Below are 72,089 nucleotides of genomic sequence, written 5' to 3'. Positions count from 1 at the left end.
AGCTTGTGTACTAGATTTTAAAGGAAGTTGAATTCAGTATCTACTGTTAGTTGAGTTCGCCTATAACAACAGTTATCAGTCTTGTATAGAGATGACACCGTATGAAGCGTTATATGGTCGAAAGAGATGATCCCCATTATATTGGGATGAGGTTGGCAAACGACGAATTTTAGGTGCCGAGATAATACAAAGGACCTCTAAGAAAATTAAACTCATTTGGGACAAAATAAAAATCGCTCAAAGTCGGCAAAGGAGCTATGCAAACACCCGTCGGCGTGAGTTGGAGTTTGAAGTGGGGGATAATATATTTTTAAAAGTCACTCCAATGAAAAGAATCATGAGGTTTGGGAAAAAGGGCAAACTAAGCCATAGATATATTGGACTATTCGAGGTATTAGAGAAGATTGGTCCAGTCACTTACAGAATTGCCCTACCTCTTGCACTATCGAGAATTCATGATGTATTCCATGTCTCAATGTTAAAGAAGTACGTTCCAGACCATTCTTCTGTGATAAGTTATGAGTTGTTAGAAGTTAGTGACACTTTATCATATGAAGAAGTACCAATCTAGATTTTTTAGACAAGAAGGATCAGGAGTTGCGCTAAAAAAAGATTTCATTGGTAAAAGTTCTTTGACACAACCATGACATTGAGGAAGCATCATGGGAACTAGAAGCAGAATTACGCTAGAAATACCCACATCTTTTTGATGATAGCAAGATCGAATAAAAGCACAACATTATACAAGGTACTCATTTAAATTTTTGTAAATTTCGAGGACGAAATTTTTATAAGGAGGGGAGTATATAATAACCCAAAAAAAGAAAAAAAAAAAGTAGAATAATAATAATGGTCATTTAGTTAGTATCAAAATGAAAGTGTTTCTCTATTAGGATCCTTGATTCCATATTTGATGCCTAAGAAATACCTTGTCTAAGCGAGTGCTCAAAGACCATTGCGACTCAGTCCCTCCTTGGAGGTCGGCCTTCTCAAAATGAAATTTCATAGGATAAAATAGGGTAGACACTGTTTGTATATGTAAATAAGTACATATAATAATGTTTTGACTAATATAATTTGTATAAATATATGATAAAATAATAACAATAATGATTTAAAAAAATAAAAAAAAATAAAAAAATTAATAATTAATTAATTAAGTAAGTAATTAATTAAAAATTAATTAAATGGGTGTGGTGGCAAACACTCCTACCTGACCTCCATCCCTATCCCATACTCAGCCCAAACCTAGCCCATCCCTTGTCCATTCTTTAATTTAAAAAAAAAATTATAATTTCACCGCTCTCGTCACACTTTTACAAATTCCATTTCTTCGCCAAAATTTTCCTATAAATAGGAAGCTCTCAACCTTCATTTTTCACAAAAATTTTCAAAAGAAGTGAAGGATTAGTGAGTGAAAGAATTAGTGGTGGGAGAGAAATTTTTTGAGTAAGTTCTTACTCACCCACTTTTTCCGATCTCATTTCTTAGAGATAGTCATTGTATTCGTAGCAAAAGGTAAAATAAGAGGTAAGTAAATTTGATTATGTTAGATTTTTATTTAAAATTTATACCTGAGTTTTTTTTGTAAAGTAAATTTTGATTATGTTAGTTAGTTTCATAAAATTCCCCTGAGTTTATTTTTACGCATATTTAATTATACCAGTTTTATTTTTAATATACTTACATTTATTTTTAGGTTAATAAATGTTCTAATCCACTCGGATAATTTTCAGCATTTCTTTGTATTAAATAAATAAATATTTTAACACAAAAATTGCGTGGCATGAGTTTATTTATACGTTGCATGTTTCATGAAAATATGAGTAAAGATGAGATTTTCACGATATTATTTTAAATTGCTTAAATTATAATAAGATGATTTTAAAACCCCTTATGGTAACGAAAGTTCAAAGTTACAGATGCTTGATACCGCAGCTTAAAGTTTAAACGAATCAGAGTGCACCCACACTATTTACAGAGTGGTTATTTATGTTAGTGGATTTTTTCGGAGTGCACACCTGGTTCCGGATCAGGACTTAATAAGGAAAATCTCACTTAATGTTTACGTACGTTGATTTAGTTTGGTTGGCCAGCTAGCTAAGTCCAGTCTTCAGGTCGCACAACTTAGTCATGGGGGTAAACATGACTTACAGCTAACAGGCCTAAGGGTGGTTTTTACAATATATGTTTATACATATTTAATTACATGTATAGAGTTATTGATGATTTGAAGGAAAAATATATGTTTATATGAAATGGTCATTCTTGTGCCTAAATGACAATCTAAATTAAACATATAAGGAACAGTATATATATGTAAATAATTAAATATTTTTACAGTTTTAAAGTTAAAAGTTTAATTTAACTGTTATAGTATATGATTATAAAATTTTACTGTTATAGTTGATGATGAAAGTTTTATGCAGAAATTTTTAAATTTACATTTATTTTAGAACCAATTTTGAAGTTATAGTATTAAATATTGTTTTACGAAATTTTGAAAGTTCATTTTGGCCACACACTAATAATAATCTTATTTACTTACTAAGTGTCGTCTCACCCCAATCATATTTTTACATTTTAGATAACTCTAAAGGACATATCGAAAATTAGGCATAGCAAGCATGCGAGTGGGAATATAATAGAAAAATAAAACTTGATTAGAAATATTAGTATGATGCCAGACATTTAAGCTTATGTAATTTTTTTTTCTTTTAAAATAAATGATTGTAATATGGATAATTAGCGCTTTGGTTTAATAATAATTGAGTTTATTTACTTCCGCCATAAATCAATAGTAAAAAGTAAATATCTCAAACCCTTCGGCGTTGGGGTATTACATATATATAGCACTCTGGTATTTTATTTGAGATGTTTAATTAGATCTGCTATGTGTATAGTATCAAAGATATATGATTGGTCTCATAACACTCCGGGCCCCATGTGGCGGATCCGGGGCATTATAGTTGGTATCAGAGTCTAACGGTCTTGTAGACTTTAGGAGGATTAATACAAGAGTGTTGGTTTGAGTTGTATACGGGTAAGAATGGGTAGATTAAGTACTAACAAGAGTTTGAGTTTGTTTCGTAGCTTGAAGGCAGAAATCCCTTTAAGGACTTTTGTGATTTTCTGAATCAGTCGATAGTTTCAGAAAACCATGGTAATCCATCGGTGGTGATATTTCCAAATAGAGAAACTGAATTATGGAATTTGAATTTGGATGTTGAGATGATTGTGGATAATTGAATATTGGATGTTTAATTGAGGATTTGGATATTAAATTGGTTTCTTGTTTTATGATTTTTGTCAGTTATATTAAGATGTACAAATATTAAACTTGCCTCTGTTTTATATATATTCAGGGATGGATCCTAAAGGCAAAGGAGTGGATGAAGGAGGAGGAAGCGAGTTAGGAGCTTCCAGCGGGGATGAGATTGACACCTCCCGGTTGTTGTCAAGAATAGCTTGTCAATTCAGGGAAGAGATGAGACAAGATTTTAGGGGATGAAACTACCCACTAGTGCACCAGGGTTGTACGATTGATCAGTTCACCCGTTTGAAACCCTCATCTTTTAAGGGTGGTACTGACCCAATCAAGGATGAGATGTGGATGCAAAAGATGGAAAAAATAATGGCAGTGTTGTAACATCCTCAAAAGTTCTCCATTTTTTTTATATATCTATATAACCTTACCTAAGCCGGGGAAACATAAGTCATACAACCACATATACTATACAATACCTAAATTTTGTACATACAGACTAAAGCCATAAAACATTTCCCTTCAATATCATCTACCTCAAAAATACATCTCTGTGCAAAATTTACCCTACAACTAGGTCAACAAAGTAGTCACTCTATCTGCGAGCCTGCTCTGCTCGCCTAGCTTGCTCACCTAAAAAATGGCAAAGTAATAGGGTGAGACGATGCTCAATAAGTGGAAATATGCTATTACTAGTGTGTGGCGACCAAGTCGTAAAACTATAACATTAATATATAAAACTGCCTGATCTGGAAAATTTGTAAAACACATGTATAGTACCTTAAAATATTTGTATCATCTGAACTTTCTATCATTCATACTACTATATCATACTATATATGACAAAAGTTGTAAAACTGTATACATATACATAACTGTGCTCTTTCCCTCGAACTCTGTATGTCATGATTTGACCCTTCATGACAGGGTTGTGCGGCCCGTAGGCGGGACTTAACCTGGTCGGCCCTCTAGGTAAGTCATTATACTTTACACTATTTCAGCCCGGCCAAATTGCATCCACTCCTAAACTCGGGACTAGCTGCTACCTCATCAAATTGGCCCCCTTAACCCAGTGTACCGAGGAGCTGCATCCTCTCCGAGCACAGTTTGACCCACATACTATCTGAGATATGTGGTTGCACTCTATCTGTATTGGCAACAAATTGTGCTCTATAAACTGTATCTATCTGTAATCTTTCCATAGGGATATGATACTATATATATACATATATACTATTTTTACTGTTTTCATTATGTTTCCAAAATAGCCATAACACTAATAATATATACTGTAAACACTATAATATCTGTAACATCTTGATACTATAACTGTATAATTTGTCTGTATTTTCTATTTGTATAATCTGTCTGTATACTCTAGTGTTATGGCATTTAGGAAGACATAACATTCTATAAATACTATATATACTGATCTGAATAAACATCTGTGTATGTATATAGTATATATCCATCTGTGAAACTATTTGAATAAAAGTGTATATGTACATGCATCTGTCTGTACAACATCATATACTGGGAAATCTATATAAAATTATGCATCAAATAATATCTACTCAAACCACACATACTTTATAATCTCATATTCCGTAAAAACTATATAATAACTGGTATATATGCAACTGTAAAATTTCTGTTAATATAATCAAATCTCCTAACATAGCATATTTCCCTTACTTAGTTCCTGAAAAGCCCTCACTGAACTCTAGCCCTACACCCATAGGGTTCTCCACTCAATACCCTGAAAACAACATCCCCGAGAACAAAACATCGGTATCTTCTAGCATACAACATTTCTTATAACTGCAGGAAAAACATATTCCGAATAAAACACCTTACCCTGAATTTGGGATGAATTCCAAACTGCTTCCACCAACGATCACTCCAGCAGTTTGGAAGAGAACTTCGCCAAAAGCGTTGTGTTGGCCTCAGATCTTCAATCCAGCGAGAAATGGGCCAGGATCGAAGAGAGAAGGAAAAAGGTACGTTATAGAGAAAGAGAGAGAGAGAGAGGGTTTGTGCTAAATTTTCATAAAAAAATCTGGGTTTCAACTATTTATAGGGTCGGATTCGTTGACGAGACACGTTATCTCGTCAACGAGTCCTTAAGTAATTTCGTCGACGAACCTTCCATCCTCATCGACGAATTTCAGACTACCTAAAAACCCCTCTTGGTATCTTCTCGTTGACGAGGCGTGGCTTCATCGACGAGACCCCCTTATGCGCTCATCGACGAACTTCCTGTGTAATTTTTCTAGGTTATTATGAGTGTTGAACTGCATTAAGGAACAAAAGGTTCATTTCGCCACATTCAAACTAGTTGAAGAAGCTGAACGGTGGTGGCACGTAGTGAAGTTGTTGGAAGAATAGCGAGCGGTACCTATAGCAATGACTTGGGATCATTTCAGGCAAGTCTTCTAGGACCGATACTTTCTTGCCACCACCAAGAATGCGAAGGCCGAGGAATTTTTCAACCTTACATAGGGGCGCCTCATTGTTCAGTAGTATACTGCTAGGTTCCTTGAACTATCTCGCTTTTCACCTTCTATGGTTCCAGATGAATACCAAAATGCAAGATGGTTTGAAAGGGGCCTGAATTAGAGGATTCACGAGCACATGGCATGTTTCTAGAATTGGGATTTTTTAGAATTGGTGGAAAAAGCCACCACGGCAGAGTCAAGTCTGCAGAGAGGTGTAGAGGCATCAGAACAAAGGAAAAAAACCTGTGTCTCCTCGCTCCCAAGAAAATGTTAGACAAGGGTCGTGGAGGGGATACAGAGATGTTGCAGGTCAAGGATCGGAAAGAAATGATCGAGGACGACAAGGCGATTTGTCATGCCCCCACTGTCCTAAATGTAATTAGCGGCATTGGGGAGAATGTCGGAGTAGGGGTGTCATGTGCTATAGATGCAGCAACTATGGTTATATAGCCCGGGAATGTCGAGAACCGCTGAACAATGCACCTACTCCAAATCAGAATCAGAGGAACAACCCGGTACCTGGCGCTGGCGGTGCCCTGCCACGTGTTTATATGTTGAGCACACCTAAGGAGGACAATGCTAATGGCGCAGATAATATGTATACGTTAGCATGAGTATTAATTTTGTTTGACTTTGCATGATTCGATGTTGCATATGTTTAAATTGATTGAAATAAATGAATATGGTTAATTAGCTTTTTAGTTGTGAAAATGGGCGATTGATGAATTTCGAGGACGAAATTCTTTTAAGGAGAGGAGAATGTAACAACCCGGAAAATTTTAACTATTTAAAATAATAATAAATATAATAAAAGGAAAAAGGGAAATTGAAGAAAGGGAAAATAAATTTTAAATGATAATAAGCAGGCGCTCGTCAACAAACTTGATTTTCTCGTCAACGAACAATCTTCTGAGCCTCGTCGCCAAGTATGCATGTCTCGTCGACAAGGGTTTACTGAGAAAGGTTCTCATATTTCTGAATTTCATCGACGAGCTCCTAGTTTTGTCCACGAACTGTGTTGTTGGGCTCGTCGACGAGTCCACATGTCTCGTCGATGAGACCATGTGGCAAGTTGCCTGTAAATAGGCAAAAAAAAATCAAAATTTCAGCGAAAGATTTCACTTTTCTTCTATTTCTCTCTCTAAAAACGGCCTCTCTACCTTCTCTCTTCAAATCTAACCCAGTTTTAGCCCGATTCGACGATCGGAAGCTACCACGAGACTCCTGGGAAGATTCTCTGCAACATAGGCAGAACAGATTTTCGGTTGGGAGTACTTGGGAACCATCCCAAAACCAGGGTAAGCGAGATATTTTAGGGTTTTTTCATTATTTTAAAATATATAGAACCTAGAAAATATTAAATGGGTGTTTTTCTGAGATTTGAGTAAGTTGGGAATTTTGGATTACAGGGTCTCGTTTTTATTCGATTTTAGGTTGAATCCCGAGGAGCAGGTAAGGGGAAATACTTTATAACATCATTTTTACTAATTTTAAACCGACTAATTTTGGGTATAAATTATATATATTTAGGTATAATTTTCTGAACAGCGCAGGTATTGAAAAAATTGTTTTTGATTATATATTATATTGGGAAAACCGTGTGGCATGAAAACAACTTTAACAATTAAATGGTTGCGAATACTACGGAATTATGTTTTATTGCGTGATTTTGAATACTGTTTGGGCTACGAATTCTGCTTGGTTGAAACTACTGTTTGGCTGTGGATACTGTTTGATTGTGTATACTGTGGTAAATGTGTGGATGTGCTTGAGTGGTTGGATTTGCTATTGATTTGTGTTGTGGTTCATGTAAATTGTGATATAACATTGGTAGTGGTATGAGGACGTTATATCATACCTGATATAACCATCACATAACGTTGGTAGTAGTATGAGGAGATTGTTATATGAGCGTTTATATTGGGGGGTAAAATATTGGCAGTGGCATGAGGAGTTTGTTTTACCTATTTACCATGAACAAGGTGGTATGTGTTGTAATTTGTGTGATAATTAGTCCTGTGCAGACCCTGTAACCTGCGTGGTTGATTTGTCATGTGTGGACCAGTCCTATGTCGACATGTATGTTGTATGTATGATAGTCCTATGTGGACATTGCATTCTGTGTGGATATGAACCCTGTGTGGGTGTAAATGAAAACTATACAAATTATCCTATGTGGATTGGTTGTGGTAAGCGTATATGTGTAGAACTCTGTGAAATGACAACATTAGATATGTGTAACTTTAATTACATGAGTATTTATGGTAAAGTTAAATTCTCCACCCGAGGGCTTGCTGAAGAAGGCGAATACTCTGGTAATTATATGTGGATACCAGAGTAGAGGGAAACCACTTGTATGGGCAGGTGACCTTCCCTATTCTTGGAGAATTTATCTAGATACATAACCCAAGGGGTTACTGAGAAAGGTGAGTGTCCTGGTGTTAGCACTAGAGCAGAGGGAATATACTTGTATGAGCGGGTAGACTTCTCTATTCTCGGGAATTATCAGTAAAAGTAATTATGTATGTGTGTATATGATTGGGAGACAGAGAAGTTGACAATGGTGTGATTATGAATGCGTCTTCTTGGCTGCTATTGGTGGTGAAATACAATTGTATGTATATTTTGTAATTATATATTAAACACTTTAGTCACACACTGTTGTAACTTATTTCTTCCTTATTGAAAGGTGTCTCACCCCAGCGAATATTTAATTTTTTCAGGTCTTCCAGGTGATTGAGCTTAGAAAGTTCTAGGGCGGGGTAGTTTTGTGAGTAAATAAAAGAAAGGAAATATGTGTAGTTTTATGCTTAATTATTTTGGTTATGTAATATGGAGAATGTGGTTGTTTCTTTTTATGGGTTTGAATATGTATATATGGCACTCTAGTATTTTTATTTGAGATGTTTAATTAGCTTTGCTAAGTGTATGGTATCAAAGACGCATGATTGGTCTCGTAACACTCTGGACCCTACGTGGCGGGTCCGGGGTGTTACAATCGTGGTTTTGTAACGTCTGTTAAAATCATAGCACTTTAATAACTATAAATCATATCTCTATAATAATGTAAATCACAGTTCTGTAAAAGTTGTATGAAACTCTGTGCTAGGCTAATATTTCTCATGCCACACAACTAAATAAATAAATCTCATGTATAATCTGTATTTTGCTGCTTTATAAAAATGATTTATAAGCTGTAGTATTTGTCCTGAGAACGCATTGTTTCAAACCGACATTCTCATATTGTGAATTATTCAAAAAATCATAACCCAATAACATATAATTATATATAAAATATTTTACTGATAAGAAATCTCTATGTTAACTGGCATAACATATTTCCCTTACCCGACTAACTGAGACTTGATTACTATCTTTCTCTCTCACGCCTGTGGTGTTCATAGTTTCAAAACCATGAAATCACACATATATTCCATAATCAATCAACTAAAATCCCAGAATAATTATCATATTCACATATTTAACCCTAGACATCCAACAAAACCAGATAAACTATCAATAAACACCCAAACTACATCCTTACCTTAGTTTTGGGATGGTGCATGAACTCCATATACCAAAATGCTCTAGTAAACTTGTAGAGGATTGACCCTTGATCATCGTGATTGTTTCTGATCGTCGATTCAGGCTTAAATCGGAGTAGAATTGTAGAGAGAAGGGGGAGGACATTCGTGGGTTTAGAAAGGGAGAGGTAATTAATTGTTACAAACAAACGAAGCTCGTGGGATTTATAATCTCAGCACTACTAGAGAAAACCATCGACGGTTTTTCCTGGCTTTCAAAAAATCGTCACCAGTTTTCTCTTTAATAGGCCCAATTTACCGTTTTACCTGTTACCAACCCGCAGTAAAATCCCATAACTGTCAATGGTTTTCTTATTACTCTAGAAAACTGTTGCCGATTTTCTCATCCCCTAGCCAAAAATTCTCTTTTTCCCAAGTCCTTTTGTTATTATATTTTTCGAGTCTCTGCAAAAACTCTTAGTGATAAAGGATTTTCTAAGAAATTGAGCTCTAATGTCTTACAAACCCAATGAGCCTCTTCAAAATCTTTTATTAAGATGCCTTCCTTAGTCTCTACTTTTACTTTTTGATTTTAAAACAAAAATTTTGTTTGGGCTATAATGTCCTTTTATTCTTCTAGTTCTTTTATTACTTAACAACGTCTTAGTATCACTGATTTAGCGTCCATTTTAGAACATTATTACATTGTTTGAAAAGATTTCATCATCTTCATTTAACTTTTGTATCATGTTTAGATATCTATTCCTTTCAACTACACCATCTTCTTCCTAATACAGAGGCTTCTAATATTTTATAATTTCTTATTGGCTTCGAAGTCTTGGTAAATTTAATCTTTCTTACAATCTATTATTAGGATTTCATCAATAGTTCTTCTTTCTCCTTGATATAACATTGAATTTTTTTTTTCTTTTTTTCTCACTAGCTAAATTTACTTATGAAAATGATTCACCAGTGCTGCACAATTTTTTATTGATTAAAATTTCTAAAAGTCATTTTTTCTATTTTCTAATATGTTTGTTTTCTCTACGTTGTCTGTTTTGTTTATCTTAATCTTTATTACGTTAGTACGTTCTAACACTATCTATAATAAAAAAAACTAAATATATATGCAATTCAAGTACTATTAGGTAGTGTTTGGGAGCATAGATTTTGAACATTGAATTTTGATTTGTGTAAATTTAAATAAAATATAATATAATTTTGTATTGCGCTGTGTTCAAATCTAATACTTGAACTTCAAGCTTGCAATACTGGATTACACTATTTGTTAAATTGACATGTGCATTTTTATCTTCACCCCCAAAACTATCACATCTTGACATTGTAATTATTTATCTTTATTTGACTTTACCTAAAAGGTTTAGGTCTAGCCTAACCTTTTCCTAACACTACCAAACTTGACTTGAAAAGATACTTTTAAGAGAGCAAAAATTTAAAATATTTATTTTGTAAAGATTTTAGATATGATATTGTGAAGACCCATAAATTATAATAATTAAATAATATAGAAGAAGGAGAAATTTGAAGGGGCAAAACAGGGTTCGTCAACAAATGCCCTGGTTTCGTCGACGAACTCGCTGTAGGATTCGTGGACGAGTCTTCGTGTTCATCGACAAAGAGATACCGAGAGGGTGCATTTCAGACCTATTGGTTCGTCGACGACTTCTTTAGCTTCGTGGATGAATTGCCTTCGTCACCTTGTCGACGAAGCCACGTGTCTCATCGACGAAGCCATGTGGCAACAGTTTATATATATGCGAAAATCACGTTTCAACATGAAAATATTTTCTTTTTTCACTTTCTCTCCCTAGAAATTTGGTCCCTCTACATTCTCTCTAAAAATCTGACCCTGTTTCTCCCCGGTTCGATGATCAAAAACTACCACAATGATCTTGGGGAGATTCTCTACAACTTAACCAGAATAGAATTTCGATTTGAGAAGTTTGAGAACCATCCCAAAATCAAGGTAAGTAGATTTTTTAAGGGTTATTTGGTTTGTAGGTTTTTCTGCACCCAGATTTAGTTGTAAATGTTGTTATACTGGTGTTAGGGATGATTTATGTGGGTGTTGTGAATTCAGGGTTTTGAGACTTTTACTACTGGCAGGTTAGGGAACCTAGTGGGTGTTCCGAGGAATCTAGGTAAGATGACGAATAGTTTATAATTTAGGTAATGTAGGTATGGAAATTATTCTAAGAATTCATTTATTTGACATATATATATATGTGAATAATTTCAAGATTATAGAATTAGGGATGTCGTGGGCGTGAGTTAGAATTAGTAGACGAGCCTATTTTGTCAGGTAAGGGAAATATACTATACTAGTAATTTTGGAAATGTTATTAGAAAATATGTGTGTTAGAGGGAAAAATTCTTCAAGATATAAATTACTTTTATTATCAGGAAAATCCAGATTTTAAGTAAATGGATTTAATATTTATTTAATTGTGTGGCATGTGTAAAAACCCAAAAAAAAGATATAAAAGATTAGTAGAATGATTCACAAAATAATTAATTAATTAATTAATTAATTAAATAAACGGATTTAAAAAAAAGAAAAAAAATTGAGTAGGGTGGTCCGTCTGTAGGCCACGGTTGTACGATTGAGAAGTTCATAAAGATGAATCCTCCAGCTTTCTTAGGGGAAACGGATCTTGCAGTCGCTGAGAATTAGGTGCAAGAGATAGAGAAAATATTTGCAGTGCTGCAGTTTTATAAGGAACAGAGGGTACTATTCGCCACAGATAAATTGACTGGAGAGGCCGAGAGGTGGTGGTCAGCAGTGAGAGTATTAGAACAGCAGAGGATTGTACCTGTAGAGATGACATGGTAACGGTTTAAAGAGATATTCTTCGACAGGTATTTTCCAGCCTCTTCTGGGGAGGCTAAGATTGCAGAGTTCCTGAATTTGAAGCAGGGACAGCTATTAGTGCAGCAGTACGCGGCGAGGTTCATCGAGCTATCTTGTTTCGCCCCGTACATTATTCCAGATGAGGCGAAGAAGGTACAACAATTTGAAAGAGGCTTGAGGAGAGAAATTTATAAGCAGGCATCGATTCAGATGTTGCAGGATTTTACTGAACTAGTGGATAGAGCCACTATAGCAGAAATTGGTGATCGGTTGGAGGCTGAGGAGCAGAGGCAAAAGAAGAGGTCTACACCTTCTAGTTCCCAGCAAGGAGTCGGCCATGCCACGTGGAAAAGAGGTGGCTATTATAGGGATCGGAGACAGAAGACCGGGAATCACGGTTTCCAGGGTGTGCAGCCATCTCTAGCTTGCCCATCTTGTGGAAAGAGACACCTGGGAGAGTGTCGTGCTAGGCGAGGTGTCTACTATAGGTGCGGGGAGCCAGGATATATGATGAGGGAGTGTCCGACACAGATTGGTACTACTTCTAGACCTGCACGAGGAGGTTACCAGGTACCACGAGGAGGCAAGCAAAGGAATACGGCCCCAGCTAGAGTTTTCGCTTTGACGCCAGGAGATGCTGAGGCGGCAGGAGATGTGGTGACAGGTATTGTTTCAATACTATCATTTAAAGCTACTATTTTGTTTGATTTTGGGGCGACACATTCATTTCTCAACCGGGATTATGTTAAATTGTGTGGGTTTGAGCCCCAGTAGTTAGAAACTAGTTTGTCTGTTGCTACGCCGACTGGAACCGTAGGGGTATGTATAAAGGTACTCAAGGACTATCCAGTGGATATTTAGGGGAGGTCTTTTATAGGTAATCTGGTGGTTTTAGACATGCATGGGTTTGAGGTAATCTTGGGCATGGATTGGCTAGCTGCTCACTATGCTAGCATTAATTGCCATCAGAGAGTGGTAGTGTTCAGACCTCCAGAGGGACAGGAGTACAGGTTCGTGGGATCATGTGTGCGCACCCCACCTCAGTTATTATTTGCTATTCAGGCACGTAGATTGCTATTAGAAGGTTGTCAGGGATATTTAGCCTATGTCAAGGCTATATTAGAAAGGGAACTGAGGGTGGAGGATATCCCAGTGGTGAGGGATTTTCCTGATGTATTTCCTGAGGATTTGCCGGGACTACCTCCTGATCGTGAGGTAGAGTTTGTTATTGATCTGGTTCTGGGGACGGCGCCGATTTCGAAGGCGCCGTATAGAATGGCACCGGCAGGGCTGAAAGAATTGAAAAACAGTTGTAGGAGCTATTAGATAAGGGGTTCATTTGACCCAGTGTGTCACCCTGGGGAGCACTGGTTTTGCTTGTGAGGAAGAAGGATGGCTCGATGAGATTGTGCATTGACAATCGAGAAATAAATAAAGTAACTATCAAGAATAAATACCCGCTCCTGCCTATTGATGATTTGTTTGACCAGTTACAGGGGACACAAATCTTTTCGAAGATAGATTTACGCTCCAGGTACCATCAGGTGAAAGTCAGGATAGAAGATGTTCAGAAGACGGCATTCAGAACACGGTATGGTCACTATGAATTTCTAGTTATGCCGTTTGGGTTGACGAATGCTCCTGCAGTGTTTATGCATCTTATGAACAGAGTTTTTCACCAGTACTTGGATCGATTTGTGGTAGTATTTATTAATGATATACTGGTGTATTCGAAGAGTCCAGAGGAGCATGAGGAGCATCTGAGTATAGTGTTGCAGGTGTTGCGAGAGAAGAAGCTATATGCGAAGCTCAAGAAGTGTGAGTTCTGGCTGGAACAGGTTACCTTCCTTGGACATGTTATATCCAAGGGTGGTATTTCTGTTGATCCAAGTAAGATTGAGGCGGTAGTAGACTGGGTATGACCAAAGAACGTGCACGAGATCAGGAGTTTCCTAGGATTGGCTGGGTACTACTGCAGGTTTGTTGAGCGCTTCTCTAGATTGTCAGGCCCGTTGACCAGATTGACCAGGAAAGGAGCGAAATTTGAGTGGTCTGATGAATGTGAATAGAGTTTCCAGGAGTTGAAGCAGCGACTCATCACTGCGCCTGTGTTGACGACACCTTCAGGAGAAGAGGGGTTCATAATTTATAGTGATGCGTCCTATAAAGAGCTCGGATGTGTATTGATGCAGCGGGGCAGAGTAATAGCCTATGCCTCACGACAGTTGAAAGAATATGAGAAGAACTACCCTACCCACGATCTAGAGTTGGCGGCGGTTGTTTATGCGCTGAAGATTTGGAGGCACTATCTATATGGGGGTAGGTGTGGGATATTTACTGACCATAAGAGTTTAAAGTATTTCTTCACGCAAAAGGAATTGAATATGAGGTAGAGGAGATGGTTGGAGCTAATAAAGGATTACGACTGCACTATCAGCTACCACCCGGGAAAGGCTAATGTGGTTGCTGATGCTTTAAGTTGGAAATCAGTGGAATCATCTGTATCTGCAGTGGAGATTCAGCATCCGATTTAGATGGATCTGGACAGGCTCAGTGTGGAGCTGGAAGAGGGCGATCACCAGGCATTCATTGCTGACTTGGTTTTGCTGCCGACTCTACAGGAGAGGATTAAAGTAGCTCAGAGGAATGATGCAGAATTAGTAGAGCTTATGGGAAAGGTACAGGATGGTCAGGAACCAGAGTTCAGCATTTCAGATGATGGAGCCTTGAGGTTCCGTACCAGGTTATGCGTTCCTACCGATCCTGAGATCAAGAAAGTCATTCTGGAGGAAGCACATTAGTCCCTATATACTGTACATCCAGGTAGCACTAAAATGTATAGAGATCTTCGAGAGTCCTTCTGGTAGAGCAACATGAAGAGGGAGATAGCTCAGTATGTGGATCAGTGTTTGACGTGCCAACAAGTGAAGGTTGAGCACTAGAGACTGGCGGGATCGTTGCAGCCACTCCATATTCCTGAGTGGAAGTGGGAGCATATAGCGATGGATTTCGTCTCAGGATTACCGCCAGTATTGCATGGACATGACGCTATTTGGGTAGTGGTGGATCGATTGACGAAGACTGCCCACTTTTTGCCGATCAAAGTTAGCTACTCCATTGGCAGATTGGCTGAGTTATACATCTAGGAGATAGTTAGACTTCACGGCGTCTTAGTGTCCATAGTTTCAGATAGAGACCCATGGTTCACATCTCATTTTTGGAAGAGTCTACAAGGGGCCATGGGTCCTCAGTTGTCGTTCAGCACAGCTTTTCATCCTTAGATAGATGGACAGACAGAGAGGACGATACAAATTTTGGAGGATATGCTATGAGCATGTGTGCTGGATTTTGGAGGTCGTTGGATGCAGTATTTGCCATTGGTTGAGTTTGCATATAACAACAACTACCAGACTAGTATTGGGATGGCACCGTATGAGGCACTGTATGGTAGGAGGTGCCGATCCCCGTTGTACTGGGATGCGGTTGGTGAGAGACAGGTATTGGGGCCAGAGCTAATATAGCTAACTTAGGATAAAGTCAGACTCATCAAAGATAGGATCTGGACAACGCAGAGCCGACAGAAGAGTTATGCTCATACTCGTTGGCAAGAATTGGAGTTTGACACAAAAGATCATGTATTCTTGAAGGTGGCATTGCTGAAAGGTGTTATGAGGTTCGGGAGGAAGGGTAAGCTGAGCCCTAAGTATATTGGACCATTCGAGATTCTTGAGAGAGTGGGTCCAGTTGCCTATCTGCTTGACATTACCACCGGTTCTATCTAGGATCCATGACGTATTCCACGTTTCTATGCTGAGGAAATACATCCCAGACCCCTCCCATGTGATCAGATATGAAGCACTGGAGTTGGGCGATACTTTAGCTTATGAGGAAGTGCCAGTGCAGATTCTTGACTGGAAGGAACAGGAGCTACGCACGAAGAAGATTCCACTGGTAAAAGTTCTGTGGCGCAACCACGCCATTGAGGAAGCTTCGTGGGAACTAGAGGATCATATGCGCTAGAGATATCCGCACTTATTCAGTGGAGTTTAGAGTTGAGCCAGTCAAGTGAATGGAATAGTATTGTAGTTTTGTTTGTATAGTGTAACGTAGGATAGATAGGGTTTTTAGTTTTGAAACGTGAATGGTTTTGGGAGAATTTTGAATAGTTGTAATCTCTCAAAGCCCTCGTTGTAACCACGGTATTCCTCCGCCATAAATAAGGGTAATTAATGAAAATTGGAAGTATTTTCGCTAAGGAGGGGAAATAGGGGAATGACAAATTTCGAGGGCGAAATTTTTATAAGAAGGGGAGAATGTAAAAACCCCAAAAAGATATATAAAAGATTAGTAGAATGATTCACAAAAAAAAAAAAATTAATTAATTAATTAATTAAATAAATTGATTTAAAAAAAAGAAAAAAAATTAATTAAAATTTATTTTTATTTTATTAATAAAATATATTATTAATATTAATTAAATTTACTATTATTATTATTATTATTATATATATATTTATATATATATATATATATATTAAATCACCTTTTGAAGCTTCAGGTGAGTTCTGTTAATATAATATTCACGTCCCCCCCCTTATCTTCTATCTTCTTCTTCTTCTTTATTTATTTATTTTTTTCTTTCCTGCAACCTACAATCTCTCTCTCTCTCTCTCCTCACGTTCTCTCTCCCTCTCTCCTCGATTTCGTGACGGATTTTCGTCCGATCGAAAATCCAAAAATACCATTGGACTCCATTTGCCGCTGCCGTCCTTTCTACCGGAGCAGATCGGTGGTAGGAGTAGCGTATGCGTATTCCCTGGGGTAAGCCATTTCCACCTTTTTCTTTAATTTCTTACAAAATATAAGCTCAATTGACGAACGAACACTACCACGAGAATTTAGGGATGATTCTCTACAAGTCTAGTGGGATGGAATTCTCGTGGGGGTGTCAGGCCAAAACCCCAAATTTGGGGTGCAGGGGTTATTAAGGAGCTTATTTTTAATTAATTAGCATTAATTTAGAAATGCTAAAATATTAAGCATTTGGGACTAAAGTAGGATTTCTGGAATTTAGGGCTCGGGTGAGCACCGTGGGTGTAATTTTGGGACCCGCAGGCAAAATTTGGAAAATTAAGTGGGGATGTTAAATAATAGTTTAAATATTAATTTGAGGTATATGGAGCCTAGGGAAGGCTAGATGAGTATTATTTTGAAAAAATAGATTAATTAATCTGGGAAAAATGTAAATTGCAGGAGTTAAATTTCGGGCGCCAAGGGCGTGAAATTTTGGGTCCTAACGAATTTCTCAGTAGCCACGTAAGGGAATAGACTAAAGTAGTTATTTTCCATACAAATTATTATTAATTATGAGTAAATTTATTTTCAAAAAAGCATATGCTATATTGTTTATTATGATGAAATGTGCGATTGGGAAAATACTGCTATGATGATTAAAATATATATGTATGTATGAGGTGCTGGAAAATCACGATTTTAGAATATGAAGTATGACTTTTAACAGCATATGTGTGGCATGAATATTATTTTATGTGAAATGTATTATGATATGAAGGATTTTACGAACAAAACATGTATTCAGGTATTATGAAAAGATGAGTTATGTTGTGATGATTTTGACGAATATATGATAAATGATTTATTTTCAGAATATATATACCTGAAACGATTTTAGTGTGAGGCCATGTATTTATGTTATCGGCACGAGACCGTATTTATGTTATCGGCACAAGGCCTTATTTATGTTATCGGCACGAGGCCGTATTTTTTATATCGGCGCGAGGCCATATTTATGTATGATTTTGGCACGAGGCCGTAATTACTGTATTTTCGGCATGAGGCCGTAGTGATGTTATATATATGATTATGTATTATATGTTATCACAACCAAGATGTTAGTTTAGTTTAGTTCAGGAGCTTGATACCGTAGCTATATTGTAGATAAGATATCTACGTCAGATTAGTGCTAACCATCCCACGAGGGGATGGGTGATGGATAGTCGATGTGGCTTTCAGTAGAGTGTGGGTGTCCACCTGGCAGTCCGGACCAGGGTGTGGCGGGCTCATCGAACTTACAGACATATTTGACTCGGCAGTGGTCGGCCAGCCATTGTCGGGTCCCACATTCGGGCTGCACAACCTGTCATGGGGGGTAATACATGGCACCAGCTAGCTATTCATCCTGGGTATATGTTTTCAGTATTACCAGTATAATTGATGTTTTATGTATGATATGACTTATTAGAAAATATGAAAGCATGTGATTATTCAGTATGATTTGATGAACGTTTACGAAATCTGAAATGTACTGTACACGTATAATTACATTAAATATTCATGTTGCCACATAACTATATTTAGTTTATTTTTCCTTACTGAGAAGTGCCTCACCCCCAAACTTAATTAATTTTTCAGGAGCCCTTGAGAGACCAGCGGGTCAGGGCCGCCGTGGAGCTAGTGAGATTACCCTGTGAGAAAGGTAAGATTTTGTAATAGGGTCAGAGTTATTTTATGTTTGACCCTAGAGATATTTTGATGTATATGAGGATGTATAGAAGTACAGTTTTATAATGTTATAGAAAGCTCTGGTATTATGTTTTATGTTTGGATGTTTGAGATTTTATGTTTACTGCTGCTAGGTTTTCCGCTGTGTTTGACAGGTGTCCCCGCTACCCACGGGTTCGGGTTGACCATTTTATTTATTATGTGATATTTTATGTTAAGAAATTGAGGGACGTTACAACATGAGTAATTATCATATTCAACATGAAATTTATTCAGTTTACATATATCATGTTTTACAGAATATATATATATATATATATATATACAGGCATATATTTTTACAATTTACATTCAGATAGATATTTTATAGTACTTTCAGATATACCATGATATTCAGATTACAGAACCATAGCATTCATTTATTCAGTATTCAGTTATTCAGATTTTTCAAATTATTCAGATTATACAACATATTCAGATTAGTTATTACAATGTTATGGTTATTTCAAATATATTAGAATCATGGTAAAACAGCAAAATAATATATATAATAGTATTATAAAGTGTCAGACCCTGATGAATCAAATCAGTTATCAGCAGAGCATGGTACAGTAACTATTTCAGATTAGAGTGCAACCACATATCTCAGATAGTTTGTGGATTTCCGTCAACCATGCCTATGGAGGGATTGTAGGCTCCCTATAAATTTGGGTTAAGGAGGCCAGTTTGACGAGGTAGATATTAGTACCGTGCCTTAGAGGGATTGCAGTTGGCCGGTCTAATGATTGGTAGAGTTTCATATGACTTACCTGGTAGGCCAACCAGTGTTAAGTCCCGCCTATGGGCCGCACAACCCTGTCATGAGGGATTAAATCATGACATACAGTTTTTCAAGGTAATTATCACAGTTATTGATATGTATATAGATTTATAGATTAACAGCAAATATATTATAATACTAGAAGTATGAATAAATAGAAAACTCAAATATTACAATTGTATTTTAAATTATATATGTGTGAGTTGTACTGTATATTGTTTTACCAGCTAACTCAATTTCAATAAATAATCAGTGTTATCGTTTAGGTGAAATCAGTTGCCACACACTGGCAATAGCATATTTCATCTTACTAAGCGTTGTTTCATCCCAGTGATTTAACATTTTTCAAGTGATCCAATTAGATGAGCATATCAGACTCGCAGGTAAAGAGGTTGTCTACACTACCCTGTCTATAGGGTAAGTGTTATCAGGGGTTGTATTTTTTAGTAGCATTCAAGAGTTTTTGGGTAGAAGATGTTGAGATTATAACACCTCGACCCCGAGGGGCCTGGGATATTAACTTTTTACTACTGATTTACAGCGGAAGCAAATAAAGTCAATTATTATTAAACTAAAGCGCTAATTATCCATATTACAATTGTTTATTTCAAAAGAAGAAAATTTACACAAACATAAATATCTGAAACCATACTAATATTTCTAAACAAATCTTTATTTTTCTATCCCCACCCGCATGCTTGCTAAGCCTGATTTCCAACATGCTCTTCAAAGTTATCTGAAATAAAAATATGATTGGAGTGAGACGACGCTCAGTAAGTAAATAAGATTATTATTAGTGTGTGGCCAAAATGAGCTTTTTAAAAAAAATTTCGTAAAACAATATTTAATACTATAACTTCAAAATTTCTTTTAGAATAAATATAAATTTAAAAATTTCTATATAAAACTTTTGTCATCAATTACAACAGTAAAATTTTATAATTATATACTATAACTGTTAAATTAAATTTTTAACTTTAAAACTGTAAAAATATTTAATGATAAACATACATATACTTTTCCTTATACGTTTTCCTTAGATCGTCATTTAAGCACCAAAATGATCATTTTCACGTAAACTTACACTTTTCCTTCAAATCATCAGTAACTTTGTAATTAAATATGTATAAACATATATTATAAAAACCACCCTTAGGCCTGTTTGCCGTAAGTCATGTTTACCCCCATGACTGGGTTGTGCGGTCCGAAGACTGGACTTAGTTGGCTGGCCAACCAAACTAAATCAATGTACGTAAACTTTAAGTGAGATTTTCCTTATTAAGTCTTGGTCCGGAACCAGGTGTGCACTCAGGAGAAATCCACTAACATAAATAACCACTCTATAAACAGTATGGGTGCACTCTGATCCGTATAAACTTTAAGCTGCAATACCGAGCGTCTGTAACTTTGAACTTTCGTTGCCATAAGGGGTTTTAAAATCATCTTATTATAATTTATACAATTTATAATAATATCGTAAAAATCTCATTTTTACTCATATTTTCATAAAAAAATGCAATGTAAAAATAAACTCATGCCACACAATTTTTGTGTTAAAAATATATATAATTATATTTTTGAATAGAAAGAAATGCTGAAAATTTTCCCGAGGGGATTAGAATATTTCTTAACCCAAAAATAGATGCAAGTATATTAAAGATAGAACTGGTATAATTAAATATGTGTAAAAATAAATTCATGGAAATTTTGTGGAACTAATTAACATAATTGAAATTTACTTATAAAATTAACTCGGGTATAAATTTTAAATAAAAAAAAAACTAATATAATCAAAATTTACTTATCTTGTTCTTTTATCTTGTGCTACGAACACAATAACTATCTCTAAGAAATGAGATCGGAAAGAGTGGGTAAGTGAGAATTTACTCAAAAATTCTCTCTCCACCACAAATTCTTTCACTCACTAATCTTTCTCTTCCTTGGAAAATTGTTGTGAAAAATGAAGATTGAGAGCTCCCTATTTATAGGAAAATTTTGGGGAAGAAATGAAATTTATAAAAGTGTGGGGAGATGGGTGAAATTATAATTTTTTTAAAATTAAAGAATTGGCAAGGGATGGGCAAGGTATGGGTTGAGTATGGGATGGGGATGGAGGCCATGTGGGAGTGCTTGCCATCATTCCCATTAAATAAATTTTTAATTAATCACTTAAATAATTAATTAGTCAATTAGTTAATTAATTGTTTTATTATTTTATTATTTTTCTTAATCATTATTATCATTATTATTATCATTATTTTTACTTTTAAACTATTTTTAGTATTTATTTATTTTATTATTTATTTTTTGAACAAGAATTAAATTTAAATTTTAAAAACTCATGAGGGCCCCACATGGTCTTGTGGGCCCCACACAACTTCGAGACCCGAATGGATCCTACGTAACTCGAATAACTCTTATACGATTTTATGCATCCTACATAGCTTTGAGACTCGTGTAAATCTCCATAGAGCTTCGGGACTCATGTGGGCCCCACACAATCTTGTGGGCTCCGCATAGGATACCTATATTATTATTATTTTATCATATATTTCTACAAATTATATCAGTCAAAACATTATTTTATGTACTTATTTACGTATATAAACAGTGTCTTGTGGCTCCGGGACTCATGTGGACCCCACATAGTCTTGTGGGCCCCACATACGATACCTATATTATTATCATCTTATTATGTATTTCTATAAATTATGTCTGTCAAAACACTATTTTATGTATATATACTTATTTACGTGTACAAACAGTGTCTATCCTGTTTATACTATGAAATTCCATTTTGACCAGGCCGACCTCCAAGGATCGACTAAGCCGCAATGGTCTCTGAGCACTCGCTTAGACAAGGTCTTTCTTAGGCATCAAACATGGAATCAAAGATCCTATAGAAAAACACTTCTGTATTGATATTAACTTAATGACCATTTTTATTATTTTATTATTATTGTGCTTTAATCATATATATATTTTTGGGTCATCACAGAGATGATGTGTAATTATGTATGTATGTATTGGGAAAATGCTGGATTCTGGTATTGTAAACATGGATGGATGATTTTATGTTTTCCGCTGCATAGGTATGTTATTTTGTGAATAGGATTTTCCTCAGTGCCCTCCTGAGGCGTAAGATGTTATAGCAGATAATATAGGGTGTTAGAGTATTTTATTTTGTAGTATAATTTATGAAAAAAATGGTATGAATTTTTGGATTGTTACATTTTGGTATCAGAGCCTAGGTTGCTAGGTTCTGTAGACTCTAGAGTATAGTGGAAAAAATACCAAAATATAGAAATGGAATTTTAAAAAGGATAGAACAGAATATTAGTGAGTTAATGTTGGGAAACTATGATGAAAATTTAGGGTTCTATTCTCTAGTCTGGAAGCAGGAACTTCGGGGTGAATTCTGTGTTTTTCCTAGGTTGATGATTTCAAGAAAACCATGGTAAACTATCGTCAGTTTCTTTTCCATATGGTAGGATAAGACTTTAAATTAGTAATAGGTAGTATGAGGGCATTTCCGTTAGATGAAAGTATGGATAGTATTATGAGGTTTGGATTCTTAGAATAATTTGTTACTAATGCAGGATGGACCATAGAGGTAGTAATGTTCACGCTAGTGGCGATGATGGAGCGGGGCCTTATAACATGGGTGACAAAGACTCAGATGTTGTTTTTCATAGCGTAGCTCAGCTGGTCATGGCTGAGATTGCACGGAGCTCTAAGGAGCAAGGTGGTCCATCTGCAGCCCAGGGGTGTACCATAGAAAAGTTCACGAAGATGAATCCTCCAGCATTTTCAGGAGTAGTTGATCCTGCAGTTGCTGAGAACTGGATGGAGGAGATGCAGAAAGTATTGATGGTGCTCCACTGCACCAATGAGTAGAGGGTTCTTTATGCCACGTATAAGTTGGCAAGGGAGGCCGAGAGATAGTGGACGACTACTAGATTACTGAAGGAGTAGAGACCCATACTAGTGCCTATGACTTGGGCTTGATTAGAGACATATTCTTTGACAATTACTTTCCTGCCACCGTTAGAGAGGCTAAAGTAGAGGAGTTTCTGAGTTTGACGCAGGAACTGATGGCAATTCAGCAGTATGCGGCAAAATTTATTGAGCTATCATGATTCGCTCTATATGTAGTACCAGATGAAGCTAATAAGGTCGGATGTTTGAGAGGGACTTGAGGCGAGACATATACAAGTAGGTGGCAGTTCTAAAGATGTAGGACTTTACTAAACTTGTTGACAGAGCCATAGTAGCAAAAGAGAGTGAACAAACAGATGTAGGAGTATAGAGCTAGAGGAAGAGGCCTATGCCTCCGAGTTTCCAGGTGGGTTCTAGTCGGGGCCTATGGAGAGGAGACCGGTTCGGTGGAGGTAAAAGGCAAATGATAGGGCACCGAGGGTTTTAGGATGAGTAGACTTACCCTATCTGTCCTAGATGTGGTCGAAGGCATTTTAGAGAGTATAAAAGAGGAGAGAATGTTTGCTATCATCATAGGAGACCTGGTCATAGAGCTTGGGCATGTCAGGGACTGTCGACTCACACACCAGCTCATAAACTGTTATGGGGTGGATACCAGGAGCCCCGTGGAGGCCAGCATAGGAACATGACGCCAGTGATGGTTTATGCATTGACGCCGGGAGACACTGAGGCTGCTAGAGACATTGTTACAAGTACACTTATTGCTTTACCATATAAAGTTGTTGTTTTGTTTGATTCAGGTGCCACCCATTCTTTTGTGTTGTCGAGATATGTTAAACTATCTAGGGTGGAGGCACAATTGTTAGATGTCAAGTTTTATGTAGCCACACCGACTGAATCTACTATGAGATGTAGGAAGGTACTTAGAAAATTTCTAGTAGGCATTCAGGAGAAAGTACTACCAATTGATCTCATGGTACTAGATATGCAGGGATTTGATGTGATACTAGGTATGGATTGGCTGGTAGCTAATTACGCCAGCATAGATTGCTATAAAAATGAAGTAATCTTTAGACCCCCATGTGAATAGGAATTTAGATTTGTGGATTTACGGGTGCACGCCTCACCACAGTTAGTGTTAGCCGTTTAGGTGAGGAGACTGCTTCATGGTGGTTGCCAGGGGTACGTTGCTTACATAAAAGAGCTGCCAAAAGAAGAAGTGAAACAGATTGATATTCCAGTAGTCAGAGAATTTCCAGATGTTTTTCTAGAAGAATTACCTGGCTTACCACCAGACCAAGAGATTGAGTTTACTGTGGATCTACTATTAGGGTCGACACCGATATCTAAAGCACTGCACCGCATGACTCTAGCCGAACTGAAAGAATTGAAAGATCAATTGCATAAGTTGATGGATAAATGGTTTATCAGGCCTAGTGTGTCACAGTGGGAAGCATCGGTCCTGTTCGTAAAGAAGAAAGACGAGACTATGAGGATGTGCACAGATTATAGAGAAATAAATAAACTGATAATCAAGAATAAATATTCTCTTCCCATAATTGATGATTTATTTGATCAGCTCTAGGGGACCTAGGTCTATTCTAAGATTAACCTACGGTTGGGTTACCACTAGGTGAATGTTAGAGCAGAGGACGTCTCAAAGACAGCTTTCTGAACCAGGTATGGGCACTATGAGTTCTTAGTAATGTCGTTCGGATTGACTAATGCACCGACAATGTTTGTGGACCGAATGAACCGGGTGTTCCATCGGTACTTGGACCAGTTTGTTGTGGTATTTATTAACGATATACTGGTCTACTCGAAGAGTTTTAAGGAGCATGAGGGTCACCTGAGACTGTTCTTATAGGCGTTAAGGAAAAATAAATTATATGCAAAATTTAAGAAATGTGAATTCTGGTTGAGGCGGGTCACTTTCCTCGGGCATGTGGTGAGTCAGGTGAGACCAATGAATGTTTAGGAGGTCAGGAGCTTTCTGGGTTTGGCAGGGTATTACCGATGTTTTGTAGACGGATTCTCTAGATTATTGGGTCCACTGACACGACTCACGAGAAAAAATGTGAGGTTTGAATGGATCGAGGATTGTGAGCAGAGCTTCCAGGAGTTAAAGAGGTGGTTGGTCACTGCACCGGTACTATCTATTCCATTAGGGGAGGATGGATTTTTTATATACAAAGATGCATCTTTGAATTGGATGTGTGTTAATGCAGCATGGAAGAGTTATTGCCCATGCATCTTGACAACTTAAGGAGTATGAAAAGAACTACCCTGTGCTCGATCTAGAGTTAGCGGCAGTGGTGTATGCACTGAAGATCTTGAGGCACTATCTTTATGGTGGGAAATGCGAGATCTTCACTGATCATAAAATTTTTAATTATTTTTTCATCCTTAAATATTTGAATATGAGGCAAAGGAGATGGCTAGAGCTCATTAAGGATTATGATTGCACCATTAGCTACCACTTAGGAAAAGCAAATGTGGTGGTTGATGCACTGAAAGAGAAAGCAGTAGGAACATCGATGTTAGTAGTCGAGATTCAACATCTGATACAGATGGACCTAGAGAGGTTAGGTGTGGAGCTAGTAGAAGAAGGTCACCAGGCATTCATTGCCAACCTGATGATGTAGCCTACGTTCTAGGAGAGAATAAAAGTTGCTAAGAGAAATGACGCAGAGTTGATAGAGAAAGTGTAGGACGATCAGGGGGAGGAGTTCAGTATATCAGATAATGGAGCCTTACGGTTCCGTATCAAACTGTGCGTTCCTGCGGATGCTGAGATTAGGAAGGCTATCATGGAAGAAGCTCACAGATCCCTGTACACAGTTCATCCTGACAGTACTAAAATGTATCGGGATCTTCAAGAATCTTTTTGATGGAGCGGTATGAAGAAGGAGGTAGCTAAATTCATGCAGCGGTGTTTGGCATGCTAGCAGGTAAAGGCTGATCACTAGAGGCCGACATGACAGTTGCAGCCACTCCACATCCCTGAGTGGAAGTGGGACCATATATCCATGGATTTCGTCATAGGTTTACCGCCAACGCTACATGGTCAGAATGCTATATGGGGATTGTTGACTGGCTGACGAAGACTGCCCACTTCCTACCTATTAAAGTTAGCTACTTAATGAACAAACTGGCAAAGATCTACATTCAGGAGATAGTTCGATCTCATGGAGTGTCAGTATCTATAGTTTCAAACCGAGACCCAAATTTTACATCACAGTTTTGGATGAGTTTGCAAAAGGCTTTGGGATCTCAATTATCATTCAGCATGACATTTCATCTTCAAACTGATGGGTAGACAGAGAGGACGATTGAGATACTTGAGGATATGCTGCGAGCATGCATGTTGGATTTTGAGGGTAACTGGACCCATTATATGTCGCTGGTTGAGTTCGCGTATAATAACAGCTATAAGGTCAGCATCGACAGGACACCTTACAAGGCGTTGTATGGTAGGAGGTGCCATTCTCCATTATACTGGGATGAAATGGGCGAGATGAGTTTTAGGACCAGAATTTGTGCAGCAGGCATACGATAAAGTTCAACTAATTAAAGATAGAATCAGTGCAATTCAAAGTTGGCAGAAAAACTATGCAGATACTCGCCGCCAAGAATTAGAGTTTGATGTGGAAGATCAGGTGTTTTTTAAAGTAGCACTACTGAGAGGGGCTAAGAGATTTGCGAGGAATGGTAAGTTAAGCCCTAGGTTTATTGGTCAATTCGAGATACTTGAGAGAGTGGGTCCAGTCACCTACAATCTAGCTTTACCACTAGCTCTATCCAGAATACACGACGTATATCATGTTTCAATGTTAAAGAAATATGTCCCAAATCCCTCCCATGTGGTTAGCTACGAGGAGATAGAGCTCAAGGATATACTAGTATATGAGGAGACACAAGTACAGATTCTAGACAGAAAAGAACAGAAGTTACACACTAAGAGAATTCCACTAGTAAAAGTACCATGGAGAAATCATGTAGTGGAGGAGGCTTTGTGGGAGCTAGAGGAAGAGATACGATAGAGACACTGTAGAGACCCAAACCTGTATAAGTTGGGTTCGTCGATGAAGGGTCACGTTCGTCGATGAAGTACCCTCAATCAATGAAGTCTTTCAGAGTTTTGTCGACGAGCAGATACCGAGCGGATCAGAGAATATCCAGAACTTGGGCTTGGCAACGAAGGGATGACCTCGTTGACGAGTTGTGTGGTGGATTTGTCGACGAAGACACCGCCTCATCGACGAATTGAACTTGGTCAAAGGCCCTATAAATATCCAGTCTAGTTGCTTAAAAGCTAAGTTTCTTTCCAAAAGCTCTCTCTCTCTCTCTCTACCAACGAAATCTCTCTCTCTCTCTCTCTCTATGATTCTTCGTCGTTCGTTGTCTGTTTCCATAAATGGAGGGTACTGTGTGGATCAGAAGAGGAAACTCTATAATTTTAGCAGATCAAATCGTCGTTTCAGAGATTTTTGGGTTTTTCCCAAAAATCGAGGTAGGGATCTAATCTTAGTTTTGATTGGATATTTGGATAGTAGTAGAAAATATAGTAAGATTATATTCTGTGGTTTTTAGGTTTTGAGGGTCCTGGGTTGTCGATTTAGACCGTGTACAAAGTTTCGTTTTGAGTTTAAGGTAAGGGGAATTTGATTACAACAGCATTTTTGGAAAAACTAAACTGTTAAAAAGTTAGTTTATGTTATTATGTATGATTTAACTGCTTATTAATTAAATTCTACCGAGCAGAAATGTCGGTTTTATGATTTTATGGTTTTTGGTAAAAACAAGGAATTTGGCGTATGATCTCCAAACTTTACAAAAATCATTCATTTGTATTTATACTATAGCAGGAGATGCTCGAATCCTTTACTTAACCATTTAAATGATGTTTACTGGATTTCTATCATTTAACGGGTTTTGGATTAAACTTGTGTGATATATGTTGAAATAGAAATGTATGAATTTTCTATACTATTGATATAGATATGGGAACGAAGTTCCAATTTGTTATACTGAGAGTGTGAAAAACAGAGGCCGGTGATACCCCGAGATGTATCGGTAAACAAAAAGGGGTAAACTGAGTGGAAAGGCACCGGTTTGAACCTAATGTGATTATACGAGATTGTGAAAATACTGGAATTGCACTGGTTACTATTTTACTATAAATTGTATATATGGTACTGGAACCATAGCTTGTGACCAAAAGAAGTTAAAAGAAACTTCTAGTAAAAGGGGTTGAAAGAAACATCAGTAAAAGGGGTTGAAAGATACTTCAGTTCGGGGGTTGAAATAAACTCCTAGGTCTAGGTACCGATGCTGGCAGTGCAACCATACATGAGAAAATCAGTATGGGTATATTAGATGGTCGACCTGCAAGGAGTTAGTAAGCTGCTGGTAAAAATTAAACCAGGGGGCAGTCAGACTATAAAGATGCTCGGCTTTGTCTGCACGAACAGGACACTTTCAAAGGCAATCAGTGCACAACTCGTGCCATGGGGTGAATAGGCAAATTCTCATATCAAGCTGAAGGTGTTCTAATAATCATATGCATGATTTAAATACTTGATGTACAAATAAATGTTATATGATACAGTATTATAAACAAATGTTTCAAATGTATGTGTTTGTATGAAAATGTGCATATATGCAGTCACACACTGTTGTAACACTTTCTTCTTTACTGAGAAGTGTCTCATCCTATCATACAACCCTTGTTTTGAAGTCCATCAGTACATCGGTCCTAGTAGCTAAAAGGACTGGGAAGATCAGATTTAGGTTTAGCTTACGTAAGCATTTGAATCTTATATTAAACTTCAATGAAGTTCCTTTTTGGAGGGTGGTAATAACAAGATTTATTCTAAGTCTAAATTTATGTAAATTGTGTGGATGTATTAGTAAACTCTAGTATAAGACTGATAGAAATCCCAATGGATGTTTATGTTTTTCGCGACATTTACATTACTATTATGTATGATTTACACCCGTAGGTCCCTATTTAGGGCGGGTTGTCTTTGTATCATGAACAGGTACGGGTATTTTGTACGAGTGAGTGACACCTGGGTCCGTGTAAAGGGCTGGGTCATTACAGACTACCCACACCTGTTCAGTGGGGACCAGTATTAGATAGAAAGAACAATTTCAATTCAGGTAAAGTAGATTCAATTTATGTAGTTTGGGTTTTATTTTAAATAGAGCAGAATGATGTATGTACAAGTTGTATATTAAGCTATAGTATAGGTAGTGTTTTTGGTTTTTGGAGAATTTTCTTTCTATGTATATATTTGTAATCTCCTAAAACCCTACTTGTAACCTCGGTATTCCTCCACCATAAGTGAGGGTAAGTAATAAAATAAGTAACCAAAATTTCTTCAGGGGATGGTGTATAATACAGATAACAAATTTCGATGATGAAATTTTATAAGAAGGGGAGAATGTGAAGACCTATAAATTATAATAATTAAATAATAGAGAATAAGGAGATATTTAAAGGGGCAAAACAGGGTTCGTCGACGAATGCCCTGGTTTCGTCGACGAACTCCCTATAGGATTCGTGGATGAGTCTCAGTATTTGTCGACGAAGAGATACCGAGAGGGTATATTTCAGACCCATTGGTTCGTCGACAAGTTCTTTACCTTCGACAATGAATTGCCTTCTTCACCTCGTCGACGAAGCCACGTGGCAACAGTTCATATATATGCAAAAATCACGTTTTAGCATGAAATTCTTTTCCTTTTTCACTTTATCTCTCTAGAAATTTGGTCCCTTTGCCTTCTCTCTAAAAATTCGGCCCCGTTTCACCTCGGTTCGACAATCAGAAGCTACCACGATGATCGTGGGGAGATTCTCTACAACTTAACCGGAATAGAATTTCAATTTAAGAAGTTTGGGAACCATCCCAAAATCAGGGTAAATGGATTGTTTAAGGGTTATTTGGTTTGTAAGTTTTCTGAACCCAGATTCAGTAGTAGATGTTGTTATACTAGTGTTTGGGATGATTTATGTGAGTGTTGTGAATTCAGGGTTTTGGGGCTTTTACTGCAAGCAGGTTAAGGAACCTAGTGGGTGTTCCCACGAATCTAGGTAAGATGATGAATAGTTTATAATTTAGGTAATATAGGAATGAAAATTATTTTGAGAATTCAGTTATTTGACAAATATATATATGAATAATTTCAGGATTATAGAATTAGGAACGCCGTGGGTATGAGTTAGAATTAGTAGACGAGCCTATTTTGTCAGGTAAGGGAAATATGCTATGCTAGTAATTTTGGAAATGTTATTAGAAAATATATGTGTAAGAAGGAAAAATTCAACAGGATATAAATTACTTTTATTATCAGGAATATCAAGATTTCAATAAATGGGTTTAATATTTATTTAATTATGTGACATGAGTAATTTTCAGATTTAACATGAAATTTATTCAGTTTACAGATATCATGTTTTACAATATATATATATATACAGACAGATATTTTTACAATTTACATTCAGATAGATATTTTACAGTATTTTAAGATATACCATGACATTTAGATTACAGAAACATAACATTCAGTTATTTAGTATTCAGTTATTCATATTATACAACATATTCAGATCAGTTATTACAATGTTATGATTATTTTAGATATATTAGAATTATGATAAAATAGCAAAATAATATATATAATAGTATTATACAGTATCAGACCCTGATGAATCAAATGAGTTATCAGTAGAGCATGATACAAAATTATTTCAAATCAGAGTGCAACCACATATCTTAGATAGTTTGTGGATTTCTGTCAACCGTGCCTATGGAGGGATTGCAAGCACCCCAGAAATTTGGGTTGAGGAGGCCGGTTTGACGAGGTAGATATCAATACCGTGCCTTGGAGGGATTGCAGTTGGCCGGTTTGATGATTGGTAGAGTTTCAGTTGACTTACTTGGTAGGTTTGTAATGACCTGCTTAATTTCCATATATATATATATATATATATATATATATATTCTTAAATAATACAAATCAGTATAATAAATCCAGTAGATCATAATCAACCTAAACCCGTGGGTACCAGGGATATAATAGAATACAAAACGGAAGTCTAAGTAGCAGGAAACATAAAATCATAATATCATAAATACAAAACCATCCATCTTAACACCAGAGTTACTACATCCATTGCATTTAGGTATATACATCCCAAAAGGAAAGTACTAGGGACATTTCCCACAAAATCCATCCGTCCCCATCAAAACTTACCCTTCAAAGAAGGCAGATCAACAGTACTATCTCAGTGGAGCTTTATCTACTCTCCTATCAGGGGCTCCTAAAATGTTCATATAATTCAGGGTGAGACACCTCTCTGTAAGGGAAATAAACTAATACTAGTGTGTGGCAACATGAGCATTTATGTGTTATACATATAATCATATACATAAACATAACCAGTAAAACCGTATGTATCATTTCTAGGAAAAACATGTGTAATCATAGCATAGCAAAACATACAAAAACATACATAATTTCTTTAAGCATAATCCATTTCATATAATAACAATAATAATAAAACAACCCTGGTAGGTTAGTTGGCTGTTGTCATATATTACCCCCACATGATTGGGTTGTGTGGCCCGAAGGTGGGACCTGACAATGGTTGACCGACCATTGCCAAGTTAAAAGTATGGTCTGTAAGTCCGACGGGTCTGCAAGACTTGGTCCGAACACTAGGGGTGCTCACACTTCTTAAAATCACATCGACTATCCATCCTCACGCTACTCTGTACAGTAGCGTTAATATCATGATGGTCATGAACACATAGCAGCGGTACCGTGCGAGTGCTAGCCTAGACCAAGCCAACCAGGTTCTGATAACATATATCATATAATCAAACTGTGATACATTGATATTTCATATTATTAACTTCAAATCAATATCATCGCATCATTTTTATATTTATATATATTATGAAAATCATTAACCCATATGCCAGCATTTCATATTTTATCATAGTTCGGCTTGTACGCCGGCAAATCATATCCATAGCTCGGCCCGTACGCCGGAAAATCATATAAAATTCTCGCCCCGTATGCCAATTTTTCATTATAAAAATTCGTACCATCAACATACTCCCAGAAAATGGTAATCTATCATTAATTCTACTCATGCCACGTAGAATGGGTTTTACATATATTCAGAATATCTAATCAGTTTTAACAGTATTTTCCGGCATAACACATATTTACATATATATACATTTCTCTGAAATCAAATGCTATAAATTATACTTATATTTTCATAAAACATCTAACTTAGTTTATCCCCTTACCTGATTCCTGAAAAGCCCTTAAGACAAACAGTCCTGCACCCGCAGGGTTCCCCATTCAACACCTTGAAAATGACATTCCCCAGAACTAAACTTCAGTATTTCTATGCATACTACGCTTTCTACAACTGTCGAAAAGTCAAATAGTGAGTAGAAAGCCTTACCCTGAATTTGGGATGGATTTTGAACTAGCCCCACCAATGATCCACTCCAGTAGATATGTAGAGAACTTTCCTAGGAGTGTCGTGGTAACTTCAGATCGTCGAACCGGCGAAAGATTGACCCGAGATCTTAGAAAGAAGGAAGGAGGGACGAAAATCTAGAGAGAGAAAGAATTTCTCGCGTGATTTATGCGTAAAAATCCGAGTTTAAGACTATTTATACTATGAGTTTTGTGGATGAGTCACGTCACCTCGTCGACGAGGTCAAGAAGGCTACTTGTTGACAAACTCTCCCCCTCGTCGACGAAATTCAGAGTCGCCCAAATATCCTCTCGGTATCTTCTCGTCGACAAGCCCAAAGTGCCACGTCGTCGACGAATGTGAAGTGTTCGTTGACGAAGTCTGCCCCCTTTTTTTTTCTATTCATGTTTTCCTCTCTCTTTATTATTTAAATATCATTATTCTTCGGGTCATTATAAAACCAACTAGTGTTAAGTCCCGCCTACGGGCCGCACAACCCTATCATGAGGGGTTAAATCATGACATATTCCAGGGTAATTATCATAGTTATTGATATGTATATAGATTTACAGATTAACAACATATACATTATAATACTAAAAGTATGAATAAATAGAAAACTCAGATATTAAAGTTGTGTTTTAAACTATATAGGTGTGAGTTGTACTGTATATTATTTTACTAGTTAACTCAATTCCAATAAATTATCAGCCTATAATTTATGGGAACTCAGTTGCCACACACTGGTAATAGCATATTTCGTCTTACTAAGTGTTGTCTCATCCCAGTGATTTAACATTTTTCAGGTGATCCAATTAGACGAGCAGATCAGGCTTGCAGGTAGAGAAGTTGTCTACACTACCCTTTTTGTAGGGTAAGTGTTATGAGGGGTTGTATTTTTGAGTAGCATTCAGGAGTTTTTGAGTAGAAGATGTTGGGATGATGTGTAATTATGTATGTATGTATTGGGAAAATATTGCATTCTGGTATTGTAAACATGGACAGATGATTTTATGTTTTCCACTGCATAAGTATGTTATTCTGTGAACATGATTTTCCTTAGTGCCCTCTTGAGGCCTGAGATGTTATGGCGCAGATAATATAGGGATATCAGAACATTTTATTTTGCAGTATATTTTATGAAAAAAAAAATGGTATGAATTTTAGGGTCATTACAAATATGACCATAAATATCCTAAAGTCTAAGGACCGAAAGTAGCTAGACATGTAGAAGCTCTATATTGATACAAAATATTAGGCATATGAGATACATATACAAAATCTAACATAATTTCATCATGTGTATAAAAAAAAATACAAAATACATATACATGGTAAAATCATGTTACACTAAATAGGAGACTATGTAAGGGCCTATTTTTAATTGTGAAAAATATTTTTCATTTTCTAATATTCAGTTTCCCAAAAAATTACAACAGTTTAAACTTATTTTGAATTTAAAAAAAATTATATTAAAATTATAGTAAATAAAGAGTTTGTTTAATTATGTAAAATAATTTTTCATTTTTTGTCTTTACATTTTAAATTAATCACAAAAAGAAAACCTTTTTTTAATTTTTTTAAAATTTTATGGAATAATATATTTGAAATTATCAATTTTAAGACTTAAATTTAGATTTGTGTGAATTTAAAAGAAAGTTTTTATATAATCAACAAAAATTAAAATTTGAGATCCCAGTTCCATGCTCCTATATGGCAAGTAGGAGTTGGAGATTTGGAAAAGTAATGAAAGGATATTTTTCAACTTCTATATAAATTTAAAAAATAAAAAAATAAAGTGACAGTTTTATAGTAATTGAAGAAATAAAAATAAAAAATAAACTTATTTTTACAGTCAAATAGTGTAAAAAATTATTATTTTTATTCATTTATTTTATATAAATATTGTAAAAAAAATTAACTAATCTATTTTCTAAATTTTTGGAAAATTAAAGCGAAAAATAAGAACTGTTTTTTTTTTTTGTTCTTTCAAAACTAAAAGCCCCTAATAGTTTTCGCTCTGCATCGCCCACACACAAACAGCAACGCGCACACAGGCGGACACTGTCCGCAAGCACATACACGTGTGTTCGTTTACAGTTTTGCCGGACCCCGGGAGCACCCTCCGTCTACAATTTCCTACCGGTATGAGGGAACGATTGTTGAAGATTGTTTTCTCGCACTCAGTCGCATCTCTTGGATTCTCCTGCTCTTCGAAACCACGCACAGTACCCCCGCAGTTACACTCCTTCAAAATCTCCCTCCAAAATTTTTACTTCACATTCATCAGATTCGGCACCACTTCTTCACCTGATAATCTCAATGGATTGATCGATCCCAACTGCGGTTTTCTGGAAAATGAACCTCCTTCGCAGGAAAATTTGCGGGTCAAGTCGGTTTCAGAGGAAGAATTCGCCTTTCTGCGAGATTCTTTGTACAGTTCTGGAATTGATAGTATCTTCATGGAGCCACAGATTGAGTCCGGTAAGTGCTTGAGTGATGCTTCCCTGATCTCGAATTTTATTAGGAATAATAATGATGGATTTGGGGACAAAACCCAAGAATTTCTTCGGCAATATAGAGAGAAATTGAATGAATCTTTGGTCGTTGACGTGTTAAATCTTCTAAAAATTCCTGAATTGGGTGTGAAATTTTTCATATGGGCCGGTAGACAAATTGGTTATCGTCACACTGGACCTGTTTATCATGCGTTGTTAGAGATGTTGGGTGGTGATAAAAATGATAGGGTACCGGAACATTTTCTTAAGGAAATTAGAGGTGAGGATGAGGACGTACTTGAGAAGTTGCTTAATGTTTTGATTCGGAAGTGTTGTCGACATGGGTTATGGAATGCTGCACTGGAGGAGCTAGGGAGGCTTAAAGATTTTGGTTACAAGCCTTCAAGAATGACATATAATACATTGATTCAGGTGTTTCTAGAAGCGGATAGGTTGGGTACAGCTTCGTTGGTTTACAGGGAGATGTCAGATGCAGGTCTTAATATGGATGGGTTCACATTGGGTTGTTTTCTGCATTCTCTTTGTAAGCGGGGGAGGTGGAGAGAAGCTCTTGAGTTGATCGAGAAGGAGGATTTTGTACCTGACACAGTGATTTACACAAAGATGATATCTGGCCTGTGTGAAGCTTCTCTTTTTGAAGAAGCTATGGATTTCTTGAATAAAATGCGGTCTAGTTCTTGCATTCCGAATGTCATCACATATAGGATTTTGCTTTGCGGGTGTTTGAGAAAGGGAAAGCTGGGTAGGTGCAAGAGAATTCTTAGTATGATGATTACAGAAGGTTGTTATCCGAGTTCTAAGATATTTAATTCTCTTGTGCATGCTTATTGCCGGTCAGGAGAGTACTCCTATGCATATAAGTTGCTCAAGAAAATGGTAAACTGTGGCTGCCAGCCTGGTTATGTGGTCTACAATATATTTGTTGGTGGTATATGCGGGAATGAGGAGCTACCTAGATCAGATTTGTTAGAATTGGCTGAAAAAACTTATAGTGAAATGCTTGATGCAGGTATTGTACTAAACAAGGTCAATGTTAGCAATTTTATACGGTGTCTTTGTGGGGCTGGAAAATTCGAAAAAGCATATAAGGTTATTCAAGAAATGATGAGTAAGGGTTTCATACCTGATTGTAGCACCTATACCAAAGTCATAGGTTTTCTTTGTAATGCATCCAAGGTAGAAAAGGCTTTTCTATTGTTTGAAGAAATGAAAAGAAGTGGTATCACTCCAGACATTTTTACATATACGATTTTGATTGATAATTTTTGTAAAGCTGGCTTGATTCAACAGGCTCGCAAATGGTTTGATGAAATGTCGAGAGATGGTTGTGCCCCTAATGTGGTAACTTATACTGCTCTTATACATGCTTATCTCAAAGCAAGGAAGTTATCCACTGCAAATGAGCTTTTTGAGATGATGTTGTTAGCAGGCTGTGTTCCAAATGTCGTGACATATACTGCATTGATTGATGGCCACTGTAAAGCTGGGGATATTGAGAAGGCTTGCCAAATTTATGACAAAATGCGGGGAAATGTGGAAATTCAAGATGTAGATATGTACTTCAAGTCTGATGAAAGCAACGCCAGAGAACCAAATGTTTATACATATGGAGCTTTGGTGGATGGTTTGTGCAAAGCTCACAAGGTTGAGGAGGCACGTGACTTATTGGATACAATGGTAGCTGAAGATTGTGAGCCAAACCATATAGTCTACGATGCTCTTATAGATGGATTTTGCAAGGTTGGGAAGCTTGATGAAGCACAAGAGGTGTTCATCAAGATGTCAGAGCGTGGGTATGGTCCAAATGTCTTTACTTATAGTTCTTTGATTAACAGGATGTTCAAGGATAAGCGGTTGGATCTTGCTTTGAAAGTATTGTCCAAAATGCTAGAAAACTCGTGTCCGCCTAATGTTATTGTTTACACAGAAATGATCGATGGCCTTTGTAAAGTTGGGAAGACAGATGAAGCCCATAAGCTTATGTTGATGATGGAAGAAAAAGGGTGCCACCCAAATGTCGTGACGTATACAGCAATGATAGATGGTTTGGGAAAAGCTGGAAAAGTTGACAGATGCCTTGAGCTTTTTGGAAAAATGGGCACCAAGGGTTGTGCTCCAAATTTTGTCACCTACAGGGTTTTGATAAACCATTGTTGTGTTGCTGGTCTTTTGGATGAAGCTCATGAACTTTTGGAGGAGATGAAGCAGACATATTGGCCAAGGCATATAGCAGGCTACCGTAAGGTCATTGAAGGTTTCAACCGAGAGTTCATAATCTCTCTTGGTCTTCTGGATGACATAATTGAGAATGATAAAGTGCCAATTATTCCAGTTTACAGAGTTCTTATTGATTGTTTTTGCAAGGCTGGAAGACTGGAAAGGGCTGTGGAGCTCCATAAAGAGATATCTTCTTCTACGCCATTTTCACGTGCCAGCAAGAATATGTTTTCTTCTTTGATTGAGAGCCTCTCAGCTGCAAGCAAGGTTGATAAGGCATTTGCATTGTATGCAGACATGATAAGTAGGGGTGGTATTCCAGAGCTAAGCACCTTTTTTCAGCTTATTAAAGGACTCAACAAGGCTAACATGTGGGAGGAAGCTATTCATCTTGCTGATAGCATATGTCAGACGGTATGTCTTTTAAACTCTTCTCATCTCCATTGAGGAAAATATTATACTCCTGTTTACTGAAAGGGCACACATTTCTGGGTTACTGGAGTGTTAACTTTGAAGTTGCCTTTCTAAAATGTACTAGACTTATCAAATCCTAACACACACACATGCCAGCTCCCCAAGGAGAGAGAGAGAGAGAGAGAGAGAGAGAGAGAGAGTCTCCTGTTGAGGTAATAGACCTATTTGAAAATGTAATCCTGTGATGTTTAAAAGCTTGAAAATTTTGTTGTTCTCTTCTGATGGGACCATTTTTCATTCAGTTGTGACATGACATTGATTGGCTTGAGATCAATCCCAGTATTGAAAATTTTAGTATATCATTTAGTTTGCATCGTAAGAGAAAAAACAATTGTGTTCTGATTGCGAAGATTGATGTAATAGAATTCTAGGGAATTGCCCTTTTCTCAAATTTTAGAGAGAGCTACAACTTTCATGCAAATTTGAATCGAAAAATATTTTATTTAATATTTAACCTGCACTATAAATTACAATTGTACATGATTATGTACATAATACACACATTTGTTCATATGGATGTATTTTCATGTACAAGTTCTTCATTTCTCTCTGTCACAGAAGATGCTCAGGTGTTGATTGATTAATAGTGTGGTTTAGCAATGACTAGCATACTATTTTGAGTAAGCTAGGGTCTTGGTAACAATTATGTGAACAAACTTTGAAGAACTAGGGTTAGTCACCTGCATTGTGTGATTACAGCTTCTTTATTCATGCTGAACTGTAATTATCTGCATGTGGGAACACACTTCTCAAGTTATCATATTTTACCTGAAATCCAGCTGAATAGTGTGAGGAATGTCCTAGTGGTGCTTATAAAATATTCTATGGGCTTGGAGGCCAGATTTAAAAGAATATTGGAGACATGTTTGGGTCCATATGATTGAGGATTGAAGTTTCACAGACATGATTGATGATTTCAATTGTGATAATGTGCTGGCCGAATTACAATAACCCTCTATGGCTCTTGTTTGTGTAGTTGAAGCCGCAAGGGGTATGAAGAATTGTTTTATATGCACCAACTTTGAGTTCAGTTAATACATTTAGTCATGCACTAGAATATTCTCCTTTAGAAAGTTATTTTATGTTGGGCAGGAATGAGGAGCTCTCATATTACATGCTGTGTTTCTTTTCAGCTTTGCCAAATTTCATATTAATTAAAATTTTAGTTATCTAAAATTAAAATAAAGAAAATTATAGGCCAAATAAAAAATTATTTACCAAAATTGTTGAACCTTATAACCAAGTGCCGATAGATCTTATCATGTGTGTTTTGTGTTTTTTTCACCAGAATAACTTATATCTTGTTCAATGCTCTTCTAAAACCATATTTTAAATGGCTGTTTCTGCTGAAACTCAATTTTTTTTCCATTACATATTGTTGCCCGTGCTACTGTACTGGATGTTATAAATACTTATGGTTTGTTGTTTCTCTACTTAAGCAGGGTATTAATTGGATCCCTGAAGAAGAAACATCTGAAGGAACTTAGTGTATATAAAAATGATCCTTTTCCCCCCCTCCATCTATGTGCACTCTGATTAGCCATGGTGAAATGGTTGCATTGCTCAGGGTTCTCCTTGTTGAATGAGTTAGCTGGTGGGGAATTTCTCTACATAAATGAAAAGTTCAAGTGATGATTAACAATTCAACAGCTTGTGGTGAGTATGTGATTTGTTTTAATGTCTTTGGACCACCATCTGATGCATCTATTGAGATTTTTGGCTTGTAGATGAATTTTTGCCATGCAATTTTACTATTTGATATGACCTTATTAACTTTGTCCCTGTAGTATTATAATTTGTGTGTGCTGCATGTAACTAGTGTTGCTTATTAAGTTCAATACAGATGGGAGCTGGTAGAACTGCTTATTGAGTTCAATACGGATGGGAGCTGGTAGGACTGATTTTTCACTGCTGCACCTTTTAATTAATCATAAAAGGTTAGGATTCTTCATCTTTTCATTACTCATATATTCTGTAGGTACAAAAATTGTGACTGCACAGCCACACTTTTGATCCTTTCAATATTTAATTAACATTTTTGGACATAACTTGCTGCCATTGTATCTGCCATGCAAAAATTAAATGTGTTTCTTTCTATGTGGCACGTAGAATTTAGTTTGATAAGCTGGCAATGTGGCTATTCAGAAGCACTGCAAGTGCAGTATGAATCTTGCTTTGTCACCCTACAATTTAAGAGGTTTATACTCATTGAACAATTATCTTGACCCTGTTCTCCCTTTTTAGGACATTAAGCTTGCGTTAACTGATAATTTTTCTGCTTTATTTTTCACATCTAAGCTCTTAAATTACCTCAAATTGCACTACTTTTGAACATGCTGCTTCATGGTTTCTGATATTTCTACCTACATTATTGTTATTGTTGCTCCTCTACAAGTTCTACTCTGGCATGATTAGAAGAATTCGTCTCTTATTTCAGTTGGTTTTTAGTAGTAGGGTGCAAGTATCTTAAATATCTAGTAAAGTTTCTGGAACAATTTGTCGAGGTGTATTCTTATTTTCATCTGGTGCCTTTATTTTTACGTTGCCTTTTTCTTTTACTAATTGTGAAAGAGGAATAAAAAACATAAAACAAAGAAGTGTTACGATAACAATGAGCACCAAAGAAAAGATGATGTTGGAAGTCAACAAGAAAGTTGTGAAGTCATATTAATCCACGTTACTTGTGTGGAGAAATACCCAGGTCTGTGTCATTTTTTTTTGTTGCTTTGCTACATCTTGAATACATTTCTACCATGAATATAACTTTTGATTTTGAAAAAGAAATTTCACAATGCATTCTTTATCAAAACTATGTGTAAGGATGAACCTTTTATATTTTTTATTTATATCTACTTTTAGTTAAGATCATAAAAATGCTCAATTTGAGGCATAAGTTAATAGTATTTCAGGATTAAATGTCAAAAGGAAGAAGAACAGATGCATATGCAGAAACTAGAGATGGGTACCATCATGGCCAAATGTGGTAAAGAAGTTGTGAAAGTGGTTATACTTGGAATACAGTTACGTAGCAAGGCAAAAAGGATAGTATTTTACAGCACAATGCTTAAGAATTTGCAAGGTTATATTGTAATTCGGTTTCTATTTAATCCAAAATAATACTCTTAAACCTGTTTTTACCCAAGTCAAAAGTTATATTGAGGTTTATGATAATGGAAGTGTAGTTTTGTTGAGGTTCCACATAGGAAGTAAAATTGGTCTTTTAGCAGCAAGCAAGTCACATAGTGTAGAAGGATTCTGTAACTAAGATCTGGGAACTAAGGAAAACGAGATTTATTTGATAAGAAAAGTTGGTGCCTTGGTGGTGGAATTAAGAGGTTTTAAAAATTAGATGCCATAAAAAGAGCAATTGTGAAACTTGGTAAAAATGTAAGCAGAAAAACTCTGAAAAATATGAACTATTGAAGGAAGAAGTAAGAAAACCGTTTGTTGGGTTAAAAAGTAAAGGTGTATGTAGTTTATCTATTGAAGTATGGATAGTCAAAGACTCAAAGTTTTTTTTAAGAATTTATATTTTTGTTGCAATTATAAATATGAATAGGGATATGGACATGGTAGACTGTTACGGCACAGGACAGACACAAAATAACAAGTTAAGGGCCTGTTTGGTATTGTTATTGTTTTCTATTTTCTATTTTTGTTTCTCCACAGTGAAGAAACTGATTATAAAAATGTGTTTGTTGGTGTTGTCATTTTTATGTTTCTGTTGCCGGTTTTCTGTTTGTCGGTGTATGTAGTTTATCTATTGAAGTATGGATAGTCAAAGACTCAAAGTTTTTTTTAAGAATTTATATTTTTGTTGCAATTATAAATATGAATAGGGATATGGACATGGTAGACTGTTACGGCACAGGACAGACACAAAATAACAAGTTAAGGGCCTGTTTGGTATTGTTATTGTTTTCTATTTTCTATTTTTGTTTCTCCACAGTGAAGAAACTGATTATAAAAATGTGTTTGTTTGTGTTGTCAGTTTTATGTTTCTGTTGCCGGTTTTCTGCTGTTTGTCAAAAAACTGAATCTAGATTTTATGGTTTTCAGCTGTTTTGACAATCTCTTGCCAGAAATTTTAATATCCAGAAATAGTTTTTTTGGATTAAATTATTCATTTTATACACTTTTAAATTAATATAAAAATTAAATAATCATATGAATTTAAATATAATTAAAAGAAAATATACTTAAATTTCAAAAATTAATAATATAGCCAATTACAAAATACTTTTACCAATTTTCAATTGTCATGTCCAATAAAATTTTTATTATATACTAAAATTTGAAAGTAGAACAATTAAGTTAAATAATTTTATTTTTATTATAGAATTTTTTGTAATAATACTTTTATTATTTTTCTATGTCATTTTTAATAAAATTTCTATTATAAAGTAAATTTTGAAAATAGGACAATTAAGTTGAATAATTATAATAAATTTTATTTTTATTATAGTAATTTTTTAATGTGTATTATTTGTAATTTTATTATTTTAACCATATTTTTATAATATTAATTGATTTAAAGATGAAAATGAGAATTTTTAATTAAAATTTTAATTTTATTAGTTTTATAGATGTTAACCAAATAGAGTACTGTTTCTAATTTTTAGTTTTGTTTCTAGTTTTTAGTTTTTGTTTCTCTAATTTCAAATCTGAAAAATTAGGGTATGATTGGACAATGACATACTAATTGAAATTATAAAAATATTGAGAAATATTAAATTCTAATATTTGTATGGCCTCATAAAAAATCTAATTATACGAATAAATATTTATTCTTTTTAATTTATACCTTTATAGAAATAATAAACATACTTCTTCTATTGAAAATATCAATTATTTACACAAATCACTCTGTCCTTCTAAGGACCTGTTACAGGTAAGAGGGCATATATGTAGCATCGTAAGTCCAATGAAACTAAGGCTCAACTTTTTCTTCATTGTTAGGGTGAAAAAGCTCTGAATGTTCCTTTCTCCTATTTTGGAGATGTGTGGGTGGATGTGTAAGTTCTTACCACTGAGATACGAGGTTTTTGAAAGAGTGGAAGAGGGAGGGCTTTGGTGTAGTGCATGCAATCTATTGGATGCTATGCCTTCAGAGGAATGAAAGGATATCCAGTGCTCAATCAACTTCTCCTTCTCAGTTATGGGATAGAGTTAATTTTTTTCTTCTTTTTGAGGATATTCTTTTGGAATCTTCAGGGAATATCATTTTTTGATCTTCAAGGGGACTGGAGGGCAGTGTTATTGTAATTAGCTGTTTTATGGATCCTCCTTCTGTTGTTCCTTTATTTAGATGTTAATGGGTTTTTTGTTATCTGAAAAAGATGTCAATAGTTTCTGTGATCTTTATATATATATATATAAACTCAAAGTTGAAGGATTTTTCCTTTCTAATTGTCATGTTTTATGAAAAAATAGAATAAAGTAATACAATTAAACTACTTCTAAAAGTATGAAGGGAGAAATTTGGAAGTCCAGCGACAGAATTTAAAATTCCAAAATCTTATTTATATAAAATTAAAATGACCTCCATGTCTCAAAACCAAGAACTGAATAGCCCATTTCTGGTCATGATTTCATCTGTTGATGTTTTTGGCTGCTCCTTCAGCTTCCATTGTCTGTCAGATTGTCTCTTTGCTGGCTGTCGGAATCTCAATCATGCGGTGTTACTTATGGCCAACAACCTTGTCTGGATGATCCTGCTGCTCTCTATTTCCCTGTAAATCCTCTTCATTCAAATAATCTTCCGCACAGCTCTTTGCAGAAATTTTCCTCACCCAGCAATCAGTTGCATGAAAAAGTTTGTCAAAACCTCCTCTGCATAAGAATCCAAATTACCAAGTCAGACCAATTGTCTGTCTTTTGTACTTCATCTATTGGCATTTTTTGTCTATTTGTAAAAATAGTTTGTGTTTTGTGTTAGTGTTCTTTCATTTTTAATTTTGTGTTGAGGATGTGGGTTAAGTGCATGCCTTTTGCTGTTTGTTCCAAGAATTGTTTATCCTTCTGTAGTAAAACTGAAAAAGCAGGAGAGGCCCAGAAAATTATTTGCTACAAATTTCTTCTTTTTGGCTATGGCTACATAGAAATGTCATTTTTTCAATTGGTTCTGTTTTGATGTGTGCTTGTGGGAAGGCAGAATGCTTCTGTTTTGAAGCCTCTCATTATTCATCTACCATCTTTACCAGATTTGTTGGAATGAATAAGTGCATGTAGGGTGTTTGATTAAATGCTTGTGAGAATGTCTGATTCAGTTTAATGCCACATATATATTTTTTTATTTCTTAATTCAAAGCAAAAAAAGTGTAAATGGCGTACCTTTGAATGTTAAACATTGACCCGGAAAAAACCAGTCTATGCATATATAGGGCAGTTAGAAAGTAGAAAACTATAATGTAGACTGGTTTGATTGAATTTGTTGAGCCAATCTTCAATTATAAAGGTAAAAACAAATGCAGAGAGTACCTTGTAGTTGGAGTTAATTAGTTCCAAGAAATTAATTGATATTAAACATGTATATATGTATATATATATATACATATATAATTGATATTAAACATGCTATATATACATACATATATATATATATATATATTCCAAGTTGGATTCCCTTTTTTCTTAATCGGTTGTGAGCTGCAATGGCTACTTACAAAGCAATCTCACTGAATTAAAAGCAATTCAGTTGTGAGTTGCATGAGGCATTACTTGTAGTGGTCAATGTTATGACTGTTTGTTCCAGTAGTTGTTTTCTTTTTAGTATTTGAATGGAACATTCCAGCATACAAGTGTTCCATTTTGGATCTGATGATCTGTAAAACAAACTATATGTTTGTGCAACTACTTGTTTGTGCAAATGAAATTAGTATAAGAAATTTTAAATTTGATTCAATGTGTCTACTTAAATGATAAAGTGATATTATCTATCTAAATTCATTCATCTATTAAGCTTTAATAATGCGTAGTAAAGAAAATTTCACTAGACATATTGAATTTTAACATTTAGAAAAAATTTTGGTATATATTATCATGGTTAATATGATAGCCTAGATTTCCTTAAGTTAAAAAGAATCTCCATTGTGGTACTCATACTGGAATTTTATTTTTTGAGTTTAAATCTTGTCGTCAAATATTCTAAAAGTTGGGTTTTTATTTTTGCTTAATTGGATACTACCCATGAAAATATGAAATGATGGGTAGCATTATTTTCTTAGAGCAAAGAATCTTCTCCAAGTTAGTTAAATAATATGTATATCTGTGTGAAGTTTAATCACTATTATTTTATATGCCTTCTCTTTTACACTAAGCTTATTATTATTATTTAGGAAGCATTTATGTAACTTTTTATTTTGCGGAAAGTGATGTGGACACGTTTAGGTGATCAATGGTCTATCAATTATACGGATAGAAATAAATGATTTGTTAAGGGGTATTTATTTGTTAGGTGTGTTTAAAGTTTGGATGAAGATTATAATGATTGAAGTAATATTAGATTTATTAAATTATTAGTGAATCGGTGAACTGTTCATGTATAGCAGGGTTCATGGTTTTTCCTCATGGATTTATGATGTACTTGGTTATTGTTAAATCTAGATGTACATTGTTGGCCGTCAATCTAATAGATTAAGTGATGCAGGGGCAGCATCAAGGTTCTGCAGCCATGGAGAAATTAGAAGAGAAGAAGGAAGGTGAAGGGAGGAGAAAGGAGATACCAGGGGGGCGACTCGCGTTCACTTCAAGTCATGTTCATCAATAACTAACTTACAATGTGGCTTTCACACACTATTTATAAGAAAGCCTAAACACATAAAATTACACATACCGCTAAAACTACATGAATTACAAACAAAACCCATACTTTACATAAGTATTGCAAACAACCCAAATACACATAATGCTATACCAATTAATACTAAAAACACATAATAAACTATTGACTTTTCTTTATTATTTTCTAGCAAGGATCTTCCCAAGGTCTTACTGATTGTCCTACATCAACTCTCCCTCGTTAGAAAAAATTCGGCCTCGAATTTTGAAATGTTGGAGAATCAAAAGGGAGAAGCAAACTTGGATTCTTTGACCGCCAGTGCTTGAGTGATTCAAGAAACCATGATCCTTTGGCAGCATAATAGACTTGAATCGAGAGTTAGCATCAATAAGCACATCAGGAATGACAAACACAACAATTGGAATGTTTGAAGGACTTCGGACGTCTTCAAACACATTAGATATCACATAAGGCTTTGGGTGAGGTTCTTGATGAAGCTGCATTCAAGTGACTGCATTTATGAAGACCACATTCATTGGGCATTTTACATCAATGATGATTTTGCAAACCTTGTCTTTACACTTGAGAAAAGTGTTGAAAAGCTTGAAATTGCACCCAAAGTTTGGCAAATGACATTCCTTTTCCTCTAATTTGTCACCAGGTTGCTGAATTTATGCATATACATATGCTGCAGGTGTATATCACAACCCTTTAAAACAATTTCCCACAAGTCTTATTCCCAATTTGTTAAAACAAAAACAATCTTTAATTCACCTTGATATTGATTGTCCTGCTGAAAATGAAACAAATTCACGAAGAAAACTCACAAATTACAACAACAAAACCTGGTTTTTAATGCTGGCAGTGACAATTTCTAGGGTTTCGTGCAAAATTATCGCTTTTTCTTACAATATATTGCGTCCGTGATCAAAATATCAAGCTGCGGATCAAATTATCATGGCTGCAGGCAATTTCTCATGAGACAGGAAATTGCAGAAGACTCTGGAAGACTTTCTTGCATGCTTCGCCAGTGCGTGGGGAGTGCGAGTCACTGGCGGCGTGATTCCGGCGATGCAACTTCAGGCGATTGCAGATCAATGGGTGGGGGAGGTGGTGGTGTGATGAGAAAAACACAAGACACTAGTGATTCTTGAAGGCTGACGGCTGGAGTATGTTTTGCCGGCGTGTGGGGTCCTCTAGTGGTCGGACGGCAATGAAATTTTGAGGGGAAGGGTTTCATGGGGTTCTGTTTTTGGTGGTGTGGATGGTATTGCAGGATGGTCCTTGGAAAGTGGTGTTCGAGATTTTGGGACACGACTGGAATTTGTGAAAAGTTCAGAAACTGCAGAACTACTTTTCAGTTTTTTTTTTTAATTAACTGAAATTCAGAAATATATACATAGAGAGAGAATTAAAACACTGAAGGAGAGAAAAGAAGAAGATGGGAGGTTGGAGGAGTTGCTGGACAGAAACTGCAAGAAACTGCCAAGAGACAGCCACGGAATTCAGAAATGAGAAAGAGAGTTGAGAGACTTATGGGAGAGAATTAGAGAGAAGAGGAAGAAGAAAAGGAGAAGAGAAATAGAGAAGAAGCAAGAGGGCAAGGCTGCTGGACAGCAAAGGATTAGGGACAGAGCAGGAGATCAGAACAGAAATCCAGGGAACAAGGAGAGAAGAAAGAAGCAGCAGCGGCAGCAGAGAGGGAGTGAAAGTTGCAGAACAAAGGAGAGAAGGAAAGAAGAAGAAGAGGAGGAGAAGAAGTAGCAGCAGGAAGGGAGGGAGAAGTTAAAGAACAGAGGAGGAGAAGGGAAGAAGAAATTGCAGCAGAGGGAGATAGAAGCTGCAGAACAGTGGGGCGAAGGAAGAAAAGAAGAAGAGGGGGGAAGAAGATTGAAAAGAAAAGATGGGTGAATTAGAAGAAAGAGATCGTGGTAGGGCTTTGATTCCAAATGATGCACGGGAAGCATCAAGGTTCTGCAGCCATGGAGAAATTAGAAGAGAAGAAGGAAGGGGAAGGGAGGAGAAAGGAGATACCAGGGGGAAACTCACGTTCACTTCAATTCACATTCATCAATAACTAACTTACAACATGGATTTCATGCACTATTAAAAGCCTAGACACATAAAATTACACACATGCCCCTAAAATTACATGAATTACAAACAAACCCATACTTTACATAAATATTTCAAACAAGCTCAAATACACAAAATCCTATACTAATTAATACTAAAAACACATAACAAACTACTAAATTAACCCCACAATTCCTCAACCCAACTCTTCTTAACTATTTTCCAACAAGGATCTTCCCAAGGTCTTACTTCTTGTCCTACATCATTAAGCTATTAGGTAAAGTGGTAAAAGGGGATGTGTGTTAGGCAGCTGGGTCTTACCCATTCAGATTCATCAGTTGAAAGGGGGCTGGAATATGAGTTTTTACATTGAATTTTTCTTCCACTGATTTACCATTGTGAATTTATCTTTTGATATCCTACAAAGCAACTTATTGTCTGAAGAAAAAAAAAAACAGTTTTAGGGATTTCAGGTCACCAACTGCAAATGCAATGGTTTCAGATAGACCATTCAGGAATATCATAGCATGTATATATATATGCTCGCATGTGTTGTTGCTTTTCATCAAAATATTCAGGAATATCATAGCATATCATTTTCTTGCATGTGTTGTTGCTTTTCATCAAAATATTTGTATTTCTGATTGATCAAAATTTTTTGTTTGTGTATATATTTATATCTTTGTTCTCAACTTTCTACTGTGCTAAGTGGAATTTTTGCTAAAAGAAAACGCATAGCTAGGTTATACAGAGTTTCATAAATTAGTCCCTTGACCCTGCTACTTGCCTTGATTTGTGAATTTGACTATGCTATTGAAATTTGGGTAGCACTTTTTTGTTTGTTTGTTCGTTTGGTTGTTGTGGGGGTGGCTGGTTTAATCTAATTTACTGTTAAGCATTATTGTCTATGAGATCTGTGATACTAACCAGTTTGATGTTACCAAAATTTTGTGTCCATGGTTGTTTGAAGATAGCCTTAGAGCTTCTAGAATACTGGAAATAGATTATTAGGAAGTGGCACAAATTTATGTCTCAAACTTGGACTATGTGGTGACAAATGAAGATACAAGTGCAAAACTTGAGCTGTGTTATTATTGATATTCGACTTGCAACTTAGGAGCTTTTCCTTGATATTGGTGAGTTGAGATGGTATAGAAGTCATTATGGCAAAATTGGCCACCCAAGTTTATTCTCCTCTGTATTTTTTTCTGATGTTTATACTTTTTCTCTCCTCTTCTCTCTCCTGCATTTTTTTTTTGAAGCCACACCAAGCTGCTGATACTCTTGACTAATGTGATCTTCCCCTTTCAAGCACCCCACTCTCTCTACAACTCTTCTTTTTTAGCTTTACTCCCCCCTCTCTCTCAGGTTCTCATTCTGAAGCACCTTGAATAAAATGATTTGCACTAAGATTACATTCAATCTTTATTCCTTCAAATTTCATTCATATACATATATAGACTCGTGTTATTTATATATTTCTAATTTCTAATATCTCATAGTTGATGAACAACAATCACTGGAACACAATGATTGACTATAAGGAAAGGATACATATTATGAGTTTTTTCCTGTTTTATTATTAAAATAAAATAAAATATTAAATAATACTCTATTTGGGAAAAAATTTTCCAAACTGATGCTCACGTAATCTCGCAGCACCAAGCTGTGAGATTTAATGCTCCAGTGAGTGGGAAGGTGACGCGTGGCAGAGTAAATCTCGCAGGACCAAGCTGCGAGATTTACTTTATCCAATTAATTTTCGCATGTTCTTCCTGTGAGATTTACCCCATATATATATATGTAAGATAAAAAATGCTTTATAACCAATTAAAAGAACAAAATATTTTAATTTGACGTTAATAACACAAAATGTCTTTTAATTTATATATGTAAAATAAAATATGCTTTATAACCAATTAAAAGAACAAAATATTTTAATTCGACGTTAATAACGCAAAATGTCTTTTAATTTATAATTGTAAAGAAATTATAAAATATTTTCCAAGGAAGGCTTTTGAATGTACTCAATTTTTTCGATAATTGAATTAGTGATTATTTGGAAAAAAATTTCAAAAAAATAAGTATTCTTTACAAATAAATATACTAACAATAGTTATAATAGATAAAATTAGTTTTAGATAAATATTTTTATAGATAAGTATTTTTTGTAAAATGTTCTTTTTCGTTGGAACATAAATTATTTAAATCTCAAGGAGTTAATTTTTTAAAATATTCCTATTTAATTTATAAAATTTGAATTTTTAGAATTATTTATTCATAATTACAAACTATTATCGTAAAATTGGAGTATTAATCAAAAGAACTTGATATTTACAAACATTTTAAAAAAAATTTAGAAGATATTGATAGATATTTACGAATCTAATTTTACCTAAAAATTGACCCCTAGTTAAATAAAAAAAAAAAAAAAAATTATTTAGACTTATCTGAGTGGGTAAAATCCTTAAAAACCATAATTCACTCGATCTAATATATATATATACAAAAGTGACATTAAAAGCTCACACTATTAATTGTTTTATATTGTCAAGATAAATTAAAACTGAATTTATAATTAGTCTACAAACCAATCAACAAGTAGTAATTAAGTGAACTAAATACAGTTAGGAAAATAATAGGTTGGTACCGATTCTATGAAATCAAAGTTATTATTATAACCTCCAACAATTTCAAACACTTTTAGATGTTGCGATACCATTCAAACTTAAAATAACAAAAATTTTCTATCCATTGTCATTTTGGGCTAAGGCTTCCGCACTTTGCATGTTGCAACATAAAACTGTTATGTGTCATTTTTTACATTTGACAGTATTTAATTCTTTGGAGCAAAGGTCTAATCTTTCACTATTTAGTTAAATAAAAGTCATTTTATTCATCTCAATTCAGTTTGATTTTTATATTTACTTGAGTTAATTTTGAAATCCATTAATTTGTACGGTAGTTGGTAAGTCAAATATCGTGCGAAAGAAATTATTTTATTGGACCAAAATAAAAAGTAGTCATACAAAAAGAAACAAACAACTAAGCAGACAGATTAAATAAATAAATACCCTTAAATACTAACTTCAAGAGTACGAAGTGTGCACAAGACACATGACAATACAAATGAAATGAAAATAATGAAATGCTATACAAGTGAAATGAAAATAATCAATGATATACAAATAAAATAAAATTAATCAATACTATATAAATGAAATAAAAATAATCAATGATATACATACAAATGAAATACAATGAAAATAATGCTAAACTACTTCGTGCCGTAGCGAGGTCGTCTCCGGGGTCGTGGTGGCTGCCCTCTCCCTGCTGGTCATTTGCATCAGGTGTCCTGTCCTGTCGTCGTGGATGTGGATTATCTCCGCCAAGAGGTACTGCATAATCATCATCCATGCGAAGCGCACGCGGTGAGAACTGATATGATGTCTTGGGACGAGAACGAGGCGGCATAGCGGGTGCATCGACCTCCTCCCTATCCAAAAGGTCGTCCAATAAAAATGACATCGATGGAGTGACAGCAAAGTCAAATGGGGCGTCAGTCGGTCTACTCGACGGTCCCGCAATATCAGCTGCAGTGGAAGACGCATACGGTGCTGACGGACCGAACATGTACTCCGCCTGTACAACCGGTGGCGAGGAGATGGGACTCACTGGACGACTAGAGGAGGCATGTCGTCCTCCTCGTACTGGAGCTAGTCGACCTCCTCGTGCTGGTACATTAGGTCGACCTCCTCGTGCTGGGATTCGTCGACCGTCCTCGTGGACAAGGTCCAATGCAGCACTTATCAATCAGTGGATAGCAGGATCTGACGAGATCTGATTTGCCTTAATTACTATGTCAGCCTGCAAGATATGAAAATATTTTGGTTAACCCATGCAAATTGTAACGTATATATAACAAAAGGAATTGTGGGTTAAAGTCTTCTTACGAGACTCAAATATACAGCAGCAGTCCTGTCGACGAAGCGGCGTGTGATGGACCTATACCAAGTGAAGTATGGGTCATCTTGACGTAATGGACCATCCTCCGCCACTCCTGGTACGATGTAGTCTCGTCGATGCTCCCACGTAGTGATGAATATCGCATGCATAGTCGACCAGTCTGCGACTCCTCGACTCATCCATGCCGCGGAGGTCATCCCCAACTATATCTACCCTCGATGTTAGAAATCGGTCGGGAATGCCCTGTTAATACCCGAACTGTCGCATGACTCGGTCGGGGAGATACCGCTCGATAATATGAAAGCATATGAGTGGCACTCGGGTTACCCATAGATCACTCTCGACTGCATAGTCAGGACGCAGGTCGGCTAGAATCTCAGCCGTGTAGGGCCTCCATAGGAACTGCACTTAAACATGTACAATGTAGTTAATTTACACCTATGGCCAATTCAAATAGGTTGAACTGGCAGAATACTATAACTAACACCAGTTGGTTCAGTGATAATGTCCCCCCCTATGTACAATAATACCGTCACCGGAGTACTGCTTAAACTTCCTACCATTTCGATCGATGCTCGGGGGAGAAAAAAGACCTACGGAAAACAACAACTATATGTATAAGTGATATGTTAAGTCAATAGTAATCAAGAATTAATTTCACTACGTTCATGAGCATGCAATCTTCCCTAAATGTTTCACTCGTCACTTCGAAACAATTGTTGCATGCATGCAATACTTTTTTGGGAAAAGTCCTACAAAAATTTCGGCAGCATGCCGTTTATAATTTGAACATTTTCCCATTTTTACCATGTCCCTTAAACATTTGCAAACAATGTAATAATCTAGTGTGAGCATGCAAGAACCTATAATATCTACCAACATGCAATTCACATCACTGCATCAGCCACGCAGGAGGCATTTAGATCAATATGTCACTCAAATTTATTATTAATTTTTTGTTCGATTAAGAATTAAATAAGTTATATTAAAAATAAGTTGCTTGATTTTTAATTTTTAAATGAAAGCTCTAAACTAAATAAATAATTTTCACCCCTTCACTTTATCACCTAAGTACCAACAATCTTGATACGTAACTTAAATAGATGAGAAATGAAATCTTAACAATTTTATGGAACTTCTTCTAATAAAATCATGACATTAACATGAGGATACGCAATTCAATCAGGCATGATTCACATTCTACTTATAATTTGTCATGAAACTAGCCATTCTTTCAAACACATGTATAGAATATAATTAAGAAGAATGTGATTGAATTTGCTATTTATTTTTACATGTTTACATATTTATTACCTATAAATACAATATAATTTAAAATAATTAAACTACAATTTGAGAAGTTTTAAGCCATTTATATAAACTCATTTCGAAAAATATAATTCAATTAGCACTTTATCACTTTAATCTACCATAGGATCGAACATAAGATGGAATTCATAGACACTAAAAATATGAAACATAAGATCAAACAAGCTATTCAAGAAACAAAAATCCATTGGAAATGGAGTTCCTACAGTATGTATATACATATACACAAGATATGACAATCACAGTATCTAATTCATACATATAAAATATGACAATCACATGTTATATATATACATCAAGAATAAGATTATTTTTTATTACAAAATAATATATTTATTATTATCATTTAATAAAAACATTTTAATGTTAGTTAAAATAATAAGAACGTAATTATCAATTAAAATTTTAATTAAAAATATTTTTAATTTTAGTGTAAAACATATTAGAAACTAATCATATATTTTAACATATTATTTATTGATGCAATATAATTCAATTTTAAAATTAAGAAAAAATCATCTATTAATTATTCGATCTAAAATTATCAATATATCATCTCATGATTGTTGAACTATATGCATTGGATCTAAAATTATCAATATGGAAAACTGAACAAAATTAAAATACATACCTCAAACTGAAAAATTAAATGGAAAACTGAACAAAATTAAAATACATACCTCAAATTTGAGAGTTTGAAATAAAAACCTTCAATCAATGAATTGAAGGTAATTCGGACTAAATAATGCACACTAACAAATCAACCAATCAATCAAAGAATATGTATTTTCAATTCAAAAAAACATGAGCTTAGGGTTTCAAAGGCCTTAACCCATCTCCCCCTTTTATAATCTTCCTCAAGCAATTCCTACCAGCAACGTTCATGAGCAGCAACGGTAACCCAGCAACGTTCGCCAACGGTAACCTACAGCGTCCGGCCTCTGCTCACTGCTGCACTGGTGCTGGCTGCTCTGCAACGCGAAGAAAATTGAAGGAGGAAGGGGCAGAAGAATGGGTGAAGCAAATATCGCAGGACCAACTTGTGAGATTTGCCATGCGTCAGCTCGCGGAACTTATGCGCAGCAAATCTCGCAACTTGGTCCTGCGAGATTTGCTGCGCATAAGTTCCGTGAGCTGACGCATGGCAAATCTCGCAAGTTGGTCCTACGAGATTTGCTTTGGTCCTGCGAGATTTGCTCAACCCCGTGCCACGCGTCACCTTCTCGCTCATTGGAGCTTTAAATCTCACAGCTTGGTGCTGCGAGATTACGTGAGCATCAGTTTGGGAAATTTTTTCTTAAATAGAGTATTATTTAATATTTTATTTCATTTTAATAATAAAACGGGAAAAAACTCTACATATTATGCTAATGAACATTTTTTGTTGCTTATTGTTTACTTATTAATGTTATAATGAAAGCTCACTATTATTTATTAGCTTGTTTTCTAGAGATTAAGTTCATGAAATTTGATTCCCTAATGAACTATACATTTGTCTTGGGAGCTCACAAAATGCTTCTTACATTTTTTTGTTCTTAGCAAAAAGCCACATGCACATGCTGTACCCTTGATTCCTACGGACAATGTTGATGGCATGTCATACAAAGGTTAGTATGATGTCCATGAATTTTTTGAGAAGTTCTAAATATATAAAAATGCTAGATATACATTGCTAGCCAGGAACCATATTGCTTTGATCAAGCTGTGAATTAGCATGGTATTAGAGCCACTATTGCTGGGAGGTCCGACGTTCAATTCCCAATGGGAGCAACACTATCTTGGCACCATATGACATGCAGGTCAAATGAGGGGAGTGTTAGGGTTTGATGTACATTGTTGGCCAGTTAGCTGACAAGCGAATATCTTAGGTAAAGTGACTACTTAATTTATTTATTTATTTTTTTCAACATTTTCCTCATTCATTAATGAATTTAACTATTTTTTTAATTATAATAATATAGATGAAGATTCTTGTGTTATGATTTAGTTAGGACATTGTCTCCATTTCATTGTCTTTCCTGCTCTTGTGTTTTTGGAACATAAATCTAAAGATTTAAAATTTAGAATTCCATGGATTTAATTTTCTTTTTCACTCTACAAAATTCCAAATTCAAGGCCTAAAGTTGAAATTCATGTTCTCAGCCTTTATATATGTTTCTTGATAAACTTATATTACTATTCCCAATGTTATTACATTTATGGATTTTAGTGAATTCAATATTCAATTCTTCTTTGTTAGCCCACTCAGGTTATAACTCTTATCTTATTTTGCATTAGTTTATTATCTTAGTTAAATTTTATCCCTTTTTTGTTGATTTTCTCCTTCTGGTCCTTTTAACACCAATTTAACCCTTGTGTCATTGTTTTAATTGGAACAAGAAATAGTTAACAGTGGGAGCCACACAGCTCTCCAGCAAAAAAATAAAATAAAATAAATAAAACTTCAAAAACAGATGAGTACTACTCTAGTGATCATCACTGTCCTCCTACCTTAAATTACATTTTCATTTTATCTTTTTTATTGCTATGAAATTTATTTATGCAAGTTCAATTTTTTACTGCCACGTTGTTTTGAAGCCTAAAAAAATATTTCAGAATACTTTCAATGTGTGATGATGCATGCTTCCATTCATGTATACATGAATCTTTGTGTGGTAGAGCGCTGTTAGCAGGTGGGCTGCACTGTATTATTCTGAGAAATTTCATTGTGTTTGCAGCAGTTCATGGTGCTGCAGCACTTCAATAAATTTTTCATTAAAGTACATGGGTAGTTTGCAATTTTTTTTTGTTCGATTCTTTGGTGGATTTTTCTTTTGTGCTTTCTTGGGAAGGGGAGAAGTACTAAGCTTTTTAATGGTTGTAGCTGTTCAATTTTAAAGTTTTGGCATGCACAATGATGACTTGAAATAGTCTTTGAATTGATTTTCCCTATTTTTTTCTTTGTTGTTTTTAGTTTTTTTTTTTCCCCTTCTGATTTGTTTCAGAATTTTGACAGGACATGTCTTTTCAACTCTTCGTAAATTCTTCTCCTATTAATGAGATCTCTTCTTTTGCTATTAAAAAAAAAGAATGATTGCTCAAAATAGATTCAGCATTGTCATGTGTCACTGATCATTCTAGCTAGAGTTGTTTATCTTCAGCATTGTCATGCACAATGATTTTTCTTGCTTCAATTTCATTTTGAGAATCAGATATAATATTAGTTCTATCTTAGTACTATTTGAGATGATATTAATAAATGTAATATTTCTTTTGCTTTAAAAAAACAAGATTGCAGGGAACACACTTGCCTGGTTCACCCTTTTTTCAAAAATGCTATTCCTAAATGTACACCATAACTGGGCTAAATGAAATTGTCTCTTTCTCCCATGTGATCTAAACCAATAAATTAGGCAAAGTGGTTGACTTTCCTAAAGATGAACTTGACATTTTCTTTTGGTTCTCTTCCAAATATCTCAATCATAACCAACTTCCCACCACACAAACACTACCCAAGCCTCTCTCTCTCCATCAATATGCATTTCTTTTGCCCCATAGCATTGACATTGTGCATTGCCTTGTTCTTCATCACATAGTAGAGCTCCATAGGCCTCCACGCCCATCAACCATTTTTGTTCTCATTTGTGATTAGGACGCAGCATGAATGGTGCCTAGCCATGAATATCTAGTAGCTTATAATTTATGATGATAGATAAGATGGCAATTATTGATCAAGCAGCCGATCATGTTGGAACTGTAGCATTTATATCAAATCAAAGATGATAAGACAAAATGAACCCTCTACCAGGAAATAGATTGTGGGTGAACCCACTAAGGATTTGCTAACCCAGCATGTAGGAACTATGACATTAGTATCCAATCAAAGATGACAAGACAAAATGAACCCACTAAGGATTTGCTAACCCAGCATGTAGGAACTATGACATTAGTATCCAATCAAAGATGACAAGACAAAATGAACCCTCTAGCAGGAAATAGGTGCTCTTTTCCTGCAATTTTTAGTACAGTAGTGTTATGTTAATCATGGATTTCTTCTGCAAGCTTTTGTGGCATTGGAACATTGTGGGTGAACCCAAGTTAGGGTCTACTAGCTCAGACATGTTGGTTTTTTGACAATTGCAAAGGCAGAGCTGTTAAGCAGTGAGCACTTTGTGTCCCTTTTCCACACTGCACTTGGGGATAATTAAAATGGGGAATGAAGGAAAAGAGAAGAAGAGCACAAATGGTGCACTTGGAAGTTGCGGTGTGTGAAGAAGTAATTTGCAGATTCTTTCTGCGTAAATTAGGGGTTGTGTATGGTCAACAATTTGAACTCAAGAAAGTGGCTTCTTAAAACTTCTGGTGTTATCCGAGGATAGTCCATGTCCCTAGGGAGGCAAAAGGTTAGGGGGTGGACCCCTAGAGGGATACTGGTTGTTACCACTACATTACAAAGCTCTTTATACAGCAGAATGTAAAAAAAATAATGAATGCAATTTGTTTGGACATATCAAGCTATCAATAAGAAAAAAATTTCATTTTCTGAACATTATGCTTTTGGCAACTAGAAAATGATTAAATGCGCTTCATTTACTAAGATCTAACAGAATTATTATTTTATACAGATTATGGAGGCTACTGTAAGCAATTTTTAATTGTTCATTGTCTCCTCCTGCTGTGGATTTACTGCATCTGGGCTTCATTGACAAAGTACAAGAGTTTACAAACAATTGCAGCCCTTGGGAGGTAATTGCCCAATCTGTATGTCTGTTCACACTGCACTTAACCTCCTTGGTCAGCTGAATGTTAAAAAAAAAAATAAAAAAAAATCTGTGGATACATAGCAGAATGCGAATTTGCTAAAATTGGATTAAATGTACATCTTAAAACTTTTAAGTGTCTTAGCAATCTGTTGTTCTTGGCTTAATTATCCCGTTTATAGATGAAGTGCCTCCATTTCTTTCCGACTACTGTTGCCATTTTTTCCCTTTTTTGTTTGTTATGTGCCATATATAATCTCAATTACTTCATAATCTCCGTGGGGATAATGCCATAGCAATTTTTAACTTTTTTTCTAAGCAGATTTCTTTTTAGGTTCCTTACCCTATTCTGCATTTCTTTTTTTGTTGATATAATCTCAACTTTAATTCATTGTTGTTTCTGGATATTTTCTCCTTTGTTGGGGTGTTTAGTTATATGTGGTTTGTTGAACAAGTTTTTTCCACCCTCATTTCAGGGGTAGAAAGCCAAAAAAAAAGAATGATGATTCCTTAATGTTTAGAAGGATATTTTGGGGCCTTAGATTAAGTTCGGGGCATTCTTTTTATTCTAGGCTTCTATTTGGTTGTGGTTTAGGGGGATACTTTAGGCATTTACTGGTGGATTTTTTCCCGGAGGGTGGATCTTTAAAACAAAGAAAAAGGAGAGAGAGTGAGGATGGCAACATCAAAAAATTTTGTTCTTAGGATAACTGGAGCCAGGAAAAAGGGGTTACTCCACATTTTTTTCATATATATATATCCCATATTTCCAACTTGAACATCAGGGTTGCAACTATCAAGCTTGGTATATTGTTTATGGCCATACACCTTCATTAACGTTTTTTGGAGTTGTTGTTGCTGTTGGTTTTTTTTTTTTTTCTTCTTATAGTACTTTGTTCTTGCTTTTGTGGGGAGCTAGCATGGAAAATACAATTTGGGAATGCCAAGGTTATCTATTATTTAGATCATTCAGTTTTAGAGTTGCTAGAGTATGGGGATGTGGTTTGGCTTGCTAGCTGCTAGTGTATTGTATGTAGTTCTTAATGTTAAGAGCATTTAAATTGGATGTTAATAGAGATTCTCTATTCTTTTTTGTTTGCTGCAGACCCATATCCATCTTCCACTTTCTCAAGTTAACTTGATCTTTGCCTTGGGAAACTTGTGATATTTAAATGAGCATTAATTATTTTTAAACATGTAATTTTAACCATGATGAAATGACATTTAATCCTTGAGTTGTACAGTTAAATTATATATTCGCTTTTGTGCATGGTAATGTGGTGGTCACTTTTTTCAAGTCTATGTTGGTGATATTTTATTTCTGAAGTTATACGTTCAAAAGAATAATGCAATTCTTAATGCTCCTCTTTAAATTTGGCTATTATCATCTACTAATTATGATGTATCTTTGACATCAAGAATTAATGGTAATCTTCCACATGCAGCCCGATAGTATAAACACTGTTTATATAACTAAATAGGTAGCTATGCTATTTTTGTGACAATGATAGCTATTAAAAAAAAATGTAAGTATTGATTCAACTGCATCAATTGGTTGCCACAGTTTTTGTAATTTAATCTAACTTTCCCACATTCCCTTTTGCCATCCATAACATACTTATGTTTTCAGACCTCCAGATTATGACATCGTTCTCTTGATTTACATCACTTGTGGTTTTGATGGCCTAGCTGTGAGCCACCTTCTCGGACTCCCTTTAGTTTTTTAAACCTACTGCTGCATTATACCAATTTTTGCTCTTCAATGCCTAAGCATGGTATAAACTATGAAGTTTTCAGATCTCGTGGACAGTCTGATTCACAGGCTTTCAGCTGTGAGTCTCACAAATGTGATCCATGGGTGAATTTTGGATGATGATTTTGTGTCTGATTTTGTTTCAAGCATATTCTTGGTCATTTTTTGCTGTTATCTTATCATGATTGTCCACCAATTTGTTTCTACCCCTGTACCAATGAATTTGTTTTGGCTAACAGCTTCTTATGCTGATAATCAGATTTGGTTTATTTGCTCTGACAATCTTCAATTGCTGAAAAAGCTCCTAATTTTCTTCTTGTTACTTAAATTTCTTGCATGCATTTGTTATTGCTATTAATCTTCACCTGCTATGCTATTTTATTAAAAAAATACCAGGTGAATTAACATATTTTTATCCACTAGCCACCCCTATTTAAAAATATAAGAATTGGGTGAACTACCTATATATATATATATTTAAGGCATCCTCCGGATTATTCATATCAAAGCAATTGGATGTCTGACTCAGGCCTATAACCACCACTCCACCTTTGTCATATATTCCGTATACTCTTCTTTTAATGCACATTGATATTGGTTTACCTTTAGAAGATGAAATGAATCATTTTTATTTTTATTGTTTTCAATTCCTCTTTAGTTCAAGGGAAGTTACTCAAATCTTGGTGAAATGAAGTTGTGATTATTTACTAATTTTGACATGGCCCTTTCCCTTGATATGTTTGTTATAGGTTATGCTAGCTATTATTGAGGATCATACACATTTATTTCTTCATTCCTATGTGGCTTGGTTTCAATTGGAATAAGCTTATTTGTTTGTCATGAGTGTTGGATTTGTCTTTAGCTTTTTTGGAGGATATTTTAGGCCTTTGATTAAGTTCAAGGCATTTTTTATTCTAGGCTTCTAATTCGGTAGTGGTTTAGGAGGATAATTCAGGCATTTACTGGTGGAATTTTTCTCAGAGGGTGGAATCTTAAAAAAAAGGGAAAAGAGAGGGAGGGAGAGAGAGAGAGAGAGGATGGCAACATCAAAAAGTTTTGTTCTTATGAGTATTGATGCACATGAAAAGACTGTACATTTTTTTCATGAATAAAACCTATATATATATTTTTTGTATTTCCAACTTGAACATCATGGTTGCAACTATCAAGCTTGCTAGACTGTTTATGGCCATACACTTTCATTAACTTTTTTGGGAGTTGTTTGTTTGTTTGTTTGTTTTGTTTTGTTTATTTTTTATTTTTTTTGTTTTTTGTTTTTTGTTTAAAAACTGTTCTTGCTTTTGTGGGGAGCCAGCATGGAGAATACAATTTTGGCATGCAAAGCTTACGTGTTATTTATTCAATTTTAGAGTTGCTAGAGTATGGGTATGTGATTTGGCTTGCTAGCTGCTAGCGTATTGTATGTAATTTATAGTGAATAGATTTAGTTGTTATTCTTTGTTCTTTGTTTCTTGCACGCAGATTTTAGATGTAGGAAATATCAGAATGTGGTTGGCTGGACGGAATTGTTTAAGAAACATTCCAAATGTCCTCAATCTCATTGTTATGCATGATCTTGTTATCCTGTCTCCAATTTTCATGCTTGTATTCATTTTTTGTATTAGACTGCAACATCAAATGTTTTTTAATCTTTTTTTGTAACATGAAGTCCATAGCCACTTCTTTGTTTTAAACTTTATATTTACCTTCTGAGAACTGATGTTAATGAATAAATGTTCTTATGCCCCCTTTACAAATACAACTCTGCCTGCCTGTTTTAACTCCTCTAACCCCCTCCACCCTTCTTTTATTTTCCTTTCGAAGTAATTATGCTTGTCATTATGTTTCTCTACAGGAAGACGAAGATGAGTAATAAGCACTGAAGGGAAAAGGTACTTAAAAAATGCACGTCTCTAATCTTATTTTAAATATAGTATAGCTGCATCAGATCTATTATTGAAGCCTGCACCAATCATTGTGGTTGGATTGGATGGATAATGCACTTGTATTGATTTAATAATTTCTTGCCTTCTCTAACATAGCTGATAGCAGCAACTCATGTTTCCTGGTGCTGAAAAATTGCACCTTTTTTTTTATATATATTATATAACTTTAATGTATATATAGAAACGTGGATGAGTTGGACAAGGCAATTGCTTTGTGCTGAAAAATTGCACTTTTTTATTTTATTATATATATTGAAATGTGGATGAGTTGGACAAGGCAATTGTTGTGGCAGCTAGAGATCCTGCTTGGTATGGCATTGTTGATGTTAAGCTTGAAAAAAGAGGAGATGGATTGCCAATGCTTGTACTCAGGTATCATCTTTTAATCTTTTGTGAATTATAATTATGGAGTTGTATTGACATTGAAGATGTTGGATTAGTAACTTTTTGTTGTTGTTACATATAAAATATTTTCTTGTTAGATAATAGTTACCCATTTGCTTCATGATTTTGGAATGAGGTCTCCCAAGTAATGCAGAATTTTATTGGGTGGGCACCGTGACCATTGACTGCAAGTTTTTAGTGGCAGTTGAGATGGAGTCTGCACATGCTTGTGTAATATTTATAATGATTTCCCTAATCCTGAATTCTGATTCATATTTATTTTGCAAACAAAACTATGTTATCCTACCAGTATTCTTTTCATTTCTTCTTCTCCGTCTTCTGCTTTAATTGTTATTAATTTGAAAAATTGTAATGGTTTGTTATTTATTACTTTACAATTATTTTAAAATTGGAGAGGACTTGGTATGTGGGACTTACAATATGTGGAGAACTCCTTGCACGGGTAAGAATTTCTAGGCTTTATCTCCTTGTGTGTATGAGAAACTCATTGGCAATAAGCGCCAGATAAATTAAAAGCATGATTGTGACTTTCCCTAAGGGCTGTAATGCATGACATTTCTCTATTGCAGCAAGATGTGCAACTATTTAGTTTTTTAAGTAAAAACTTCGGCTAAGGATATTATTATTTATTACGACACTAAAACATAGCTTTTTGGATGGATACAGGAGAAGATAATTGACAATTTTAATGTGGAGATGGACACTATAAGTAATCATCTTGATTTTGTCCGGGTGAGGAAAATATTTTAGTAGTTTACAACATACTTTTGTGGCTAGCAGAAATAAATGTAGTACTGGAATCTTTGTTGTTAGTTAATTAGAGGATTTCTTTTTCCTTTACAGCCAAGCAGAAAAAGGTATCCATGGTCATGAAGAAGGCTGGTGACAAGGGTCAGATAATGATGATATTGTTCCTGGTAGTTAGTTTATTGCCCTTTTGTTCTGGTCTTCTTCACTTAGGGTAGAGAGCAAGAACAAGCCATCAATGTTGGTTATATACAGGAAAGAAATCTGATGTGGGGCGCAAGTGCTGCACTCTAGATAAAGGAATTAATCCATGACCTTGTCTTTTTGAATATATTGGCACGTGGTCTTGTTGGATGAGTGCATTTTTTTCCCTCCTTGTTTCTTCTAACTTTTCTTTTTGGGGAGTGAGAAGCCAGTTAGGATTGATTGCTTTGCAGTTAATGTGAATGTAAGAAGGTTTATAGGAGGCTGTTGGATTATTTGTCAATATCATATCATATTATGTTTATCCTTGACAAAAAAATGTAAATGCTCTCTTCTTACATAGGACCCTTTGTCTTGTTACATCAAAGCTAATGTGAAAATGCATCTTTAACTAAGTGTTATTTTATATATGTTTCCTTTTAAACCAAAAAAATATGCCCCTTTCCTGAACATTACCAAAAAAATATTATTTTATTATTCTATTTTATATGATGTGAGACCAAAAGAAAAATAAAAAAGAAATGACAAGATAATTTATGTATATTCTATATATATAGGTTCTTTATTATTCTATTTTATATGATATGAGACCGAAAGAAAAAAAAAATAAAAATGACAAGATAAATTATGTATATCTGTGTGTTTTAAAAAATCACAAAAAAATCAAGTAATCTTGTGTATAGCAGGTGCACAATACTAGTAACACATATATGTTTGAAACATATTGAAAAAGAAAAGTTTGAGGAGCATCTACAAAGTGTCTAGTGAAAAGGGTTGAAGCAGTGTCAAATATTTAAATCACATTTTCAAAATTGTAAACATTTCCATGAAGCATCATGTGCATGTTGTTGAAGTATAAAAAGATTGTCTTGTGTTATAGATGCCCTTATAGAAAAATTTTGTTTACAATACAATATAGTTACTAGTGTCACTCCACATGCTTTTAAACAAATTAATATTACTTTTCTTTATAGTTATATATATTTTTTCATTTCATGTATGTAATAAATTTTAAAACCTTTTGTTTGGGGGCGTGAAATTGAGACCTTAAATTTGTGTGAGGTTGGGACAAGACACGATGTAAAATTGTTTTAAGTTATTATTTTTTAAAATCTACACAAATCTAAATTCAAGTTTTGAAATTCATGCTTCCAAACACTACCTAATGATCCATGTTCTCATAATTAAAATTTTTAGAAAAGAAAAAAGTTATATAGTATAGATGAATGGATCGAAATGTCGGGCGACGAAGAAGCATAATATCCAAAAAGTAAAAGTTACCGAGATAAGAATGCTTAGATGAATGAGTGGTATAACATTAAAAGATAAATTAAGAAATGAATATATTCGTGGTAAGTTAGGTGTAACTCTTATAGAAGATAAGATAAAGGAGGGACTACTTGGATGGTATGGACACTTGTAACGTAGGCCACATAGTGCACCTACGAGGAAGAGTGACTTAGTTACTGTGGGGGGCAGTAGAAGGGGTAGGGGTAGACTTAAAATAATTTGCGAGGATATAGTGAGTAAGGATTTAATATCCTTGAATCTATCTAAAGAAATGATCCATAATCTCATAAATTGGTGGAAAATGATTCATATAACTGACCTCATTCAGTGGGATTAAGGCTTGATTTTGATGTTGTTGTTGTATATGTAATACATTTTTTAACCTTTTGTTTGGGGGCATGGAATTGAGACCTTAAATTTGTGTGAGGTTGGGAAAAGACATGATGTAAAATTGTTTTAAGTTATTATTTTCTAAAATCTACACAAATCTAAATTCAAGCTTCGAAATTCGTGCTTCCAAATACTACCTAATGACCTATGTTCTTAGAATTAAAGAAAAGAAAAGTTATATAGTATAGATGAATGTATCATATAAGAAAATTTTCCTTGGTGCAAAAAAGGTTTAATAAATTTAGAGTTGAGTTATATATAGCATGTATGAATATTTTAAACTACTAGAATAGGCATGTGAATGTAATGTTTGGAAGCTCATAAATACACATAATAGATTGTTGTATACTATATATGTATAAGGTATTTTGAAATGTCAAAATTGTTATGTTTTGAAAGAATATTTTGATAATAAATTAATATTGAATATATTGTTATTTTTTATAGAGATTTTGTACTTATTTAACTTTATAAGATGGTGTTTGCATATATGTGATATTTTCAAAATATGGAAAGTACAATTTAACTTTTTCTTATATGTTCAAGATTTAAATTAATTTTTAGAAAAGAAAAGTTATGTAGTTTAGCTGAAAATTCTCCTTCATTTAAAGTTTGGAAGCTCATAAACATGCATAATAGGTTGTTGTATATTAGATATGTATAAGGTATTTTGAAATGTCTACAGTGTTATATTTTGAAAAAAAAAATTCTTTAATCAAATAATACTGAATATATTTTTATTTTTTATAGAGGTTTTCACATTATTTAATTTAATAAAATGGTGTGTTGCATATATCTGATATTTTAACATATGAAATGTAAAATTTGACCTTTTCTTATATAGGCATGATGAAATTTAAATTTGTGTACGAAATTTAATTCTTTTATGAGAATAATATTAATTGTTTGATTTATATATTAATGCGTAGGAAGACACTTATCCATTTATTAGGCAAGAGACCTTTGCGAGGCCTATCTCCCATCATTGTCCTATGCTTTGTGATCCCAATGTGATGCAGTGGAGTCCTACACCTTTTTTTTTAGATTACATCGGGAATGTTGGCTCTCCCGGCTCATCCAATTATGGTGGCTTCTTCGGAGTACATAGACTATTCCCACGCCTACAGAAGCCGCCCCCACAGCTCCACAGGAATAAAGCGGAATTTGATCAAGCAATAGGAATCGAACCAGGACCTCACCATCAAGCGGCAATCCCCAGCATGCCCTTTTCACTGATCCAATGCCCGGGGGGCGAGTCCTGCACCTTTTATATTCAAAAGATGTGGTCAATGCACCTTTTGTTCAGGGAGTGTGGGAGGCATTGGTGGGGAAGTGTCTAGTGTAGGCCTTCAGCACATGAAAATGAAGTCTAAGCAATGGAATAAGGATATTTTTGAGAACGTCAAGGGGGCTAAAATTTACATCTTTGAGGAAATTATTGGTTGGATAGTTTCTACAGGTGTTATTTGTTAGATGAGGAGGGTAAGGTGAGAAGGGCTAGGCTTTGTAACAATTTGGAGGTGCTGTACTAATGGATGATATGAGTTGGCGCAAAAATCAAGGGTGAAGTGGACTAGTGAAAGGATTGCAATGCGTGGTTCTTTCATAAAATGGCTAATGGAGAACAGATAATTTTATGAAGGATCTAGAATTAGATTCTGGGGCAAGGATGAGAGAGGCCATCTGCGGATTGGAGAGGAGACTACAAAATTTTATAATCACCTATTTGCTAAGGAATGTTAGTAGATTGAGGTTGGAGGGTTCCCATTGATACTACCTCATCTTAGTGGCTAATGAGGCCTTTTGACGTTGAAGAAGTTAAAAACAATGGGGTTTGACTTGAGTAGAGAAAGATCCCTAAGCCTCGATGCATTTTTTTTTCAAGAAAATTAGGAGGAGGTGCAAAAGAAATTATAAGAATTTTTTAGGTGCTCCATAGAAATTAGGATGATGGGTAATAGTGTGAACTCTAACTTCATAACTCTTATCCCAAAGAAGGAAATATTCTTATGGGTGAGGGATTACTGAGTTTGCTCACTAGCCCCTACAAGATTCTGTCTAAAATCTTATCTAATAGGTTAAGAAAGGCTTAAGGAGAGAGGTGTTCATGATTCGGTCCGCCTTTATTAAAGATAGATAAATCTTGGATATGGTTTTGGTGGTTAAGGAAGTTGATGACTGATATATATTAGAATAAATTATCACTGCTTAACTTTAAATTTTGGCCAAATTTTATTTATTTTTGCCGATTTTAGGTCTTACTACAGTCATTTAATTTTATCGCAGAGCAGATTTGATGAAAAGAAAGAAGATTTTTTTTCTTGGAAATTAAATCTGAAATTTAAACATGAAGTAAGGTTGTGTATGTGAGTCGTGTGTGCGTACGTGAAAAGAGCTCGGTCGTGCATCTTGAACCATGTGCAGAAGAATAGAGTAGAAGAAAAATTAGCCGTGTGAGAGCATGAAGATAGGCCATGTACGTGGGCTGACGGTGAGATTCACGTGAGCTGGGCTTGGTATTGGAGGCTAAGGGCCTCAAAATGAAAAGCAAATGGGCCATCTGATGTGACCACGTGAGAAGAAAAAGAAAAAAAAACCATGCAAAGAGGGGCCTCGGGTAGATGGGCCTGTGTGTAGGCGCTGGAGCAAAATTGAAAACAAAAAAAAGGGAGGCAGGGTCTTGATGTGACCCGGCCATACAAGGGAAGGAGCATGCGGGTTTAGTAGGGTTTTAAAGGAGGGCGAGGTCTTATTTTTATTTGGGGGGAGTCTAGGAGAGAGCGCAGCACAGTGGCATTCTGGAAGGAGCAGAAAAGGATTCATTTTGGAAGACTAGGCGGGGAGAGGAGAGCAGTTGGGAGACAGCAAGGTTGTGCACGGACACTCTGTGTGTTGATTTTTCTTCCATTCCCATGAGAAAAGAGAATACGGTGAATTCGTTTATGTGGGATTTTATTTTCAGCATGAACTAATTTTCTTATTTCTAGGAAAATGATGTAATCTGGTTTCAAACTATGCTTGCTTGCCTATGCTAATCTGAAGTAATTTTCTTCCATGTTTGTCTGATTTATTCTAAGCTTATTGCTTCTGATTAACTGGCTATTAATTAGATGATTTTGATCCTGTGAGTTGCTATCGAGAGAGGAAAGTATAGGATAGATCTTGGATTTTTCGGTAGAGGTAATTGTAGAGATCGAGAGACTTGTATGAACCTATGTAGTATTAAAATCGTGGGTCTTATTACGTTTTTGTTTTATTAATTTCCATACTCATGTATTGAATGATGAACAAGAATAGTTTCCAATTGACTATCGAAAGAGGCTTTTGGATGAATTTGAGAGATGCTAACAAACAGAGAAAATTAATTCCTATTAGTTAGATGAGTAAAGCATAGTGAAAAATTAGGTGAAATCGATTTCCTAAAAGTTTTCTTTCTCATTAATTTGATATTTGACAAACAATTTTATTTTCCTTTGAATAGTTTCTTTAAAGTGATTTTATTTCAATTTGCACTTACAAAAATCTTAATTTCTTTTCTAAATAAAGTCAACATTAGTATAATTTTAGTACTTGACAAAAGTAAGTCACCAATCACTAAGGACGATACTCTTCTCATCACTTTCCTATAAAGTTATGATACTGTGCACTTGTAGTTTTGCATCGATAAGATGTGAAGGGGAGGTGTAGGGGGGCTTATTTTCAAGGTGGGCATTGAGAAGGCGTATGATAGGGTGAATTGGGATTTTCTAGATTATGTGATGTATGAAAAGATTTGGGACTATATAGAGGGGATGGATAAAAAGGTTCTTGAGATTAACCAATATTTTTGTTGTTATTGACGAATAGTCCAAAGAGTGGTTTAAAGCCTCTTAAAGGCATAGGCGAGAGGGCCATTCATCGATGACACTGTGATGTTTCTCATGGTTAAAGTCGAGAAATTTCAAATGGCACTCATTTTGTCATTAATTTTCAATAGTATTTTGGTATTGAAGGTTAACTTGTCTATACATAGGGTAGCAGATATCAATATGTGTCATAGGCCAAACTTATACCTAGTGAAGGATTGTGCGGTACTAGTTATATCCCACTAGCTTAACTAGTCAACCACATTATATCATGGTTCAACATGAACAAATTCACAACCATTGAATTCCAATGAAGCAAAAGAAAAAAGCAAACATGAAAGAAAACAAAAGTCACGAGATAAATTGTAAAGTAACCCAATTCATCATACACACCTTCATAAACAACGTGCGTTTAGTTAGGTTGACAAGTAAACTAAACATGTTTACAATAGCTAGTTAATATTTACAATGATTGATCCAAATCATATCGCGTTTCCACATGAAAAAATTCACAACCTTTGAATTCAAATGAAGCAAAAGCAAAAAGAAAACATGAAAGAAAACAAAAGTCACGAGGTAAATTGTATAGAAATCAATTTATTATACACACCTCTATGAATAATGTGTGTTTAGTTAGGTTGAAAAGTAAGTTAAACATGTTTACAATAGCTAGTAAGTTTTAAAATGATTGATGAATACTTATCCTTCCATAAAAAGTTTTTTTATGTTATTCTCACTTTGTTACTAGGAAACATCAAAGTGACCAAGGAATCATCTTACTATTTAAACTAAGGCATTACCCTACTCAAAGAATAAAACCAATAGTACTATTTATATTATGGTTACCCTTCGCACACACAAAAAACAAGTGATTACAGACAAGCATAGTGTCCTAAATAAGCTTGAGTTGTGACAATGTGGAAAGCAGAGTTTTGGAGGGGTTTAAGGCCATGGTAGGTTGTGCCATTTTGGATTGGCCACTATCCTATCAAGGTCTCCTTCTTGGAGGGAATCATAATTCCATGGTATTTTGGGATCTTGTGATCAAGAGAATTGGAAGGAGTTTGGACGGGTGGAAAGGCGGGTACAGTTGCCTAGGGACTCATACCACCCTCATCAATTCAACCCTTTTTAACTTCTAAGAGTGTGGCTGTGATTTTGGAGAGGGTGATGCTTGAATTCCTTTGGCTGGATTTTGGAGAGAGTAGGAGAGATCCTTTGTTAGTTAGGAGGTTGCCAATAGACCCAAATTGGAAAGAGGGGGGGGGGGGGGAGGGGCTAAGATTTGGGAATGTCGTATTGAAAAGAATATCTTTAATGGAAAAATTGTTGTGGAGGTTCACTTAGAGGTTAGTTCCTTATGGAACAAAGCGATTAAAAGTAATTATAAGGGTGCATTAGAATGGGTGGGATTCAAAAGGAAGTGTTTTTTTTTCCCATGTTAGCCTGCACTTTAAAGTATACAGTGGCAAAGGTTCAGAAGGATCCTTGGGTGGGAGAGGGTTCATTGGAGTTGTTGGTGCCTCATAAGTTCAAACTCTCCTCCCTCCTTAATGAATCTATTAGCACCTTTTTATCTTTGAGGGGGGCTCTCCTTTTTCAGATTTCCACTTCTTTAGAAATCTTAAGAGGTTGTTGAGCTGACCACTTTACTCAATACATTGAATCTTGTTGTTTTGTCTACAAAAGGGGACGAGAGACTGTGCAAGGGTGATTCATTAAGACTTTTTAATATCCAATCTTTTTCTTTTCTACATCTTCTCAAATCGACACCAATTTTTTGTCCTTGCAGTCACATTCTTTGAAAGGCTAGAGTTTGAATCAAGATTTGAACCTTTGTCAGAACATTGACTTTTAATAGGATAAAATACATAAGTTGCTTTGAATTAGAAAGCCTTAGATGCATGACTCTCAAGACTAATATATGCATGACATGCCACGAGTCCAATTAAATGAGCGTTCACCTTTTCCAACATTGTAGGGTTGCTTTTCGTCTATGCATTCCCCTCTTTCCTAGCGTTGGTGAAGCTTTGGAGCCACCTCAGGCTATAGAGGATTTTTTTTGCTTATGAAATGGGTTTTTGGAAGAACTTGCGTTGCACTTGAAAGATATTTTATATATCGATATATATTTCTTTATTTTTTTTAAAAATTAAATTTTAGTGTCAAAATAAAATTGTCCTTAAATTGATATAATAATTAATTTACATTTGACTTTTGAAATATTTTATAAAAATAATTTCTCTAGCCTAAGTATATAACAGTGATGAACAATCAATAAAACTTAATTAGTTTAAGTTTAGAAATGAGTATTATTCCTCATCATACATATAAAATTTATGAAGTGATTTTTTTTTTAATTTTTTTTTACAGTTGTCTTGATAGGTGGGATTTTTGGAGTAAAACTCATGTCGTCCTTTGTAGCGAGGCTTCAAATGCATATATTATGAAATGAAAAAAAAAAAAAAAAACGTAGTCATTGAAAAAGAAAAACTCTACATATTATAATGAAATGATGAATAAAAAACTATTTAAAATATCAAGCCAAGAAGGGCAAATAGTAATACAGGCTCAGTGCCTCTACCTCAGAGGGTTTCTTTTCTAAACACTAATTGGCATATTGGCTCGGGAGGAAGCACTTTAATGAACTCGTTTCCAAGAAAATTAATGAAGCTTGTGAAAACCACCTTGTGTAACGACCTGCTAAGTAATTTTTTTTTTAATATACATATAAACTGATATTTACACTGCTCTATTACCTGTTGATATAAATCTAACTATAACCTAAGCAGCGAGAAGCTGAGTTCACATGAATCCACAACCACATATATACAATACAATACTAGAGTGCTAGACTATTCTCAAAATACACATATACCATCGAACAAGGCTATACAAAAATACTCTCCTCCCCAAAAAGACTCACCATGCTGACAGGGCAGCACTGTAGCCCTTCTACCTGTGAGCCTGATTTGCTCGCTTAATTGGATCACTTGAAAAATGTCAATTTATTGGGATGAGACGACGCTCAGTAAGACGAAATATGCTATTGCTAGTGTGTGGCAAGTGAGTTACATGCTTGTAAAATCTGATTTAGAAAAATACCATAACTAACACAACTAAATAAAACCTGTATACCTGCTGCAAAATAAATCATACCTATGTTGTTTAACATAAACTGATTTTTCTGAAAATTATTTTCATAATACTGCTAATATTTATAGGTAAGACTATTTTCTGCAAAAACTGATCATACTAACTGAGAAAATTCCCTGGATGGATAACTGAAAGTCATGATTTAACCCCTCATGATAGGGTTGTGTGGCCCGAAGGAGGGACCTAACCTGGCTGGCCGACCAGGGTAAGTCAATTGAGCTCCAACAGTCATATCGGCCTCCTCAACCCATATCTAATGGGGAGCCTATCCACAACATAGGCACGATCGACTTCTGAATACC

At 35.3% G+C, this 72,089-nt stretch overlaps 1 protein-coding gene across 6 annotated transcripts; it reads left to right on the top strand.

Moving 5' to 3' along the window:
- Nucleotides 1–34,968: 34,968 nt before the first annotated feature.
- LOC131152206 (pentatricopeptide repeat-containing protein At1g06710, mitochondrial) lies at nt 34,969–63,501 on the top strand. Of its 6 annotated transcripts, none has more exons than XM_058103935.1 (10): nt 34,969–38,101; nt 39,604–39,817; nt 40,005–40,098; nt 54,852–54,919; nt 54,993–55,180; nt 57,917–58,037; nt 61,660–61,696; nt 62,044–62,122; nt 62,822–62,887; nt 62,999–63,501. In XM_058103935.1, exons 1-2 carry the CDS (start codon nt 35,099–35,101, stop codon nt 39,646–39,648), a joined length of 3,048 nt encoding a protein of 1,015 aa, XP_057959918.1. In that variant the 5' UTR covers nt 34,969–35,098; the 3' UTR covers nt 39,649–39,817; nt 40,005–40,098; nt 54,852–54,919; nt 54,993–55,180; nt 57,917–58,037; nt 61,660–61,696; nt 62,044–62,122; nt 62,822–62,887; nt 62,999–63,501. The 6 variants fall into 6 exon arrangements, with proteins under 6 accessions (XP_057959918.1, XP_057959916.1, XP_057959915.1 ...); XM_058103933.1 differs by having other exon boundaries at nt 39,995–40,098; XM_058103932.1 differs by having other exon boundaries at nt 54,852–55,180.
- Nucleotides 63,502–72,089: the final 8,588 nt, after the last annotated feature.

Source organism: Malania oleifera, chromosome 3 (genome assembly GCF_029873635.1).
Source record: "Malania oleifera isolate guangnan ecotype guangnan chromosome 3, ASM2987363v1, whole genome shotgun sequence".
NCBI classification, from domain to species: Eukaryota; Viridiplantae; Streptophyta; class Magnoliopsida; order Santalales; family Ximeniaceae; genus Malania; species Malania oleifera.
The sequence above is the reverse complement of the archived record's forward strand: the minus strand, read 5'-3'. Positions and strand labels throughout refer to the sequence as shown.

Coding starts and splice junctions, on each gene's coding strand:
- LOC131152206 (XM_058103935.1), top strand. CDS start 35,099: ATGAGGGAACGATTGTTGAAGATTGTTTTCTCGCACTCAGTCGCATCT. Junction 38,102..39,603: donor CTGATAGCATATGTCAGACG/GTATGTCTTTTA, acceptor CTACTTAAGCAG/GGTATTAATTGGATCCCTGA.